Below are 72,089 nucleotides of genomic sequence, written 5' to 3'. Positions count from 1 at the left end.
TGTGTGTGTGTGTGTGTGTGTGTGTGTGTGTGTGTGTGTGTGTGTGTGTGTGTGTGTGTGTGTGTGTGTGTGTGTGTGTGTGTGTGTGTGTGTGTGTGTGTGTGTGTGCGTGTGTGTGTGTGTGTGTGTGTGTGTGTGTGTGTGTGTGTGTCTGCGCGTGTATGCGTGTGTACGTGCACTATTAATTCCGTGTCATGCGTGCAATGTACATGTTATTGTGCGTGTGGGTGTGTGTGTTATATCTCAAAAGAGATAAGGGAAAGTATATTCAATAAATACATGTGCAACACCCATAAAGGGAATATGGAGCAGCAAAGTTGTGAGGAATGACCTGAGGAAATATGAAATAGCAGGATGCTGGATGCTGGATAATGGGGAAAAAAGCACTGAATGAAATCAGATACTATCAGACAAAACCTCAGATAAAAGTCCCTTCTCCATTCCACTGTTGGTTCTCCTTAGAGACACACAGTGCTCTGTTTCACTGAAGCAAGCAGCCATAGAATAGGAAGGACAATAAAATCTCACACAGCAGCTCTCACTTTTCTATCTTGCCCTTGGTCTTTCTGACTCGCTTTCTCTGTCTCTGTCTCTGTTTCTGTCTATCTCTCTGTCTGTCTGTCTGTCTGTCTGTCTGTCTGTCTGTCTGTCTGTCTGTCTCTCTCTCTCTCTCTTTCTCTGTCTGTCTGTCTGCCTCTCTCTCTCTCTTTCTCTGTCTGTCTGTCTGTCTGTCTGTCTGTCTGTCTGTCTCCCCGACTTTTGCATGTGTGTTTGTGTTGCGTGTCTGTGTCTGTGTCTGTGTCTGTGTCTGTGTGTGTGTCTGTGTGTGTGTCTGTGTGTGTGTGTGTGTGTGTGTGTGTGTGTGTGTGTGTGTGTGTGTGTGTGTGTGTGTGTGTGTGTGTGTGTGTGTGTGTGTGTGTGTGTGTGCGTGCGTGCGTGCGTGCGTGCGTGCGTGCGTGCGTGCGTGCGTGCGTGCGTGTGCGTGTGCGAGTGTGAGTGCGTGCCCTCATTGCGTCAAACACTTTCTCTCACTCGCCACAGACCAGTGGACCAACACCAGGGTTATCAAATTGTTAAGTGAAGGTGGGGCCCTTACAGGTCTTTCAGAGAGGAGACACAGTGTGCTCTTCCAGACCAACTGTACTATACGTCCATTTAAGAGGGGGTGGGGTCTTCCATACTACACGTACCGTTGTCTTCCTATTCTGCACCACACAGTACTATACTATATACTATATACTATATACTTTATGTTCCCTTCCTATACATCCTGAGAGAGAATACACAGTGTGCTGCTCCACTTCTGCCCTATGCTGTCTTTTCTGCACCACACTGTGCTGAACCATATACAATTCCCTTTCTCTCCCTCTCTCTTCCCTGGACACTTTTTCAGGCCTGCTGGCTTTGACACGCTTGAATGCTGATGCCTGGTTGAGACGTGATGGACATGCATTCTGATGTTAAGGCTCTTTTCACTCTCTCTGAAGAGGAGAGGAGGACAGGCTGCAGAAATCACACCTGGAACGAGTGACATCTCCATACAATATTTCAAGTGAGGTGTCATCTCCATACAATATTTCAAATGAGGTGTCATCTCCATACAATATTTCAAATGAGGTGACATCTCCATACAATATTTCAAATGAGGTGTCATCTCCATACAATATTTCAAATGAGGTGTCATCTCCATACAAAATTTCAAATGAGGTGTCATCTCCATACAATATTTCAAATGAGGTGTCATCTCCATACAATATTACCAATGAGGTGTCATCTCCATACAATATTACCAATGAGGTGTCATCTCCATACAATATTACCAATGAGGTGTCATCTCCATACAATATTTCAAATGAGGTGTCATCTCCATACAATATTTCAAATGAGGTGTCATCTCCATACAATATTTCAAATGAGGTGTCATCTCCATACAATATTACCAATGAGGTGTCATCTCCATACAATATTACCAATGAGGTGTCATCTCCATGCAATATTACCAATGAGGTGACATCTCCATACAATATTTCAAATGAGGTGTCATCTCCATACAATATTTCAAATGAGGTGTCATCTCCATACAATATTTCAAATGAGGTGTCATCTCCATACAATATTTCAAATGAGGTGTCATCTCCATACAATATTACCAATGAGGTGTCATCTCCATACAATATTACCAATGAGGTGTCATCTCCATACAATATTTCAAATGAGGTGTCATCTCCATACAATATTTCAAATGAGGTGTCATCTCCATACAATATTTCAAATGAGGTGTCATCTCCATACAATATTACCAATGAGGTGTCATCTCCATACAATATTACCAATGAGGTGTCATCTCCATGCAATATTACCAATGAGGTGACATCTCCATACAATATTTCAAATGAGGTGTCATCTCCATACAATATTTCAAATGAGGTGTCATCTCCATACAATATTTCAAATGAGGTGTCATCTCCATACAATATTTCAAATGAGGTGTCATCTCCATGCAATATTACCAATGAGGTGTCATCTCCATGCAATATTACCAATGAGGTGTCATCTCCATGCAATATTACCAATGAGGTGACATCTCCATGCAATATTACCAATGAGGTGTCATCTCCATGCAATATTACCAATGAGGTGTCATCTCCATGCAATATTACCAATGAGGTGACATCTCCATGCAATATTACCAATGAGGTGTCATCTCCATGCAATATTACCAATGAGGTGTCATCTCCATACAATATTTCAAATGAGGTGTCATCTCCATACAATATTACCAATGAGGTGTCATCTCCATGCAATATTACCAATGAGGTGTCATCTCCATACAATATTACCAATGAGGTGTCATCTCCATACAATATTACCAATGAGGTGTCATCTCCATACAATATTACCAATGAGGTGACATCTCCATACAATATTTCAAATGAGGTGTCATCTCCATACAATATTTCAAATGAGGTGTCATCTCCATACAATATTTCAAATGAGGTGTCATCTCCATGCAATATCACCAATGAGGTGTCATCTCCATGCAATATTACCAATGAGGTGTCATCTCCATGCAATATTACCAATGAGGTGACATCTCCATGCAATATTACCAATGAGGTGTCATCTCCATACAATATTACCAATGAGGTGTCATCTCCATACAATATTTCAAATGAGGTGTCATCTCCATACAATATTACCAATGAGGTGTCATCTCCATACAATATTTCAAATGAGGTGTCATCTCCATACAATATTACCAATGAGGTGTCATCTCCATACAATATTACCAATGAGGTGTCATCTCCATGCAATATTACCAATGAGGTGACATCTCCATACAATATTTCAAATGAGGTGTCATCTCCATACAATATTTCAATTGAGGTGTCATCTCCATACAATATTTCAAATGAGGTGTCATCTCCATACAATATTTCAAATGAGGTGTCATCTCCATGCAATATTACCAATGAGGTGTCATCTCCATGCAATATTACCAATGAGGTGTCATCTCCATGCAATATTACCAATGAGGTGACATCTCCATGCAATATTACCAATGAGGTGTCATCTCCATGCAATATTACCAATGAGGTGTCATCTCCATGCAATATTACCAATGAGGTGACATCTCCATGCAATATTACCAATGAGGTGTCATCTCCATGCAATATTACCAATGAGGTGTCATCTCCATACAATATTTCAAATGAGGTGTCATCTCCATACAATATTACCAATGAGGTGTCATCTCCATGCAATATTACCAATGAGGTGTCATCTCCATACAATATTACCAATGAGGTGTCATCTCCATACAATATTACCAATGAGGTGTCATCTCCATACAATATTACCAATGAGGTGACATCTCCATACAATATTTCAAATGAGGTGTCATCTCCATACAATATTTCAAATGAGGTGTCATCTCCATACAATATTTCAAATGAGGTGTCATCTCCATGCAATATTACCAATGAGGTGTCATCTCCATGCAATATTACCAATGAGGTGTCATCTCCATGCAATATTACGAATGAGGTGACATCTCCATGCAATATTACCAATGAGGTGTCATCTCCATGCAATATTACCAATGAGGTGTCATCTCCATGCAATATTACCAATGAGGTGACATCTCCATGCAATATTACCAATGAGGTGTCATCTCCATGCAATATTACCAATGAGGTGTCATCTCCATACAATATTTCAAATGAGGTGTCATCTCCATACAATATTACCAATGAGGTGTCATCTCCATGCAATATTACCAATGAGGTGTCATCTCCATACAATATTACCAATGAGGTGTCATCTCCATACAATATTACCAATGAGGTGTCATCTCCATACAATATTACCAATGAGGTGACATCTCCATACAATATTACCAATGAGGTGTCATCTCCATGCAATATTACCAATGAGGTGTCATCTCCATACAATATTACCAATGAGGTGTCATCTCCATACAATATTACCAATGAGGTGTCATCTCCATACAATATTACCAATGAGGTGTCATCTCCATACAATATTACCAATGAGGTGTCATCTCCATACAATATTACCAATGAGGTGTCATCTCCATACAATATTACCAATGAGGTGTCATCTCCATGCAATATTACCAATGAGGTGTAATCTCCATACAATATTACCAATGAGGTGTCATCTCCATACAATATTACCAATGAGGTGACATCTCCATACAATATTACCAATGAGGTGTCATCTCCATACAATATTACCAATGAGGTGTCATCTCCATACAATATTACCAATGAGGTGTCATCTCCATGCAATATTACCAATGAGGTGTCATCTCCATACAATATTACCAATGAGGTGTCATCTCCATACAATATTTCAAATGAGGTGTCATCTCCATACAATATTACCAATGAGGTGTCATCTCCATACAATATTACCAATGAGGTGTCATCTCCATACAATATTACCAATGAGGTGTCATCTCCATACAATATTTCAAATGAGGTGTCATCTCCATACAATATTTCAAATGAGGTGTCATCTCCATACAATATTTCAAATGAGGTGTCATCTCCATACAATATTACCAATGAGGTGTCATCTCCATACAATATTACCAATGAGGTGTCATCTCCATGCAATATTACCAATGAGGTGACATCTCCATACAATATTTCAAATGAGGTGTCATCTCCATACAATATTTCAAATGAGGTGTCATCTCCATACAATATTTCAAATGAGGTGTCATCTCCATACAATATTTCAAATGAGGTGTCATCTCCATACAATATTACCAATGAGGTGTCATCTCCATACAATATTACCAATGAGGTGTCATCTCCATACAATATTTCAAATGAGGTGTCATCTCCATACAATATTTCAAATGAGGTGTCATCTCCATACAATATTTCAAATGAGGTGTCATCTCCATACAATATTACCAATGAGGTGTCATCTCCATACAATATTACCAATGAGGTGTCATCTCCATGCAATATTACCAATGAGGTGACATCTCCATACAATATTTCAAATGAGGTGTCATCTCCATACAATATTTCAAATGAGGTGTCATCTCCATACAATATTTCAAATGAGGTGTCATCTCCATACAATATTTCAAATGAGGTGTCATCTCCATGCAATATTACCAATGAGGTGTCATCTCCATGCAATATTACCAATGAGGTGTCATCTCCATGCAATATTACCAATGAGGTGACATCTCCATGCAATATTACCAATGAGGTGTCATCTCCATGCAATATTACCAATGAGGTGTCATCTCCATGCAATATTACCAATGAGGTGACATCTCCATGCAATATTACCAATGAGGTGTCATCTCCATGCAATATTACCAATGAGGTGTCATCTCCATACAATATTTCAAATGAGGTGTCATCTCCATACAATATTACCAATGAGGTGTCATCTCCATGCAATATTACCAATGAGGTGTCATCTCCATACAATATTACCAATGAGGTGTCATCTCCATACAATATTACCAATGAGGTGTCATCTCCATACAATATTACCAATGAGGTGACATCTCCATACAATATTTCAAATGAGGTGTCATCTCCATACAATATTTCAAATGAGGTGTCATCTCCATACAATATTTCAAATGAGGTGTCATCTCCATGCAATATCACCAATGAGGTGTCATCTCCATGCAATATTACCAATGAGGTGTCATCTCCATGCAATATTACCAATGAGGTGACATCTCCATGCAATATTACCAATGAGGTGTCATCTCCATACAATATTACCAATGAGGTGTCATCTCCATACAATATTTCAAATGAGGTGTCATCTCCATACAATATTACCAATGAGGTGTCATCTCCATACAATATTTCAAATGAGGTGTCATCTCCATACAATATTACCAATGAGGTGTCATCTCCATACAATATTACCAATGAGGTGTCATCTCCATGCAATATTACCAATGAGGTGACATCTCCATACAATATTTCAAATGAGGTGTCATCTCCATACAATATTTCAATTGAGGTGTCATCTCCATACAATATTTCAAATGAGGTGTCATCTCCATACAATATTTCAAATGAGGTGTCATCTCCATGCAATATTACCAATGAGGTGTCATCTCCATGCAATATTACCAATGAGGTGTCATCTCCATGCAATATTACCAATGAGGTGACATCTCCATGCAATATTACCAATGAGGTGTCATCTCCATGCAATATTACCAATGAGGTGTCATCTCCATGCAATATTACCAATGAGGTGACATCTCCATGCAATATTACCAATGAGGTGTCATCTCCATGCAATATTACCAATGAGGTGTCATCTCCATACAATATTTCAAATGAGGTGTCATCTCCATACAATATTACCAATGAGGTGTCATCTCCATGCAATATTACCAATGAGGTGTCATCTCCATACAATATTACCAATGAGGTGTCATCTCCATACAATATTACCAATGAGGTGTCATCTCCATACAATATTACCAATGAGGTGACATCTCCATACAATATTTCAAATGAGGTGTCATCTCCATACAATATTTCAAATGAGGTGTCATCTCCATACAATATTTCAAATGAGGTGTCATCTCCATGCAATATTACCAATGAGGTGTCATCTCCATGCAATATTACCAATGAGGTGTCATCTCCATGCAATATTACGAATGAGGTGACATCTCCATGCAATATTACCAATGAGGTGTCATCTCCATGCAATATTACCAATGAGGTGTCATCTCCATGCAATATTACCAATGAGGTGACATCTCCATGCAATATTACCAATGAGGTGTCATCTCCATGCAATATTACCAATGAGGTGTCATCTCCATACAATATTTCAAATGAGGTGTCATCTCCATACAATATTACCAATGAGGTGTCATCTCCATGCAATATTACCAATGAGGTGTCATCTCCATACAATATTACCAATGAGGTGTCATCTCCATACAATATTACCAATGAGGTGTCATCTCCATACAATATTACCAATGAGGTGACATCTCCATACAATATTACCAATGAGGTGTCATCTCCATGCAATATTACCAATGAGGTGTCATCTCCATACAATATTACCAATGAGGTGTCATCTCCATACAATATTACCAATGAGGTGTCATCTCCATACAATATTACCAATGAGGTGTCATCTCCATACAATATTACCAATGAGGTGTCATCTCCATACAATATTACCAATGAGGTGTCATCTCCATACAATATTACCAATGAGGTGTCATCTCCATGCAATATTACCAATGAGGTGTAATCTCCATACAATATTACCAATGAGGTGTCATCTCCATACAATATTACCAATGAGGTGACATCTCCATACAATATTACCAATGAGGTGTCATCTCCATACAATATTACCAATGAGGTGTCATCTCCATACAATATTACCAATGAGGTGTCATCTCCATGCAATATTACCAATGAGGTGTCATCTCCATACAATATTACCAATGAGGTGTCATCTCCATACAATATTACCAATGAGGTGTCATCTCCATACAATATTACCAATGAGGTGTCATCTCCATACAATATTACCAATGAGGTGTCATCTCCATGCAATATTACCAATGAGGTGTCATCTCCATACAATGTTACCAATGAGGTGTCATATCCATACAATATTACCAATGAGGTGTCATCTCCATACAATATTACCAATGAGGTGTCATCTCCATACAATATTACCAATGAGGTGTCATCTCCATACAATATTACCAATGAGGTGTCATTTCCATGCAATATTACCAATGAGGTGTCATCTCCATGCAATATTACCAATGAGGTGTCATCTCCATACAATATTTCAAATGAGGTGTCATCTCCATACAATATTACCAATGAGGTGTCATCTCCATACAATATTACCAATGAGGTGTCATCTCCATACAATATTACCAATGAGGTGTCATCTCCATGCAATATTACCAATGAGGTGTCATCTCCATACAATATTACCAATGAGGTGTCATCTCCATGCAATATTACCAATGAGGTGTCATCTCCATACAATATTTCAAATGAGGTGTCATCTCCATGCAATATTTGATTGGGGGGGGCAATGCAAATATTCATTTGATTAGATGTTCAGGAGTCTTATGGCTTGGGGTAGAATCTGTTTAGAAGCCTCTTGGACCTAGACTTTGCGCTCCGGTACCGCTTGCCATGCGGTAGCACCCTCTGACTAGGGTAGCTGAAGTTGTTGACAATTTTAGGTCCTTCCTCTGACACCGCCTGGCATAGAGATCCTGGATGGAAGGAAGTTTGGCCCCAGGGATTTACTGGGCCGTACGCTCTACCCTCTGTAGTGCCTTGCGGTCGGAGGCTGAGCAATTGCATACCAGGCAGTGATGCAGCCAGTCAGGATGCTCTCGATGGTGCAACAGTAGAACCTTTTGAGGATCTGAGGACCCACGTCTCTTTTTGCCACTGTTGTATGTCACTTCAGGTTACAGTAAGTGATTTCTCTCTTAATGAAAGTTATCTTGTAGAATGTCATGTAGCAATGCACTAGGTCATGGTCTAAGCCATTGAGATACATCTATACTATGTACTTGATTTATCTGGTAAAAGCTTTTTTCCTTTGCTGACAGGTGTGTAAAATTGAGCACACAGTCATGCATTCTCAGTAGAATTACTTTACTGAAGAGCTCAGTGACTTTCAAAGTGGCACCGTCATAGGATGCCACCTTTCCAACAAGTCAGTTTGTCATATCTTTTGCCCTGCTAGAGCTGCTGTAAGTGCTGTTATTTTGAAGTGGAAATGTCTTCGAGCAATAATGGCCGAGTCACAAAGTGGTAGGCCACACCAAGCTTACAGAACGGGAACGCCGAGTGCTGAAAAAATCATCTGTCTTCGGTTGCAACACTCACTACCGAGTTCCAAACTGACTCGTCGGGAGCTTCATTAAATGTGTTTCCATGACTGAGCATTCTAAGATCACCATGCACAACAATGCTAAACAATGGCTGGAGTGGTGTAAAGCTCGCCGCTATTGGACTTGCATTCTCTGGAGTGATGAATCACGTTTCACCATCTGGCAGTCCAACGGACAAATCTTGGTTTGGCAGATGCCAGGAGAACGCTACCTGCACCAATGCATAGTGCCAACTGTACAGTTTGGTGGAGGAGGAATAATGGTCTGGTTCTGTTTTTCATGGTTCGGGCCAGGCCCCTTAGTTCCAGTTAAGGAAAATCTTAATGCTACAGCATACAATGACATTCTAGATGATTCTGTGCTGTCAACTTTGTGGCAACAGATTGGGGAAGGCCTTTTCCTGTTTCAGCATGATAATGCCCCGGTGCACAAAGTGAGGTCCATACAGAAATGGTTTGTCGAGATTGGTGTGGAAGGACTTGACTGGCCTGCACAGAGCCCTGACCCCAACCTCATCGAATACCTTTGGAATGAAATGGAACGTCAACTGCGAGCACGGCCTATCGCCCAACATCAGTGCCCGACCTTACTCATGCTCCTGTGGCTGAACAGAAGCCCCCGTTGTAATGTTTCAAATCGAGTGGAAAGCCTTCCCAGAAGAGTGGAGGCTGTTATAGCAGCAAAGGGGAGCAACTCCATATTAATGCCCATGATTTTGGAATGAGATGTTCGATGAGCAGGTGTCCACATACTTTTTGTAATGCAGTGTATGTCATGATATTAGGAAAAGTGTTTATTTCCAGCAAGTGTATTTTATGGGTTTTGTTTCTGTAACTAGCTTGACTGGCTAGCCATTTTGGTCTGTGTAGTTAGCTGAACCCGAAGACATTTAATAACTTTTTTCTGATTGAAGCATATACAATGCCTTCAGAAAGTATTCAGACTCCTTGACTTTTCCCACATTTTGTTACATTACAGCCTTATTCTAAAATTGATTAAATAAATAAAACTCCTCAGCAATCTACACACAATTTTACACACAGTAAAAGGGTAAACAGGTTTTTAGAAATGTTTGCAAATTTATTACAATTTTAAAAAAGAAATACCTAATTTACATAAGTATTCAGACCCTTTGCTATGAGACTCGAAATTGAGCTCAGGTGCATTCTGCTTCCATTGATTATCCATAAGATGTTTCTACAACTTGATTGGAGTCCACCTGTGGTCAATTCAATTAATTGGACATGATTTGGAAAGCCACACAACTGTCTATATAAGGTCCCACTGTTGACAGTGCATGTCAGAGCAAAAACCAAGCCATGAGGTCTAATGAATTGTCCGTAGAGCTCAGAGACAGGATTGTGTCAAGGCACAGATCTGGGGAAGGGTACCAAAACATTTCTGCAGCATTAAAGGTCCTCAAGAACACAGTGGCCTCCATCATTCTTAAATGGAAGAAGTTTGGAACCACCAAGACTCTTCCTAGAGCTGTCCGCCTGGCCGAACTGAGCAATCGGGGGAGAAGGGTCTTGGTCAGGGAGGTGACCAAGAATCCAATGGTCACTCTGACAGAGCTCCAGAGTTCCTCTGTGGAGATGGGAGAACCTTCCAGCAGGACAACAACCCTAAGCACACAGCCAAGACAATGCAGGAGTGGCTTCGGGACAAGTTTCTGAATGTCTTTGAGTGGCCCAGCCAGAGCCTGGACTTGAACCCGATCGAACATCTCTGTAGAGACCTGAAAATAGCAGCAACGCTCCCCATCCAACCTGACAGAGCTTGAGAGGATCTGCAGAGAAAAATGAGAGAAACTCCCCAAGTACAGGTGTGCCAAGATTGTAGAGCAGCGTTTCTTAAAGTATGGGTAAATGTATAATTATGGCCTGACTGCCATTAGGTACCGAGATGAGATCCTCAGACCCCTTGTGAGACCATATGCTGACACATGCACATTTGTGGCCTGCTGGAGGTCATTTTGCAGGGCGCTGGCAGTGCACCTCCTTGCACAAAGGCGGAGGTAGCGGTCCTGCTGCTGGGTTGTTGCCCTCCTACGGCCTCCTCCACATCTCCTGATGTACTGGCCTGTCTCCTGGTAGCGCCTGCATGCTCTGGACACTACGCTGACAGACACAGCAAATCTTTTTGCCACAGTTCGCATTGATGTGCCATCCTGGATGAACTGCACTACCTGAGCCACTTGTGTGGGTTGTAGACTCCGTCTCATGCTACCACTAGAGTGAGAGCACCGCCAGCATTCAAAAGTGACCAAAACATCAGCCAGGAAGCATAGGAACTGAGTAGTGGTCTGTGGTCACCATCTGCAGAATCACTCCTGTTTTGGGGGGTGTCTTGCTAATTGCCTATAATTTCCACCTTTTGTCTCTTCCATTTGCACAACAGCATGTGAAATTTATTGTCAATCAGTGTTGCTTCCTAAGTGGACAGTTTGATTTCACAGAAGTGTGATTGACTTGGAGTTACATTGTGTTGTTTAAGTGTTCCCTTTATTTTTTTGAGCAGTGTATTTTAAGAGCAACAGTTCCAACCTAGACTTTCTATCAACAATAATGTATACAGTAAGATGTACAGTAGGCCTGATCATTTTATCTGTACTGTTACTTAGTGCAACACTATCAAAAAGCCTGTGTGGGTCTGTTCTGTTATACATCTGTGTGATGTGATCAATCTGTTTATTCCAGTTCAAAATGAAATTATTCATTGTATTTTAACCGCAACAGTTCCAACCTAGACAGATATGTAAGAGTGTTTTAATGGGGAAAAATAAACCAGAAAATAAATTTATGGGTATTTCATTGTTGATTGTTTTGTCTATATTGCATTTTTTTTTTAGGCATAAAGGCAATGAAATGTTCTGATATGTAAGTATAGTTGCATATTTTCCTAAGCTTGGGTCCCAGGAAGACACAGAATGTTTTATTTGGATCCCAGGCTGAAAAGGTTAATGAACCCCTGATGTAGAGTCACACTCAAGAAGACTCGAGGCTGTAATCGCTGCCAAAGGTGCCTCAACAAAGTACTGAGTAGAGGGTCTGAATACTTATGTAAATGTAATATTTCCATTATTTTCTTAAAAAAAAAAAAAACGCTTTTGTTTTGTCATTATGGGGTATTGTGTGTAGATTGCTGAGGGAAAACATTTTTTGAATCAATTTTAAAATAAGGCTGTAACGTAACTAAACGTGGAAATATTTAAGGCGTCTGAATACTTGCACTATGTATCATGTGTATATGACAAATGAACAAACTTCAACTGGAACTTAGAAGGGAAGGGGGAGGGCAGCCAGAAAGAGCGGGGGAAATATGTCAGGCTTTGTTGTTAGATTATAGGTTAACAAAAGACATCAAATCTCTAGGGTGGCTGGTAGCCGAGTGGTTAGAGTGTTGGGCCAGGAACTGAAAGGTTGCTGGTTTGAATACCTAAGCAGATAAGGTGAAAATCTGGCAATGTGCTGTTGAGCAAGGCACTTAACAATGGCTGACCCTGGAAAACACCTTGTTTCACTGCACCTATCTGGTGTATATGTCCTCAAATGTTATGTAGTCTCACATTAGCTGGTAGTAATAATTAAATGAATCATAGAGGCCTGTATACTGTTCGGCTCATCTCTCTTCATATTAATATAGCCTAGGGGCTATAGAGCTTCTTATCTGTCATGTTTTGGAGTTGTGTTGCTCTGTTACACGAACACTTACATTTTTCTTTACACTTAAGTTGCCCTGGTCATGTCAGTATACAGAAACTTTTATTTTGAACTAATAGCATGTTGTACCTCTACCTTAATACCTTGCAGATAAGCCAAGAAAGAGGACAGATGAGAACAGCAGCAGAAAGGGACAACTGGTAGGGAAGAGGATGATTTAGATGACCCAGACACAGGCCCAAAACAAGTTAAGCTACCCCAGTATCCCCTTGACCATTTTGGATTGCAAAACTAGTGGGAGACACACCAGACAAGACACAGAGACAGCAACAGAATAATATGATATGATGGATAGAGACATCAGAAGAACAGAATAGGCCATAACAAAAAGTGAACAAAGGAGACTCAGACAGCAACTGACAAGACACAGAGAAAGTGACTTTTATTTTTTATTTTTTTATTTAACCTTTATTTAACTAGGCAAGTCAGTTAAGAACAAATTCTTATTTACAATGACGGCCAACCAAAATAAAATGCAATATAAATATAGGACAAAACACACATCACAACAAGAGAGACAACACAACACTACATAAAGAGAGACCTAAGACAACAACATAGCAAGGCAGCAACACATGACAACACAGCGTGGTAGCAACACAACATAACAACAGCATGGTAGCAACACAACATAACAACAGCATGGTAGCAACACAACATGGTACAAACATTATTGGGCACAGACAACAGCACAAAGGTCAAGAAGGTAGAGACAACAATACATCACACAAAGCAGCCACAACTGTCAGTAAGAGTGTCCATGATTGAGTCTTTGAATGAAGAGATTGAGATAAAACTGTCCTGTTTGAGTGTTTGTTGCAGCTCGTTCCAGTCGCTAGCTGCAGCGAAATGAAAAGAGGAGCGACCCAGGGATGTGTGTGCTTTGGGGACCTTTAACAGAATGTGACTGGCAGAACGGGTGTTGTATGTGGAGGATGAGGGCTGCAGTAGATATCTCAGATAGGGGGGAGTGAGGCCTAAGAAGGTTTTATAAATAAGCATCAACCAGTGGGTCTTGGGACGGGTATACAGAGATGATTAGTTTACAGAGGAGTATAGAGTGCAGTGATGTGTCCTATAAGGAGCATTGGTGGCAAATCTGATGGCCGAATTGTAAAGAACATCTAGCTGCTCGGGAGCACCCTTACCTGCCAATCTATAAATTATGTCTCCGTAATCTAGCATGAGTAGAATGGTCATCTGAATCAGGGTTGGTTAGGCAGCTGGGGTGAAAGAGGAGCGATTACGATAGAGGAAACCAAGTCTAGATTTAACTTTAGGTGGGTTGAGCACACAGTAGATTGTATTACTTCAAGCTGCTCTACAGATTCTAATTACTTGTATTTATTAGCAAAAATTATAGCAGATGAAATACAGAGAGTGAAAAAGTAAAAACATGGTTTAGAAAGAATTTGCAGGTGAGGTGAAAAAGCCTGTAATATTACTGTTAAAACAATTGTTTACTGTCGCAAAGTGTTCATCAGGGTCATATCAAAGTGTTCATCAGGGTCATATCAAAGTGTTCATCAGGGTCATATCAAAGTGTTCATCAGGGTCATATCAGTTGTTCCAAAATGTGAGGTGTGGTGTTGCATGCAGAATGGTTTGGATAGAGAATGTTTGCCACAGTGACTTCGGCCCCGTAAATAATCAAGTTGTACATCTGATGTACAACACATTGACAAAACAGTTGAGGTACAAATAAATAGCTTTTCTGAATCAAAATAATTACACAAACATAGTGGAGACACCACACAATGGTTGTGTAAACATTTTTGTGCAGAGTGACTCTCTGTTGAATCAAAAAATATGCTGTGCATCAGTTGTAAAACCTCAGTGTGTATGTAGGCCACTGTGAGGTGTAAAGTAGTTAAATGGTTTAGATCGTGAATCGTTTGGATACAAGATGGTTTAGATACAGGACAGTTTATATAGAAGATGGTTTAGATACAGTACCTTTTAGATACAGGATGGTTTGGATACAGGAGGGTTTGGATACAGGATGGTTTGGATACAGGAGGGTTTGGATACAGGAGGGTTTGGATACAGGAGGGTTTGGATACAGGAGGGTTTGAATACAGGAGGGTTTGGACACAGGATGGTTTGGATACAGGATGGTTTGGATACAGGAGGGTTTGAATACAGGAGGGTTTGGATACAGGATGGTTTGGATACAGCATAGTTTGGATACAGGATGGTTTGGATACAGCATGGTTTGGATACAGGATGGTTTAGATACAGGATGGTTTAGATACAGCATGGTTTGGATACAGCATGGTTTGGATACAGGATGGTTTAGATACAGGATGGTTTGGATACAGGATGGTTTAGATACAGGATGGTTTGGATACAGCATGGTTTGGATACAGCATGGTTTGGATACAGGATGGTTTAGATACAGGGTGGTTTGGATACAGGATGGTTTAGATACAGGATGGTTTGGATACAGCATGGTTTGGATACAGCATGGTTTGGATACAGGATGGTTTGGATACAGGATGGTTTGGATACAGCATGGTTTGGATACAGGATGGTTTGGATACAGGATGGTTTAGATACAGGGTGGTTTGGATACAGCATGGTTTGGATACAGGATGGTTTGGATACAGGATGGTTTGGATACAGCATGGTTTGGATACAGAATGGTTTGGATACAGGAAGGTTTGGATACAGCATGGTTTGGATACAGGATGGTTTGGATACAGGATGGTTTGGATACAGGATGGTTTGGATACAGGATGGTTTGGATACAGCATAGTTTGGATACAGGATGGTTTGGATACAGCATAGTTTGGATACAGGGTGGTTTGGATACAGCATAGTTTGGATACAGGATGGTTTGGATACAGGATGGTTTGGATACAGGATGGTTTGGATACAGGATGGTTTGGATACAGGATGGTTTGGATACAGGATGGTTTGGATACAGGATGGTTTAGATACAGGGTGGTTTGGATACAGCATAGTTTGGATACAGGATGGTTTGGATACAGCATAGTTTGGATACAGGATGGTTTGGATACAGGATGGTTTGGATACAGGATGGTTTGGATACAGGATGGTTTGGATACAGGATGGTTTGGATACAGGATGGTTTAGATACAGGGTGGTTTGGATACAGCATGGTTTGGATACAGGATGGTTTAGATACAGCATGGTTTGGATACAGGATGGTTTGGATACAGGATGGTTTGGATACAGGGAGGTTTGGATACAGGATGGTTTGGATACAGGATGGTTTGGATACAGGATGGTTTAGATACAGGATGGTTTGGATACAGGGTGGTTTGGATACAGGATGGTTTGGATACAGGATGGTTTGGATACAGGATGGTTTGGATACAGCATGGTTTGGATACAGGATGGTTTGGATACAGGATGGTTTGGATACAGCATGGTTTGGATACAGGATGGTTTGGATACAGGATGGTTTGGATACAGGATGGTTTGGATACAGGATGGTTTGGATACAGGATGGTTTGGATACAGGGTGGTTTGGATACAGCATGGTTTGGATACAGGATGGTTTGGATACAGGATGGTTTGGATACAGGATGGTTTGGATACAGGATGGTTTGGATACAGGATGGTTTGGATACAGGATGGTTTGGATACAGGATGGTTTAGATACAGGGTGGTTTGGATACAGCATGGTTTGGATACAGCATGGTTTGGATACAGGATGGTTTGGATACAGGATGGTTTGGATACAGCATAGTTTGGATACAGGGTGGTTTGGATACAGGATGGTTTGGATACAGCATGGTTTGGATACAGGATGGTTTGGATACAGGATGGTTTGGATACAGCATGGTTTGGATACAGGATGGTTTGGATACAGGAAGGTTTGGATACAGCGTGGTTTGGATACAGGATGGTTTGGACATAGGATGGTTTGGATACAGGATGGTTTGGATACAGGATGGTTTGGATACAGCATAGTTTGGATACAGGATGGTTTGGATACAGCATAGTTTGGATACAGGGTGGTTTGGATACAGCATAGTTTGGATACAGGATGGTTTGGATACAGGATGGTTTGGATACAGCATAGTTTGGATACAGGATGGTTTGGATACAGCATAGTTTGGATACAGGATGGTTTGGATACAGGATGGTTTGGATACAGGATGGTTTGGATACAGGATGGTTTGGATACAGCATGGTTTGGATACAGGATGGTTTGGATACAGGATGGTTTAGATACAGGTTGGTTTGGATACAGCATGGTTTGGATACAGGATGGTTTAGATACAGCATGGTTTGGATACAGGATGGTTTGGATACAGGATGGTTTGGATACAGGGTGGTTTGGATACAGGATGGTTTGGATACAGGATGGTTTGGATACAGGATGGTTTAGATACAGGATGGTTTGGATACAGGTTGGTTTGGATACAGGATGGTTTGGATACAGGATGGTTTGGATACAGGATGGTTTGGATACAGCATGGTTTGGATACAGGATGGTTTGGATACAGGATGGTTTGGATACAGCATGGTTTGGATACAGGATGGTTTGGATACAGGATGGTTTGGATACAGGATGGTTTGGATACAGCATAGTTTGGATACAGGGTGGTTTGGATACAGCATGGTTTGGATACAGGATGGTTTGGATACAGGATGGTTTGGATACAGGATGGTTTGGATACAGGATGGTTTGGATACAGGATGGTTTGGATACAGCATGGTTTGGATACAGGATGGTTTGGATACAGGATGGTTTAGATACAGGGTGGTTTGGATACAGCATGGTTTGGATACAGCATGGTTTGGATACAGGATGGTTTGGATACAGGATGGTTTGGATACAGCATAGTTTGGATACAGGATGGTTTGGATACAGGATGGTTTGGATACAGCATGGTTTGGATACAGGATGGTTTGGATACAGGATGGTTTGGATACAGCATGGTTTGGATACAGGATGGTTTGGATACAGGATGGTTTGGATACAGGATGGTTTGGATACAGGATGGTTTGGATACAGGATGGTTTGGATACAGGATGGTTTGGATACAGCATGGTTTGGATACAGGATGGTTTGGATACAGGATGGTTTGGATACAGCATGGTTTGGATACAGGATGGTTTGGATACAGGATGGTTTGGATACAGGATGGTTTGGATACAGGATGGTTTGGATACAGCATAGTTTGGATACAGGGTGGTTTGGATACAGCATGGTTTGGATACAGGATGGTTTGGATACAGGATGGTTTGGATACAGGATGGTTTGGATACAGGATGGTTTGGATACAGGATGGTTTGGATACAGCATGGTTTGGATACAGGATGGTTTGGATACAGGATGGTTTAGATACAGGGTGGTTTGGATACAGCATGGTTTGGATACAGCATGGTTTGGATACAGGATGGTTTGGATACAGCATAGTTTGGATACAGGATGGTTTGGATACAGGATGGTTTGGATACAGCATGGTTTGGATACAGGATGGTTTGGATACAGGATGGTTTGGATACAGCATGGTTTGGATACAGGATGGTTTGGATACAGGATGGTTTGGATACAGGATGGTTTGGATACAGCATGGTTTGGATACAGGATGGTTTGGATACAGGATGGTTTAGATACAGGGTGGTTTGGATACAGCATGGTTTGGATACAGCATGGTTTGGATACAGCATGGTTTGGATACTGGATGGTTTAGATAATGGTGTAACGGTGTTCCTTCTCTTCGGATGAAGAGGAGAAGGAGCAGGGATTGAACCAAAATGCAGCGTCGTGATATGACATGATTTATTAAAGTAAAGACGAAAAAACACGAAAACACTTTAACAAACTACAAAACAACAAACGACGTAGACGCACCTGAACATAAGAACTTACATGACACGAAGAACGCATGAAACAGGAACAGACTACATAAACCGAACGAACGAACAAACAAACCGAAACAGTCCCGTGTGGCGTAACATACACAGACACTGACACAGGAGACAACCACCCACAACAAACAATGTGAAAACACCTACCTTAATATGGCTCTCAATCAGAGGAAATGAAAACCACCTGCCTCTAATTGAGAGCCATATCAGGTCACCCTATTAAACCAACATAGAAACACAAAACATAGACTGCCCACCCAAACTCACGTCCTGACCAACTAACACATACAAAACTAACAGAAAACAGGTCAGGAACGTGACAAATGGACAGTTTGGCAAAGTGACAGAAGGTCCGGTAAGGAGGAGGGTTTTATAACCTCTACTTCCAGGTAAACTTGGCTGACTGTATGCAGAGACATAAAAATGGTATCCACGAGTTTATATGTCTCTGGGTAAGTAAAAAAACATGAAAGGTCGCTGGTTCGAATACCCAGAAAAATCTGTCAATGTGCACTCGACAAAGACACTTTGATCCAGGGGCCCTGTACTACTATGGCTGACCCAGTAAAACAACATATTTCACTGCACCTACCCAGTGTCTCTTAAAATGTTATGTAATCTAAAAATCTCAAATTACCTGGTAGAACTGATACAATTAAATTTATCATAGAGTTCTTATAACTTATTCCATTCTACAGGAATTTGTTTTGGCTCATGTCTCTTTATATTCATGTATACTTGGGGCTATATAGCATCTTATCTGCCATGTTTGGAGTTGTGTTTCTCTGTTATGCAAAGACATGAATGTTTCTTTACAGTTGAGTTGCCCTGGTCATGTCAGTATACAGTAATTTTTTGGGACTCCCAATCACGGCCCGGATGTGATACAGCCTGGATTTGAATGAGGGACTGTAGTTATGCCTCTTGCAATGAGATGCAGTGCCTTAGACTGCTGCGCCACTCGGGAGCCCAGACATGTTGCACCTCTTCCATCCTACCTTGCAGAGGAGCTACGGAGGAGGATGGATGAGAACAGCAGGCCAGTGGAGCATTTAGAAAAGCAGCAGCCAGGGACAACCGGTAGGGAAGATTTCGGTGACCCAGACACAGGCCCAAAACAAGTTAAGCTACCCCAGTATCCCCTTGACCATTTTGGATTGCAAAACTAGTGGGAAACACACCAGACAAGACACAGAGACAGCAACAGCAACAGAAGAATATGTGATGGAGAGAGACACCAGACAAGACACAGAAACAGAAGAATATGTGATGGAGAGAGACATCAGACAAGACACAGAGACAGCAACAGAGGAAATGGTGATGGAAAGAGACACAACAGACAAGACACAAGTTGCTAAGTGATATAGAGGTTTTTGGCAATACACTGTAGATGTATGTGTTCCAGAGAAGAGAGTAGAGAGTGTTCCAGAGAAGAGAGTAGAGAGTGTTCCAGAGAAGAGAGGAGAGAGTGTTCCAGATAAGAAAGTAGAGAGTGTTCCAGAGTAGAGCGATCCACAATAACTACTGTAACTGAATTCTGTCAGTGTCTGCTGTGTCAGGTGGGAAGATGCAAGGTACCTGAAAAATATCTAGTCTCTCAATGTTCTAATCTCTCAATGTTCTTCTCAAAGTGCACCAAACTCATGCATTTAGCTGTTGAAATTCCTTCTTTTTTGTCTGGGGAGGATGCCCCCAGACTCCCCTACTGGCTTTGAGCTAAGCCACCGATGTCTTCAAATCGCCAAAATGCCCCTGGCATCTGTTGGTTTGTTTAACATAAATTACCAACAACCAAGGAGTGAAACCAAACTTCTCCTGGTATTATGCTATTATCCTTAACTATAATCAATAACAACCCCATTAGCTGAATATTTTACTGTGATCGTTTAATGGCAAAACAGAGTGGGATACATTTGCTTTAAGTAAGGCTTAGTTTAATCTAAAAAGACTACACAATTTCAGACACTTTCTGAACCACTCTTGGGACAAAGGATTTAACGAAGAAAAGAGCACTCCGTCTAGGCAGCCATTTCCTAAATGGCAAAACACTGTATGGTGATGTGTAGCTTCTATAATGCTTCTGATAAATAATTGTTACGTTCCTGACCTTATTTTCCTTTGTTTAACTTTGTTTAGTTGGTCAGGACGTGAGCTGGGTGGGTAGTCTATGTTATGTGTTTCTATGTGGGGTTAAATGTGTTGCCTGATATGGTTCTCAATTAGAGGCAGGTGTTTGACGTTTCCTCTGATTGAGAACCGTATTAAGGTAGGCTGTTCTCACTGTTTGTTTGTGGGTGATTGTTCCTGTGTCTGTGTCTGTTGCACCACACGGGACTGTTTCGTTTGTTCGTTCGTTTGGCTAGTCTTTCCTGTTCGTGTGTTCTTCGTGTCTATATGTAAGTTCTCAAGTTCAGGTCTGTCTACGTTGTTTTGTAGTTTGTGTAAGAGTTTTCGTGTTTCGTCTTTAATAAATATCCATTATGTCTGCATACAACGCTGCGTTTTGGTCCGACCCTTACTCCTCCTCCTCATCCGAGGAGGAGGCATTAGGCAGCCGTTACAATAATAAAAGACAGTACTACACTTAAGAATGGATTGAACACTACTCTACTTCTATGTGGAATAGTGTGTTGTATTTTCAGAGTAGAACATAAAATGGACAGCATTTAAAATATTCCAAATGTTCCATTTCAATACAGTATTCACCATCAAAACCAGAACCAAAAACAAATTATTGACATACACTGCTACAGGGCTCCCCAACTGGCAGCCCGCGGGCCAAATTAGTTTTATCTGTCCGCCCAAGTGTTCCCACGCGTTACATTCATATACGTGATCGAATAGATATGTCAGCAGGATTTGAAATGCTTATGTTTTAGTCAAAAGGACATCTGTTTGGGCTTCTCGCAGTCAATTTGCAGTCTATAAATTATTTGTAATTATGTTCCGGGTCTCCGACCATCCGCTCAAGAAAAAATCACCCGCAGCTGAATCTAGTTGAATCTGCGCTACTACATTGTGAAAATGTGTTGCTCTTTTCAACTGCAAAAAAAATCTTATTTTGCCTTTAAAAGACACAACCATTGATAATTTGTTTGATTTATTCCATTATTTAATATGTGTAGATCACTTTACTTACTCCTTTTAGCAGTGGAGTAGCGCAGTTTCTCTACGCCCCCCTGCTAGGTCTGAGCAAGTTATTTTTAGGGGTAAAAACAGCTAACATCTTTCAATTCTACAAATTTTGCCATGAGGCATCGCGGAAGGGCTGCATGGGCTGCGGGGCCTGTGGGTGCTGCATGGGCTGCGGGGCCTGTGGGTGCTGTAGGGGCTGCGGGGCCTGTGGGTGCTGTAGGGGCTGCGGGGCCTGTGGGTGCTGTAGGGGCTGCGGGGCCTGTGGGTGCTGTAGAGGCTGTGGGTTCTGTAGGGGCTGCGGGGCCTGTGGGTGCTGTAGGGGCTGCGGGGCCTCTGGGTGCTGCAGGGGTTGCGGGGCCTGTGGGTGCTGCGGGGCCTGTGGGTGCTGTAGGGGCTGCGGGACCCGTGGGTGCTGTAGTGGCTGCGGGGCCTGTGGGTGCTGTAGGTGCTGCGGGGCCTGTGGGTGCTGTAGGGGCTGCGGGGCCTGTGGGTGCTGTAGGGGCTGCGGGTCCTGTGGGTGCTGTAGGAGCTGCGGGGCCTGTGGGTGCTGTTGGGGCTGTGGGTGCTGTAGGGGCTGTGGGTGCTGTGGGGGCTGCGGGTGCTGTAGTGGCTGCGGGTCCTGTGGGTGCTGTAGGAGCTGCGGGGCCTGTGGGTGCTGTAGGGGCTGCGGGGCCTCTGGGTGCTGTAGGGGTTGCGGGGCCTGTGGGTGCTGCAGGGCCTGTGGGTGCTGTAGGGGCTGCGGGACCCGTGGGTGCTGTAGTGGCTGCGGGGCCTGTGGGTGCTGTAGGTGCTGCGGGGCCTGTGGGTGCTGTAGGGGCTGCGGGGCCTGTGGGTGCTGTAGGGGCTGCGGGTCCTGTGGGTGCTGTAGGAGCTGTGGGGCCTGTGGGTGCTGTTGGGGCTGTGGGTGCTGTAGGGGCTGTGAGTGCTGTGGGGGCTGCGGGTGCTGTAGGTGCTGTAGGGGCTGTGGATAAATTGGGATAAATTATATTTTGGAAACAGGATGGTTTGGATACAAGAGGGTTTGGATGCAGAAGATATTAGATACAGGATGGTTTAGATACAAGATGGTTTGGATGCAGAAGATATTAGATACAGGATAGTTAAGATACAGAATGGTTTAGATACAAGATGGTTTGGATACAGGATGGTTTGGATACAGGATGGTTTGGATACAGGATGGTTTGGATACAGGATGGTTTGGATACAGGATGGTTTGGATACAGGATGGTTTAGATACAGGATGGTTTGGATACAGGATGGTTTAGATACAGGATAGTTTAGATACAGGATGGTTTAGATACAGGATGGTTTGGATACAGGATAGTTTGGATACAGGATGGTTTAGATACAGTAAGGTTTGGCACAGTGACAGAAGGTCACACAGAGAAACAGAGGGGAACAGAGAACGAAGAGGGGATGTTTTGGGATAGTTGCAGTAAAGGAAGAGATTGTGCTCAATTGTAAATCCTCTTGTGTTTTGAGAGAAGCGTAGAGTTACAGTGTAATCCCCTTCTAAAGGAAAACTGCGATACATACGCAAGCGTACCTGTAGACTTCCAGTCATTGCGCTAATGCTAGACAGCATTTGCTTTGCGAAACTACCTTTAACTTCCTTCATACTGCACGCAGAGACATGCAAATGGCATCACAAGTTCGTCTGTCTCTGGGTAAGTTGACATTTTGTTTATCTCGCAGTATCCCTTTAAACACCTACTCTATCATGGTGAAATACTGTTTCCACATAATTAACTATAGCACTACCTTCCTTTTTTTCTTCTTTTGTATTAGATTTTACTCTGTGATTGTATCACAATCAGACGGAGTCATCTACAGCATGATTATCTGTAAAAGCATCTGTGAAAGAATCTGAAACATATTTAACGTGAGACTTTTTGTGGACTTTATCAGCAACACACTACATGGCAATCTGAGAGACATATATATTGATTCAGCTGGGGCACTGTATTTCTCTAGGTATAGTAGAGCCAGTGGGAAATCTGTGGTGGAATCAGACATAATCAGTCTAACCTTGTCAGAGGGAGAAATGGAGGGAAGGAGGGAGGGAGGGAGTGAGAGAGAATGAGGGAGAGTAAGAGAGAGCGAGTAAGAAAATGAGGGAGAGTAAGAGAGAGAGAGAGAGAGAGACAGAGAGAATGCAGGAGAGTAAGAGAGAGAGAGAGAATGGGAGAGTAAGAGAGAGAGAGAGAGAGAGAGAGAGAGAGAGAGAGAGAGAGAGAGAAAATATGCAGGAGAGTGATCTGCCTGGCATCTCATTGTCCTTTTTAACTTCATATGCATTATCTCCAGCACCAAACCATTCAGGGGTGTCACCCCAAAAATCTGTTTGCAAATTTAGCATTTTTCAAAAACCTGAAACAACTTTTTCCTGGAATCTAGAGCTATAATCATTATGCTTAAATCTATGTCAAAAATATTTATATTTTTCTGCATATCTAAGCATACTTCTTGAGCTGTCTGTATCCTCCTGACTGGTGGTTCTTTTTTTAAACAAACAGAAAAGATTAGAAGGAATGTGAGTCTTATTCCGTACATTTAGTTATTGCTTGCTTTTCTAAAGTCTACCAACCTTGCCTGCAGGTATGCCAGCTAAGATAGTTAGACAAGCTATCCACTGGGCACACACTTAGAGTATGTGGACAACTACAAATACCTAGGTGTCTGGTTAGACTGTAAACTCTCCTTCCAGACTCACATCAAGCATCTCCAATCCAAAGTTAAATCTAGAATCGGCTTCCTATTCCGCAACAAAGCATCCTTCACTCATGCTGCCAAACATACCCTTGTAAAACTGACCATCCTACCAATCCTCGACTTCGGTGATGTCATTTACAAAATAGCCTCCAAACCCCTACTCAATAAATTGGATGCAGTCTATCACAGTGCCATCCGTTTTGTCACCAAAGCCCCATATACTACCCACCACTGCGACCTGTACGCTCTCGTTGGCTGGCCCTCGCTTCACACTCGTCGCCAAACCCACTGGCTCCAGGTCATCTACAAGACCCTGCTAGGTAAAGTCCCCCCTTATCTCAGCTCGCTGGTCACCATAGCAACGCCCACCCGTAGCACGCGCTCCAGCAGGTATATCTCTCTGGTCACCCCCAAAACCAATTCTTCCTTTGGCCGCCTCTCCTTCCAGTTCTCTGCTGCCAATGACTGGAACGAACTACAAAAATCTCTGAAACTGGAAACACTTATCTCCCTCACTAGCTTTAAGCACCAGCTGTCAGAGCAGCTCATAGATTACTGCACCTGTACATAGCCCATCTATAATTTAGCCCAAACAACTACCTCTTTACCTACTGTATTTATTTATTTTGCTCCTTTGCACCCCATTATTTCTATCTCTACTTTGCACCTTCTTCCACTGCAAACCAACCATTCCAGTGTTTTTTTACTTGCTATATTGTATTTACTTCACCACCATGGCCTTTTTATATTTTTATTTATTTATATATATATTTTGTTTGCCTTCAACTCCCTTATCTCACCTCACTTGCTCATATTGTATATAGACTTATTTTTCACTGTATTATTGACTGTATGTTTGTTTTACTCCATGTGTAACTATGTGTTGTTGTATGTGCCGAACTGCTTTGCTTTATCTTGGCCAGGTCGCAATTGTAAATGAGAACGTGTTCTCAATTTGCCTACCTGGTTAAATAAAGGTGAAATAAAAAAATAAAAAACACTGGTTGAATCAAAGTTGTTTCCACGTCATTTTAATGAAATTACGTTGAACCAACATGGAATAGGCATTGAATTGACATCTGTGCCCAGTGGGTAACTACTCTAACTTGATTGATGGCTTGAAATAGCTTCTTGGTAGCTAGTTACAGTGGTTCTTGCTGTAAAAGTTGCCTCATACTGCAGCACACCTTACGGGCTGCCTCAGAATTCAATGGCGTGTTACATGCCGAACTCCACCATTTACGGTCGGCTCTCACCCACCATGGAACTGTGATTGGCCACCATGAGGCACGGCTGCAGAAATTATCGGATGATTTAATTAAGAACTCTTGTGTCTGCTCTGCAGACAGGACAGATGGGAGCAATGGCTGCTGCACCTGTGTCTGTTCCTAATCCTCCACTCCCTACCAACTAAACGTCTTCCTCTCTTCGGGAGCCTATCTCCTGGCAACGGAGCGCTATGAGGGGCATCCTGGGAGGTGTCGTGGGTTCCTGCTCCTCTCTGGTCTTCGAGCTGCAGGCATCAACGTTTTCAACCGAGCGTTCCAGAGTGGCATACGTCATCTCCTTGCTCTCAGGACGGGCTCTGGCCTGGGTCACGGCCATATGGGAGCAGCAATCAGACATTTGTTTTAATTGGCAAAGCTTCACATAGGAGATGAGGAGAGATTTTGATCACCCCATCAGCGGCAGGAACGCTGCTCAAAGACTCATTTCACTCCGGCAGGGCAGCCGGAGCGTAGCGGATTACGCCATTGACTTTCGGACGCTCGCCGCTGAGAGCGGTTGGAATACAGAGGCACTTCACTCAGCCTTTCTGAATGGACTCAGCGAGAATCTCAAGGATGAACTGGCTTCCTGGGACATTGGACATTCCTGGTTTCATAGACTCTGGGGCTACCGGCTGTTTTCTGTATCGCACATTAGCTCGCCAACAGGGACTGCCTCTCACTAAGCTGGACATTCCATTGTCGGTCACTGTGCTGGATGATCAACCCCTAAGGTCTGGGAAGGTGAAGCAACTCACCAGATACGAGTTCTGGATGAACATGTGGACCTTATCCACTTACATCTGGTGGACTCTCCTGAGCTGCCACTGGTTCTTGGACATCCGTGGCTTTCTATCCATAATCCTCAAATTGACTGGCCCTCGGGAAGGATTCTGGGATGGAGTCCTTCATGCCAGCTCACCTGCCAGCAGCTCTCTCCTCATCCTTCCGGTCCTGCTCATCTGGAGGCCCCGATGCTCCTGTTCCCCCGGTTGGGGATGACAAGCCTGATCTTTCCCACGTACCTCCTCGGGATTACTGTGATATGGGTCAGGTCTTCAGCAAATGAAGGGCCAGCGAACTGCCTCCTCACAGGTCCTACAATTGTGCCATCGACCTCCTGCATGGCACTACTCCTCCAAGAGGAGGGCAGTATTCTCTCTCAGGTACAGAGACTGCAGCCACAAAAAGTTATATTAAGGAGGCGCTGGTAGCTGATTTTCTTCGGCCGTCCACGTTATCTGCAGGAGCAGGCTTTTTTTCTTTGTCTGAAAGAAGGATGGAGGATTACGTCCCTGTATAGATTACCGGGGTTTGAATAACATTACCATCAAGAACCATTACCCTCTGCCTCTTATGTCATCAGCTTATGAGAGACTCCAGGGAGCTACGTTTTTTTTTTTTTTATGGATTTACAGAACACGTACAATCTGGTGCGCATCAGACAGGGAGACAAGTGGAGACCCAGTTCAACACCCCTAATGGACATTATGAGCACTGTGTCATGCCATTTGGACTAATGCTCCAGCAGTTTTCCAGGCCCTGGTTAATGACGTTCTGCGCGACTTCCTTCACCAGTTCTTGTTTGTATACCTGGATGACATCTTCTCCAGGTCCATGGTTGAACACGTCCAACATGTACGCCAGGTCCTTCAAAGACTCCTCTCTCACCACTTGTTCGTGAAGGCCGAAAAGTGTGAATTTCATGTTCCTCAGATCTCCTTCCTGGGGTATATTGTGTCTCAAGCCTGTGTACGGATGGATTCCCAAAAGGTAGAAGTGGTGGTCAACTGGCCGCGGCCCAGCACTGTCAAGCAAGTCCAGCATTTTGGGGATTTGCTAACTTCTAGATTTGTGAGAAACTTTAGTTCTGTGGCTGCGCCATTGACAGGGCTAACCAAAGGCATGCCAACGGTCCAAAGTACTTCAGTGGGCTCACTCGTCGCATCTCATCTCTCATCCGGGAGGGCAGCGAACGCTAGAGTTTTTGAGTAGGAGGTTTTGGTGGCCCTCGGCAGAGGCGGACACTCGGACCTTCATGGCTGCCTGTCCGACATGCGCCCGGAACAAGACTCCTCGTCAGCAGCCTCTGGGGCTTCTTCATCCGCTGCCAACACCTTCTCGACCCTGGTCTCATCTCTCTATGGATTTCATCATGGGTCTTCCATCCTCAGAGGGCCACACTGTCATCCTGGTCATTGTGGACAGCTTTTCCAAGGCGGCACATTTCGTTCCACTGCCTAAGCTTCCATCTGCCCGAGAGACTGCTCAGCTAGTTATTCAGTATGTTTTCCACCTTCACGATCTTCCTCTGGACATTGTCTCCGACCGGGGCCCCCAGTTTGCCTCCAGATTCTGGAGGGCGTTCTGTACTCTTCTGAGGTCATCAGCCAGTTTGTCCTCGGGCTATCACCCTCAGTCCAACGGCCAAACGGAGTGGGTGAACCAGGATCTGGAGACCACCTTGTGGTGCTGTGTGTCCACCAACCCCACCACTTGGAGTCAGCATCTTCCCTGGGTGGAGTACGCACACAACACTCTCCAGTATTCCTCCACCAGCCTGTCACCATTCCAGGTGTTGTACGGGTACCAGCCTCCTCTGTTTCCAGATCAGGAGATTGAAGTGGCGGTTCCATCTACTCAACATCTTATCTCTCGTTGCCGCCGGACTGGAAGAGGGCTCGTTCAGCGCTCCTGAGGTCCTCTGCCCGGGCTCAACGCCAGGCCAACCGTCATCTCCGTTCTCACCCTCTCCTGCATCCAGGCCAGATGGTCTGGTTGTCTACTAGGGATCTGCCTCTATGCGTGGAATCTAGGAAGTTGGCACCCCAGTATGTTGGGCCATTCAAGGTTCTACGGTGCATCAATCCAGTGGCCTATCGCCTTCGTCTTCCCCGGCCCATGAGGGTTCACCCCACCTTCCACATCTCCAGACTCAAGCCGGTGTTCAATCCTCTGGTTCCGGCCACTCGGCCTCCAACTCCGCCTCGCATGATAGTGGAACAGCCAGCCTACACTGTGCGACGCATCCTCTCCAGTCACCATTTCCGGCATGCGACTCAATGTCTCGTGGACTGGGAGGTTTACGGTCCTGAGGAGCGATCCTGGGTTCCGGCTCCGGACATTCTGGACCCCGGACACATTTGGGAGTTCCGCTGCCTCTCTGCTACCAGTAGTGGAACGTCAGGAGCCATTCCTTGAGACCATAACCCCCCAAGGGAATGTCAGGAGCCGTTCCCTTGGGTTACCGCTGGAGAGCACCCTTGCCTTGTGTTCTAGTTTCCAGGTTACCCTAATTATTACTTATTGGTTTCACCTGGTTTTGATGACCGTCACTGTTCACCTGGTTGCCTTGCTATTTAGGTTCCTCTGTTGCTTGTGTCTGTGCTTAGGTCTTATGTTTTGTTTAGTGCACTCTTGTGCTGTTGCCTTGTTTTTGTCAAGACTTTAAGTAAAGAGCGGAATTTACCTTTACCTATGCTTGCTGTGTTTATCTGCGACTAGATTCGAGTTCGTACAAGCATCAGTGTAACAAGGTGTAGACCTTACAGTGAAATGCTTACTTATGAGCCCCTAACCAACAATGCAGTTAAAAAATATATGGATAAGAATAAGAAATAAAAGTAACAAGTAATTAAAGAGCAGCAGTAAAATAACAATAGCGAGACTATATACAGGGGGGTACCGGTACAGAGTCAATGTGCGGTGGCACCGGTTAGTTGAGGTAATATGTACATGTAGATAGAGTTATTAAAGTGACTGTGCATAGATGATAACAACAGAGAGTAGCAGCGGTGTAAAAGCACCGAATATGTCAAGGGGTATGAATACATTCTGAAGGCACTGTATGTAGACATTGGATTGATGCTGGAGATAATAAATATGAGGTTGAAAAGTAGCGGAGTTGCCCTTTAGTAGTGTTCTCTGATTCATGTTATGCCCTTACGAGCGTTGAAATCAGTTAGTCACACACCTGTGCTCTGACCGCTGATGCATTGAAACTTTATTTTTTCAGGTTGAAGGACAAATAAATAAATACAGGGAAATAAGGGGAGGTTTAAAATCCCAATGCTGCACAGACTACCAGAATACACCTTCACACGCCCTATGGTTCCTGACTGATGTACTTGATTTTGAGATCCACTGTAGCTATATGTGTTTATCATATTTATCATAAGGCTGTTTTTTTGTATTTTACTATATATAATGACAATTTACGTCATTTATGGAACCATTATTTTTAAACGTATTTGTCGTCTATATAATGGAATAAGATGCTACTATATCTGTAAACACACATTTATGCTTGTTAAAGTCTAATTTCTCCATTGGGTTGCTGATAAGCAGATGCCCAAATAAAGGAATCAGAATGAATTCATTGTGGAAAGAAGATCCAAGCTATATAGCCACATATAGAAGCACCCACCTGCTGCATTCATGATTTACTATGTCAATGGTGTTGTGAGTTCACATTAAAGTTGCATTAGCCTACCAGGAACAGGGTTTGAGAGCCCTGGCCTGTGTGATGAGAGCTAAACACATGCCTGCGAACAGATGGGGAGGTGCAGGCTGCACTGCCTTAGCCTTGTATCAAGTGATTTACTTTTCAACGAGGCACAGTATGTGGAGAATTAAGAACAACAACAATAACAACTGTAACAGCAGCAAACATGCAGAGTACTCTGCTAGGTTTGATTAAGCCTTAGCAGGCACAGGTGGATGTGATTTGGCAATGTGCCATAGGAGGGCCGTGAGTGTGTAATCCTGCAGGATTAGTTGAGAGACAGACAAAGATGGGAAGGGAGAGGATAAAGGAGAGCGAGAGGGAGAGGGAGGGAGAGAGGGAGAGAGAGCAGCAGAGAGAGAGAGAGACAGAGAGGGAGAGAGGGTGGCAGAGAGGGAGAGAGATAGCAGAGAGAGGCAGAGAGAAAGAGAGAGAGAGGAGAGAGAGAATGAGCGAGAATAAGAGAGAGAAGAAGGAGAGTGCAAGTCTCAGGGTTTTCATTGACAGCGTATACCGTATACCTTCCATGTTCATCCATTAGGATTAAAAACATCTGTGGATTAAAAAGGTTTGCAAATGCGGTGGATTCATTTATTTTTGACATTTGTTTCATCCCCTTGTTTTTTCTGTAGCCTGGTCTGTTTATTTTGGAATTAGGTATTATTTAAATAGGAAATTCACAGAATCCATTAGCTTAGCTAAGATGGCTGGAATCGCTACAGGGTTTACTGAACTGAACAGCCACACTTAACATGCCATAGATCTTATACACGTGTAGCTGCCAGTTTATTACCCTGTAACAGAACCATATAATACCGTTAGTAGGCTATAAGTAGACTAGGTGTGCAATTATGCAGTAGCACTTCACTTCACTTTCCAGAAATGGTAAGTGCTACTACAGTAGGTTCAGTAGTTATAATGCTCTGTGCCATTCCTGTGAAATGTGTTGCCAACAACAAGGGCAATGTGGTGAATTCCATGTCTAAATGTGGTGGAGTCCTTGTCGAATAGACAATAATAGAACTTTATTGAGTCCCAGGGGGCATTAAGATGGAATTACTTTTATACCACTTATGTATATGACTACTAGCCAAAACTCAGAGAAGGATGATGAAACTCTAGGAACTATTTGAGCTCTCTAAAACCCAATTGACTCCATACTCCTCTTATAAATATCAAGCACAGTCCAAATCTCACAGCAGACTTGTTATACTATTCACTATTCTCTATGTTTCATCTCCAGACATAGCATACAGTAGGTTTCTGGATTTTTCTGGTGAACAGAACATTGATATATTGAAAAAGTGATGTGAAACTGATAAGTGAAAATTCATTTCATGGTGAATTACAAGTCCCTCAAAGCATACATTCGTTCACAAACTCACTGACTCAAAAACGTATTTTCCATGTAGATTTATAACATGTTTATTTTGAAGCCACAATGTTCTCCTCCATCAGCAATGATAATCTCACACAGAGTACAAAGCATTTACGCAGAAGCCCAGTAACACAACATAACAACCCACATGAAAAAATAGTACAGTTTACTATAGAATACTACAGTACTTACTATAGAATTCTGTGGTAAACTGTAGAATACTATACTACACACTGTAGTATACCTCGAGCATGTGTAGTACTTACTATAGAATGTTGTAGTATACTGTAGAGTAAATGTATAGTAAATACTACAGTATACTACAGACTACAAAAACATCACAGCAAATACTATAGTATTGTTCACAAAAACACTAGTCTGCAAAACACTTTAGTACTACAGTAATATCTGCAAAAACACTACAGTAATTACTATAGTATACATTCAAGTATTTGATTTGCATATACACTGCCCATTAACCCATATCCCAATGTGTGCCACCCATACGTAACCTACATGCCAAGTATAGACCATATAATGTGTTCCCTACAGTTTATAAAAAAAAGAGCAGAAGCTCTGAATCCTACCTACATGTTATGGAAAATCTGCTCTTTGAGTATTTTGTCCAGTAGGTTTCCTCAAAGACAAAGCCCCCAACGCCATGTCAATGATATAACAAAAGCAGTATTGTAAATACTACTGTAATGTCTGCAAAAACACTACAGTAAATACTACAGTACTTTAGTCTGCAAAAACACTACAGTAAATACTAAACTGTTTTTAAATGTGAGAACATAGCACAGCCTTTGACATCTTCAAAATTAAATACTTTTTAACTGGTTTATTACGATTACTTAGCAGCTGTAAACAGTTCAAATGATTGTACAATCTCAGAGGCTGGGTGGACTCATCTTCAACCGATAAGCTGAGGTATGTATTTTTTATGTTACACATTTCTTGAACCAGACAATCACAACACCGCTATTGTGGCAATACTTCATGACAAATCACAGCCCTGTCAGTCTCATGACAACGACAGACAACCTATCATAACATTTGATGACATTTGATGACTTTGACAGATATGATACAGTACATCATATATTTATACAACAAACCCTTTAATACAACAAACCCTGTTCCTGTAGGTTTTTGCTCCAACCCTAATTTAGCACACCTTAATCTGATAATTAGCTGGTTGATAAGCCAAATCAGGCTATACTTCTGCGGTTGGAACGAGAACCTACAGGAGGGTATCTCTCCAGGAACAAGTTTGAAGAGCCCTGGTCTAGATCCATAATTCCCTGTTTCCTAACAGTGTCGTTGTGTCGACTGACATAACTGTGATGTTATGTTACTATGTTAAGACACAGTGTAGCGTGGGAACTAGAAACCATGATGGAAGTGAAATATTAGGCTACCAGTTATTTTCCACATCATAAAGGTTTTCCAACATCATAAAGGTTTTCCAACATCATAAAGGTTTTCCAACATCATAAAGAACATCATAAAGGTTTTCCAACATCATAAAGGTTTTCCAACATCATAAAGGTTTTCCAACATCATAAAGAACATCATAAAGGTTTTCCAACATCATAAAGGTTTTCCAAAAGAGTAAAACATGCATGAATACAGCTACTGTATTTATATGACATATAGATTCCTTAGCCTCCAAATTAAGTAGGCTGTAGTCATAAAGTAATATTTTCTTTGTTAACAAGGATCAGTAGCCAGAACAACTATTCCTGTTCTGCAGAAAGTTTACGATATTTTGGCACACAGAAAAGTAGCATAAAATTCTGGTGCAAGACACTCATCGTTAAAAATTAATACAATCACTATTAAAATACAAACAAAACAACATAAAATAATATCCTTCACTGTATCTCATAAGTACACTGCTTAATTGTTGGTCGTTGTTTGGTTGTTTCTATTCCCTTTCATTCCCAGTCCTCTTGTCTGTTTAAGTGTGCAGCAGCAGGAGGCATCTCTCATCCCTGCATGGTCTCTTGTCATGTTTGAATCAGTCCCAAGGCAACTGAATAGGCACGTCACTGCGTTATCCTCAGCTCTGAGTGCCCCTCCCTTTGACTGAGAGGTGTGGAGCACAACAAGTGTCCCCCTGCATCCATCCACCCTCCCACTCCCCTCTTTGACTGAGCATAGCCCAGCAAGAGGCACAGGTACTCTATTGTCCACCGGTAAGGATGAATCCATGCATATCATGTGACATTCAATAAGATGTCCCTCTTAAGTGTGAGATGTCATTCTTAAATGTCACCAGTCAGTCATGACCCTAAAGAGCCATGAGGAAATTGATGTCCATTGGCTACTGCACGGCTGAATGAAGGTTGACTGGACCATTTCTTTGTGACATTAAGTGTGTCTCATAGGTCATATATAACCTGCGGAAGGAAAAAAAAGGAGAAAATGCGCCCCCTTAAACATCAGTTGAAGAACAATATGTCCTAATTATGTTTTTCAATACAAAAGAGGTACTGGAATGGAAGATTGTATATTTGGTGCAAGCAAATGGAATGCAATGTTCGAGACAAGACAATCAAAGTGCAGTATGATACAAAATCTTTCTTACATCTATAGTTAATGTTGTCTTTTCCAATCAGACTTTCCCCATAGAGAGATTGGCATATAATTGAACATAATCAAGAATTGTGTATAAAAAGAATTCCCTGTTAATCATCTTCCCTCTTCGCCACAATCAGTGTCTCTGTATGGATTAATCCACCATCCACTAAACACGGACACAATAATGAAACATATTCATGACATTCAGAAAGAGATGTTTAGACAGATTGTAAATACTTCTGCTAAGCAGAGATGTGCCTGCAGCGTAAAAAATATTGTGCTAGTTTAGTGACAGGTAGCCTAGCGGTTAAGACTAAAAGGTCCCTAGTTCGAATCCATGATGTGACAAAGTGAAAAAAATTTCAATGTCCCCTTGAGCAAGGCTTTGCTCCTGTAAATTGCTCTTGATAAGAGTGTCTCCTAAATTATGTAAATGTTGCAACTATTTGCATCAGCTTTTTTAGTATTTCCAAGATGAGCTATTCGTATGTATAATATACTTAACATTTGGTGTTTCACAAGTCCAGCATCTAAAAAATGCCTTAGATCCAACTTAATTTGATCAATTCCAAAACTGTTATCTGTTAGATCTAGTTAATATTTTTGAATAGTTACTTTCAGTGATTGTGTCTTATTGTTTTAACATTGATTATCAGTCATTTTAACCCACTTTCGCAGGCATTGTTGAGCATAGTGCTCAAACCACTAGCAGTAGAATACGCGGTGGTAGAGCTGCAAGCAGTGTGGAATGTTGCATTTGCCTCGGTCATTAAGGGTGGTGCACATGACATTGTTGATGTTGGGAATATGTTGTGTCATCGGCTTTGATATCCGTGTACCATGATCCAGTACACCTCAAAGCACAACAAACTGCTTAATACTAATATAGAAATATAGTTTTCTTTCTTCAAACGTGCATATAATATTGTGTAAAAGTGTCATGAAGTCTAAAAAATTGGAATTACCCACAATCCTTTAAAAACGGGGCCACATGGCAAGTTGTTGCAAGAATTTAGGGAATAGGGTGCCATTTGGGACGCAGCCTGTATCCTCTGTGCTCAGTGCAGGGTCTGGCTCCTCTGGCCGGTCCCAATGGGCAATGGCACGTACAGTTACAGTACATGTTCAAATTCTGTGTTTAAATCTGGGATATCTTCTCCAGGGACACATTATGTGGGTGTGAGGGTCTTCTCAGTGCAGCGTCTGCCTCAAGTTTCTATGGCAGGTACAGTATGTGTATTCTGGGATACCTTCCGCATTTCCTGAATGTCTATAGCACAGTATGGGTTTTACAGTAAATGTAACAGTACATGTTTAAATGTCATGTTTAAATCTGATACCTACTCCAGGTTATCTGAATGTCTCTCTATGGCATGTACAGTATAGTATGTGTGTGTGTTACAGTATGTGTGATTAAAATCACATTTTTAAATCTGTCCACTACATGTCCCAATGGCACATACAGTATCTATGAAATGTTTAAATCTGTCCTCTACATGTCCCAATACAGTATGTTTGAAATGTTCAAATCTGGGATACCTTCTCCAGATCCTCCATGATCAGATCCTGCTCCTTCACGTCGCTCTCTGACGATCGCCCGCCGGATGTCCGCCCGACAACTTCCTCCCGACCCAGCCCCTTCCTGTTCACCAAAGCCAATTCCGACCCCCCTGAGCCGGGCCCGGTCGGCAGGTGCAGATTCGCTGGTAACACTGCATTGCCTTGGATACGATGCGAGTAGGTCTTCTGGCGCTCCATGACTGCGGAGCACAGCTGGAATTTAAATGCGGCCTGGAACCCCCGTCGGAAGTTCTCATTGAAGAAGCCGTAGATGATGGGGTTGACGGAGGAGTTGAAGAAGGCCAGCCAGTGGGCCAGCGGGTACACGTAGATGTTGATGATGCGGTGCTGGCTTGCCGTCAGGCTGGCGTAGTCGCTCAGCATCATCAGCGTCCACAGCGGGAGCCATGACAGGATGAAGAGAAGCGCCACTACCAACAGCATCTTGATCACCCTCTTCTTCTTCTTTGACTGACGGTGGTTGTCCAGGCTGGGTTTTGTCCCACCGCTGCTGCCACTACCACTGCACCCGCCAGAGGAGGGTACAGCCGTCTTAAAGAGGGTGAATCCGATGCGGGCGTACATGATGACAATGAGTGATAATGGGGCTAGATAGATGTTAGCGAATAGGACGGTGGTGTAGATCTTCCTCATCTCTTGATTGGGCCAGTTCTCACGGCACCAGTAGAAGGGGCGGGTGTTGTTGTAGCCGTCCCCCAGTAGGATAAGGACACGCTGCTCCTTGGTCACCTTGGAAATATAGTCACAATAAAAAAACAGAAAGGGATGAAAATGTGTCTGATGCTTACGCTTTACATTGATGTTAAACTTGACATGTTGATGTGTCCCTCTCAAATCCATTGATTAACAAAACCTGGCATGCACCAGCATTAGACAGTGTACCTGGAGCATGACCCCTGAGGGACACATTATGGAGATAGCCAGCACCCAGATGATGATGATGATCAGTGTGGAGGTGGAGATTGTCAGCTTCTGCTTGAAGGGGTACACGATGCAGCGGAACCTGTTCAGACGGGAGGTGAGGGGAAGGAGAGTATAAGAGCATTCTGTAAAATGTCTGTATTGTGAAATTGTCTGTTGTGCTGTGAAATTGCGGTGAAATTGTCTAAACACACACAAACACGCACAATTAATTTAATAAAATGATTTAATCAGTTGAAAGAAACCTCACCTATCCACAGCTATTGCCACCAGAGTAAAGACTGAAGCTGACACTGATATGCCTTGAACCATCCCACTCAGCTTACACACTAACCTCCCAAAAGGCCAGCCTGTCAAAAGAGACATATTTAGAATATACAAGAAAGGAGATATCTGGGACAAATAATGAGTCATGTGAAATAGATTCTGAGGTTGAATCTCTTTTCACATAAAATGTTATTTGTCAGATACGCTGAATACAACAAGTGTAGCCTTTAACGTGAAATGCTTACTTACGGGCCCCTTTCCGAACAATGCAGTTAAAAATTAGAAAATTAACAAAGAAATAAAAAGAAAATAGAGACACAAAATAACACAATAAAATAACAATAACGAGGCAATATACAGATTATATACAAGGAGTAACGGTACCGAGTCAGTGTACTGAGTTACGTGGTAGTTGGGGTGATTGATTGAGGTAATATGTACATGTAGGTTTGGTTAGGTTAGGTGATTGATTAATTGAAGTACTATGTACATGTAGGTAGTGGGTCAAAAAGCAGAACATCCGGGTAACCATTTAATTAACAATTCAGCAGTCTTATGGCTTTGGGGTAGAAGCTGTTCACAAGCCTTTTGGTCCCAGACTTGGTGCTCCGGTAACGCTCTGCGGTAGCAGACTGTGACTTGGGTGGCTGTAGTCTTTGACATTTTTTCCTCTGACACCGCCTGGTATAGAGGTACTGGATGGCAGGGAGCTGGGTCGTACGCATTACCCTCTGTAGCGCCTTGCGGTTGGATGCCGAGCAGTTGCCATACCAAGAGGTGATGTAGCCAGTTAAGATGCTCTTGATGGTGCAACTGTAGAACCTTTTGAGGATCTGAGGTACCATACCAAATCTTTTCAGCCTCCTGAGGGGGAAAAAGGTGTTGTCATGAATGGGGGGGTGCTCGGCCTTCCGTTTCCTGTAGTCCACGATAAGCTCCTTTGTCTTGCTGACGTTGAGGGAGAGTTTGTTGTCCTGGCACCACATTCACAGGTCTCTGACCTCCCTATTGGCTGTCTCATCGTAGTCGGTGGTCAGGACTATCACCGTTGTGTCGTCAGCAAACTTAATGATGGTATTGGAGTTGTGTGCAGCCTCGCAGTTGTGGGTGAGTACAGGAAGGGGCTAAGCACGCACCTCTGAGGGGCACCCATGTTGAGGGTCAGCGTAGAGTACCGTATTGTTGCCTAACCTCACCACCTGGGGGCGGCCTACCAGAGGGTCCAGTATCCAATTGCAGAGGGAGGTGTTTAATCCCAGGGTCCTTAGTTTAGTGATGAGCTTAGAGGGCTCTGAGCTGTAGTCAATGAACAGCATTCTCACGTAGACATTAATTTTGTCCAGGTGGGAAAGGGAAGTGTGGACCACAATAGAGTGTGGTCACACAGTCGTCAGGAACAGCTGGTGCGCTCATGCATGATTCAGTGTTGATTGCCAGAAGCGAGCATAGAAGGCATTTAGCTCCTCTGGTAGGCTGGCGTCCCTGGGCAGCTCGCAGCTGGGTTTCCCTTTGTAGTCCATGATAGTTTGCAAGCCCTGCCACATCTGACAAGTGTCAGAGTAGGATTAGATTTTAGTCCTGTATTGATGTTTTGCCTGTTTGATAGTTCATCGGAGGGCATAGTGGATATCTTATAAGTGTCCAGATTTGTGTCCTGCTACTTGAAAGTGGAAGCTTTACCATTAGCTCAGTGTGGATGTTGCCCGCAATCCATGGCTTCTGGTTAGGATATGTACGTACAGTCACTGTGGGGACTATGTCGCCGATGCACTTATTAATTAAGTTGCTGACTGATATGGTAAACTCCTCAATGCCATTGGATGAATGCCGTAGCATGTTCCAATCTGTGCTAGCGAAACAGTCCTGTAGTTTAGCGTTCGCTTCATCGGACCACTTCCATTTTGAACGCATCCCTGGTACTTCCTGTTTGAGCTTTTGCTTGTAAGCAGGAATTAAGAGGATGGAGTATTGGTCAGATTTGCCAAATGGAGGGCAAGGGAGAGCTTTGTATGCATCTCTGTGTGTAGAAAAGAGATGACCTAGAGTTTTTTTTCACCTCTAATTGCACAGGAGACTTGCTGGTAGAACGGAGGTAAAACGGATTTCAGTTTCCCTGCATTAAAATCCCTGGCCACTTGGAGTGTCGTATTTGGATGAGCATTTTCTTGTTTGCGTATGGCCTTTGTCGAAGACATATTTTATCAAATAATTTCTCTAATGATTATTACGTGATTAAACAAATCATGTAAATGTAATTAACTAGGATGTTGAGGCACCAAGGAAAATCTTCAGATTACAAAGTTATAATTTTCCTAATATAACTCCATTAGTCTTCTAATTAATTAATTATTCTTTACCTCACGTTAGTCTCATTCCAAACGTCGTAAATTGTTGGTTATCTGCACGCACCCAGCCCTTACTATGAATCATCCATACACCAATTGTCTTAATCATTTATTTACTAACTTACTAAATAATCACACAAATGCACAAACAAACAAACAGTAAATATGGTTACAAGGAAATGATAGGGGAGGTTCCCTAGTGGGCTAAGCCGATATGACGGCTTGGTGGACAAAGGGAAGTGGGTGTGGACTGAGAAGGGCGGGAAAGAAAAAAGAGTCACTACACAGTTGATAATTATATTAATTGAAATGCTAATCCTTTGCACATGAACGCTCACTCATTCGGGAATAATTGCAATCAATATATATTTACGCTCAGTGTGTCGTTGTGATCTCTGTTGGAATCGTTCGTCTTTCTGTTGGAAAGTTCATCCAAACGTCTCTCTGCTTCCCTTGAGTTTTTCGTGGTTAGAATAGACACTTCGGGTACCATTCAGAAATGTTCTTATAGAGTAGATGTTTCGGCGGTTGTCAGTCTTCGCATCCCAGGTTAACAATTTCCGAGGTACACATGGTCTGAAGAGGATTTCTTCAGGAGGGGGTTTTATTCGTAACAGTAGAAAAGGGCTGTCCCATGAGCCAGATCATGTCTGTGCTCATGGGGGCGGGCCAATGACTTAGTTAAACTTTAAAGGGAATACAATTCTCTCACATTAACGGTTTAAAATCACATTACATCATTTCACAAATAGTTTAATCTTTACTCATTCATTTTATACAATAATTAGACGCAAACCTCGTAATGGAGGCTCCTGTATAAACAGAGTTATGGTAATGTGGCTGTATTGTCTTTCATGAGGTCACAAACATGAAACAAAACGGACCGGGTCGTAGCTGGCTTCTCCACCAACCGTTTGCACATTCTCCAAAACATGGATATTGTTCAGTTCTAAAGTTCTGTGATGTAGAAGGAGTTCCTTTGCTATCTATGTGTCTCTTCCTGCATGGCCAGGAGAGAGTCTCCTCCAGGAATTTACGACCTGAGATAACAGAACCTGGGTGTAGGAGGGAGAGAGGGGGAAGCCACGCGCTATACCCAAAGAGGGCCACGTCATGACACCTTCTACAGCTCGTTCAGTGCGGTCTTAGTGGCAGCATATATTTGTGGTGGTAACAACAAAAGAATATTATGAAAAAGATCATAAGCATTAACAAAAATGTATAGGGACTGAGCAAGGGAATACTTGGAAAGACAAGCGATTGGAAACGGTGTAATAGACGTTGGGCAAACGTAGATAGCACTCTAAGCACTAAGTTCATGACTTTGTCACTTTAAGCAAGTGCTGTAGGTATAGAAGTAGCAATGGTTGACGCTCTTGGACTGATTTTATCCATTGGACCTATCAGCTGTCAGAATATGACCATTACAGTAAACACAAACATTCAAGAAAATAACCCCAATACCACAAACAACATGTTAGCAATACTATCACAGAGAAAGTGTGGAAAGTGTGTGACATGTTATAAAGTTGTTGGCATGCAGGATTGTTAGGGTTAGGGTTACTGTGGTTAGAGTTGAGCCAGAGGGTGGACATGAAGCTAGGGTTAGGGTTGTGGTCGAGGGTTAGGGTTGAGTCGGAGTGTGGACATGGAGCTAGGGTTAGATTTAGGGTTGTGGTTGAGGCTAGAAAGTTTGGAGTTGCGATTCTGCGCTTCAGTGTTGTTGTTTTTTAAACACTTCAGGAAAGTTGATACCTAGTCAGTTGAACAACTCAATGCATGATCGATTTTATATTTCAAAGACACATTTTATACCTATAAAACCATTGTTTTAAGTGTTTTATTAAGTACTAAGTATAAGCATGTCAGACTCCTCTGTTTTGGAGTCAGATCCAGAGATGGAGTGTCAAGCCATAAAATGTGAGACCTGTGATACAGCATGTTCACTGTAGTGAAAGCAAAATAATTTACTGACTTAAACAATTAAGAAGAGAATGGATGCTGTTTTTGATGGAACCAAGGGAATGATCCAGGGTTCTCCATGAGATTTGGTTTCTCTCCTGTAGCTACTGAGGATACTACCTTGCACCACTTTCTCGTTTTAACACATCAGGAGGTTGAAAAGATTTGGCACAGGCCCTCAAAATCGTCAACAAGTTCTTCAGCTGTACCATTGAGAGCATATTGACTGGCTGCATCACTGTTTGGTATGGCAATTACATTGACCTTGAACGCATGGTGCTACAGAGGGTGGTGCGTACGGCCCAGTACATCATTGGGGCCGAGCTCCCTACCATACAGGACCTCTATATCAGGTGGTGTGATAGGAACGCCCAGAAAATTGATAAAGACTCCAGCCACCCAAGTCATAGAGTGTTCTCGCTCCTTCCTCACGGCAAGCGGTACCGTTGCCTCACGTCTGAGACCATAGGCTCTTGAACATCTTCTATCCTCAAGCCTCTCAAGAAACTACACTGGACTTTGTGCAAACTAGAAACTGCATATCCTGAGGCTGCATTTATTTAATTAAGCAAATCTGAGGACAATGTGACAGAAGATTTATCCACACATTGCCTGCACTACTCGCTCATCAAGAATTTTAAACCATTGTTACTCCCCCTTCCAGGATGGCTACAGAGCCCTCCCCCGCCCTCCCTTCAGCAAATCAGATCACACCTCCATTCTGCTCCTCCCTTCCTATAGACAGAAACTTAAACAGGAAGTACACTTGGTAAGGACTGTTCAACGTTGGTCTGACCAATTGGAATCTATGTTTCAAGATTGTTTTCATCCCGCGGACTGGGATATGTTCTGGGTTACCACTGATAATTACATTGACGTATACACTGATTCTGTGACTGAGTTCATCAGGAAGTACATATAAGATGTTGTTCCCACTGGGACAATTAGAACTTATCCATTCAAACACAGTGGATAGATGGCAGCATTTAAAGACGGCAAGGTGACTAGGAACATGGACGAGTACAAACAGCCCAGCTATGGCCTCCGTAAGGTAATCAAACAGGCAAAACATCAATACAGAGACAACGGATCAGACGCGAGACGTATGTGGCAGAGACTCCAGTAACAGGGAAAACTAGACACATCGCCTTGCTCCCGGATAAGCTAAACACCTTCTTCATCCACATCGAGGATAACACAGTTTTGCTGATGAAGTCCATCGTTGGTCACGAGAACTGTGAGCTCTCATTTTCCATGGCCAACATGAGTAAGACATTTAAGTGTGTTAACCCTCACAAGGCTGCCGGCCCAGACGGCATCCCTAGCCGCGTCCTATGGCCTCTCCCCTGAAGCCCTTCTCTCCGTGGCTCTCGCTCTGGTAACCCAGCCTCCATTCTTTTGCCATCGCGGGGGCCCCAGCCGACCATCTCATTGAGTAAGTCTCTGCTCTCTCTTTGCTTTTGCTTTGCTGGCGAGGCTTGTGTTTCAGATGTGTTATAAACTGTGGGTTCTAGTGCTAGCTGGTTTAAAGTAGACTAGTTGGGCTCTGTCTTTCTGCTTTGCTGACCGTGGTGGTTTCTGTGTGGATTTATCAGGCATTTTATTGGATCTGAATCGCTGTCATGCACCTGCCCAATGGTAGTGGTGTAAAATTCTTAACAAAAAATATTTTCAGTGGCGCAGCAGTCTAAGGCACTACATAGCAGTGCTTGAGGCGTTACTACAGACCCAGGTTCGATCCCAGGCTGTGTCACAACCGGCCGTGACCCGGGAGTCATATTGGGTGGCGCACAATTGGCCCAGCGTCGTCCGGGTTAGGGCAGGGTTTGGTCGGCTGGGGCTTTACTTGGCTCATTGTTCTCTAGCATCTCCTTGTAGCGGGCCGGGCGTCAGTTGAATGGTGTTTACTCCGACACATTGGTGCAGCTGGCTTTCGGGTTAAGCGGGCAGGTGTTAAGAAGCACGGTTTGGAGGGTCATGTTTTGGAGGACGCATGACTTGACCTTCTCCTCTCCTGAGTCTGTTGGGGAGTTGCAGCGATGAGACAAGATCGCAATTGGATATTACGAAATTGGGAAGAAAAAGGAGGTAAAATTATAATAATAAAAACATTTACCAATACTTTAAAGTACTACTAAAGTCGTTTTTTGGGGTATCTGTACTTTACTTTACAATTTATATTTTTGACTACTTTTACTTTTACTTCACTACATTCCTAAAGAAAATAATGTACTTTTTACTCCATATATTTTACCTGACACCCAAAAGTAATTGTTACATAATAATTGTTACATAATTAGCAAGACACAAAAATTGTCAAATTCACACACTTATCAAGAGAACATCCCTGGTCATCCCTACTGCCTCTGATCTTGCAGACTCAGTTAACACACTTGCTTTGTTTGTAAATGATGTCTGAGTGTTGGAGTGTGCCCCTGGCTATCCATACATTTTTTTAAAGAACATGGTGCCTTCTGGTTTGCCTAGTATAAGGAATTTGAAGTGATTTATACTTTTACTTTTGATACTTAAGTATATTTACAACCAAATACTTTTAGACTTTTACTCAAGAAGGATTAGACTGGGTGACTTTCACTTTTACTTTATTTATTTTTTATTAAGTTATCTTTACTTTTACTCAAGTATGACAATTGGGTACTTTTTCCACCACTGCCCAATGGCTCCTCTCTGTTCCTCCTGTTTGCACTCTGCCCTGGATTAGTATGGTTTCCTCTTCCTACTCCCCCTTGATCTTCACCGCCTGAATAATAACTATCGGCTCTCCTCTGATGTCCTTATGCCTTCCACTCATTGGGCATCCTATGTACAGTTGAAGTCGGAAGTTTACATACACCTAAGCCAAATACGTTTAAACTCGGTTTTTCACAATTCCTGACATTTAATCCTAGTAAAAATTCCCTGTCTTAGGTCAGTTAGGATCACCACTTCATTTTTAGAATGTGAAATGTCTAAATAATAGTTGAGAGAATGATTTATTTCAGCTTTTCTTTCTTTCATCACATTCCCAGTGGGTCAGAAGTTCACATACACTCAATTAGTATTTGGTAGCATTGCCTTTAAATTGTTTAACTTGGGTCAAACTTTTCGGGTAGCTTTCCACAAGCTTTCCATAATAAATTGGGTGAATTTTGGCCCATTTCTCCTGACAGAGCTGGTGTGGGACCTTATGTAGACAGGTTTGTGCCTTTCCAAATGATGTCCAATCAATTTAATTTACCACAGGTGGACTCCTATCAAGTTGTAGAAACATCTCAAGGATGATCAATGGAGGCAGGATACACCTGAGCTCAATTTAGAGTCTCAAAGCAAAGGGTCTGAATAATTATGTAAATAAGGTATTTCTGTTTTTAATTTTTTATAAACATTTCAAAAAACCTGTTTCGCTTTTTCATTATGGGTTATTGTTTGGAGGGAAATGATTTAATACATTTAAGAATAAGGCTGTTACATAACAAAATGTGGAAAAAGTAAAGGGGTCTGAATACTTTCAGAATCCACTGCTGACCCTGGAGATACCTTTAATCTCCACTGGGTTAAATTAATTTGCCTTCAAAATGTTTGCCTCTCGTGGAATAATCGATCTCCAAAAGTCCTTCAATTTTATGGATTAGGTCCCTCTGGGGCAGAGTTCTCTAACCCGGTTCCTGGAGAGCTACCATCCTGTAGGTTTTCGCTCCAACCCTAATCTAACCTGATACAAATAATTAGCTAGTTGATAAGCTGAATCAAGTTGGTTACAACTGGGGTTAAAGTGAAATCCTACAGGAGGATAGCTCTCCAGGAACAGGGCTGGAAACAGGGCTGGCAATTCAGGCCGATGCTTTTTTACTGTGTTTGTTTCATATCATTGTGTTTTGTTTTTCGTGTTTGCTTTCCAAATGATGTGTATATAAACACTGAACCAAAATATAAACGCAACATGTAACAATTTCAAAGATTTTACTGAGTTACAGTTTATATGAGGAAATCAGTCAATTTAAATACATTCTTTAGGCCCTAATCTATGGATTTCACATGACTGGAAATACAGATATGCATCTGTTGTTCAAAGATTCCTTAAAAGAAATGGGCCTCACAATGGGCCTGAGGATCTAGTGATGATATTTCTGTGCTTTCAAATTGCCATCCATAAAATTTAATTGTATTTGATGTCCGTAGCTTATGCCTGCCCATACCATAACCCCACCTCCACCATGGGGCACTGTTCACAACGTCAGCAATCCGATCGCCCACATGATGGCATACACGTGTTATACGGTTGGACGTACTGCCAAATTCTCTAAATGATGTTGGAGGCGGCTTATGGTAGAGAAATGAAGATTCAATTGTCTGGCAACAGCTCTGGTGGACAATCCTTCAGTCAGCATGTCAATTGCACACTCCATCAAAACTTGAGACATCAGTGGCATTGTGTTGTGTGACAAAACTGCACATTTTAAGGTGGACTTTCATTGTCCCCAGCTCAAAGGGGCACCTGTGTAATAATCATGCTGTATAATCAGCTGCTTGATATGCCACAACTATCAGGTGGATGGATTATCTTGGCAATGGATAAATGCTCACTAACAGGGAGTTAACTTCTTCTTAATAGGGGGCGCCATTTCCACTTTGGGAAAAAATAGTGCCCAAATTAAACGGCCTCGTACTCTGTTCTAGATCATATGATATGCATATTATTACTATTGGATAGAAAACACTCTGAAGTTTCTAAAACTGTTTGAATTATATCTGTGAGTAAAACAGAACTCATTTGGCAGGCAAAGTTCCAAACAGGAAGTGAAAATTCTGAAATGGGTCTCTGTGACAGGCCCTGCCTATTCAATTGCCTTGTATTTATGGATATGTATGCACTTCATAAGCCTTCCACTAGATGTCAACAGGCAGTAGAATGTTGAATGAGGTGTCTGGCCTGATGTGGGACCGAATGAGAGCTTTTGGAGTGACAGGTCAGCCATATTGGCAGTATTTTGCTGTGCACCTGGGAGCACCATATCATTTTCTGCAATGCGTTAGGTAGACACGAAGAAATGCTCTGTCTGGGACGCTATTGGATAAATATGAGAAAAACATCATAAAGATGGATTTTCAACTGAGTTTGACCAGTTTATTCGACTTTTATTATGACTTTAGGAATTTTTCGTTCCATGCGCCAAACGTTCATGGACATGTGCGCTCCACTATGCTAGCCAAAGTTGCTAATTCGACAGAAGAAATGGACATTCTAAAACAAAACAACAATTTATTGTGGAACTAGGACTCCTGGCACTGCATTCTGATGAAAGTTCATCAAAGGTAAGAGAATATTTATGATGTTATTTCGTATTTTTGTAGAATATGTGGACTCCAACATGGCGGAGAATGGCTGAGCGCTGTCTCAGATTATTGTATGCTGTGCTTTTTACTAAAGTAATTTTTTTTAAATCTAACACAGCGGTTGCATTAAGAACCAGTGTCTCTTTAATTATTTGTCCAACATGTATTTTTCAGCAAAGTTTGTGATGAGTTTTTCTGTTAGATTACATGACTTGTGACGATGGCTGCGTTGTAAAACCCAGATTTGTAGCTATAAATATGCACATTTTCGAACAAAACATAAATGTATTGTATAACATGATGTCATAAGACTGTCATCTGATGAAGTTGTTCAAAGGTTAGTGATTAATTTTATCTCTATTTGTGGGGTTTGTGAAAGCTATCTTTACGGTTGTAACGGATCTCCTCTTCCTCTTCATCCGAAGAGGAGGAGCATGGATTGAACCAAGACGCAGCGTGATACTTAGACATGATATTTATTTAGACACGACAAAACAACTAAGACAAAAAACGAACTATACTTGATTAACTACAAAACAAAAAACGACGTAGACGCACCTGAACATAAGAACTTACATATAACGAAGAACGCATGAAACAGGAACAGACTACATAAACCGAAAAAAAAAAAAAACGACAAGAGTCCCGTGTGGCGCAACGACATACACAGACACAGGAGACAAGCACCCACAACAAACAATGTGAAACAACCTACCTTAATATGACTCTCAATTAGAGGAAACGCCAAACACCTGCCTCTAATTGAGAGCCATACCAGGCAACCCTTAAACAAACATAGAAACAGAAAACATAGACTGCCCACCCAAACTCACGTCCTGACCAACTAACACATACAAAACTAACAGAAAACAGGTCAGGAACGTGACAACGGTGAAAAAATGGCGTTGTGTTTTGGGCTATTGTGGTGAGCTAACATAAATATATATTGTGTTTTCGCTGTAAAACATTTTAAAAATCGGAAATGTTGGCTGGATTCACAAGATGTTTATCTTTCATTTGCTGTATTGGACTTGTGATTTCATGAAATTATATTATATCCCTGTGGCGCTAGGCTAGGCTATGCTAGTCAGCTTTTCTGATGAGGATGATCCCGGATCCGGGAGGGGGGGTCCGTAGAAACAAATTTGTGCACATCATTTGAGAGAAACAAGTTTTTGGAGCATTAACAACATTTCTGGGATCATTTATTTTACATGTTGCGTTTATATTTTTGTTCAGGGTAGATAACAATTATATACTATAATTGTGGTTAAACTAGGGTTGAGCAGGAGTGTGGACATGAAGCTAGGGTTAGGGTTAGGGTTGTGGTTGAGGCTAGTATTAGGGTTGAGCTAGAGCAGTCCTTCTCAAATAGTGGGGCGCGCCCCCCTTGGGGGGCTCGGAGCGATGCCAGGGGGGGGCGCGTGTGACCCCGAGGAAAATTCTTTTTTTTGCTGCAGGGAATAGTTTTTTGTTGTTGCACCGAACAAGAGCACACAGCACAGAGCAGGAGATATGAAGTGCAGATAACAAACCCTTAAGAGACACCATGGAAAAATATTTAACAGGGATGAAAAGAAAGGCGGAGAGAGACGGAGATAATGAGACAAACGTAAGTCTCCTGAAAGCTAAGACGAGGAAATATGACGACGCGTATGTAGCGCTTGGCTTCACTGTGACTACGGTGGGAGACGAGGAAAGACCGGTATGTTTACTGTGTCTAAAAATGTTGGCAGTGGACAGCATAAAGCCAAATAAATTAAGGCGTCACTTAAAGACATTACACGCCAATCACGCTGATAAGCCATTTGAGTTTTTTCAGCAAAAATGTGCCGAATATTGCCAACAATCGTCCCGCTTTGTGAATGCTACTTCAGTAAACCAGCAGAGGAGCAGAGGAGCTGATACTACCTGCAGCATTAGACATGGTCTCTGTCATGCTGGATGACGCAAGTGCTGCAAAAATAAAACTATCACTTCCTCATTTTGATTTAAAAAAATCTGCAAAAATTGTTTTATTCATTTTTGTTTTATAGGTCAAAGTGTTTCATATATTGTGCTCCTGAGCTAATGTTGCTGATCAATTTCAATGTATTATTATTTATTGATTATATTTTATTACATTTTTCAGTATCAAATGGTAAAAAAATGCTTACAGTTTAAATAAGGCTTGATTTTTTTTTTTACATTTCAGGCAAATCGATGCACTTTAAGTCTTTTCTGTTACAGACTAAAAAACAATGTTAATAAAGTTATTCTTTGTAAGTTGATCTATATCTTTCTTTTTTCTTTTCTTTAATGTTAATAAGGATACAATGTTATGCAGAGGTGTACTTATAACAATTTTATAGACAAATTATACTATTTACAGTCGCGGCGGAGAGTTGGGGGCCTCGAAATGTTTACTTCTTCCTAGGGGTGGCGTAACAGAAAATAATTGAGAAGCACTGAGCTAGAGTGTGGACATTAAGCTTGGGTTGGTGTTGTGGTTGAGGCTAGGGTTAGGGTTAAGAGGACTTTGGCTACTAACCTGTTATGATGTTGTCCACCAGGGTAGTTGGCATGCAGAAGATGCCCACCAGTAGGTCACTGATGGCCAGGTTGAGTATAAAGAGGTTGGTGACCGTCCTCATGTTCTTGCTCCGCAACACAATGAAACACACAACACCATTCCCCACCATGCACACCAGGAAAATGAGCAGGTAAGACACAATGAAGACTACCACCACCGAGGGCTTGTGGAGGTAGAGGTCCACGTATGTGATGTTCTGTTGGTAGAATGGGTATGGGGGTTGCTGGAGGTCCCTGGATGAGTTGAAGAAAGTGGTGTTCCAGTCTTCTGTTCTGTTAGAGCTGATGGGATCCAGAGTGTGCGTCATGGTGGAATCTGAGGACAGAGAGAGTGAGAGAGAGTGAGAGAGAGTGAGAGAGAGAGAGTGAGAGAGAGAGTGAGAGAGAGAGTGAGAGAGAGAGTGAGAGAGAGTGAGAGAGTGAGAGCGAGAGAGAGCGAGAGAGAGAGCGAGAGAGAGAGCGAGAGAGAGAGCGAGAGAGAGAGCGAGAGAGTGAGAGAGAGAGCGAGAGAGAAAGAGGAGATGAGATATGGTCGTTTTAGTTTGTGGATTTCTTTCTTTGTGCTTTTCAGACAGTGAAATTATTTGTCACATTGGACACCTCTAGAATATATTGTAGTGATTCACAAAATAACAGTTCTGGTTGAGATGGTGTGTGTCACACCCTGACCATAGTAAGCTGTTTATTCTCTGTGTTGGTTGGGGCATGATAGTGACTTGGGAGGGTCATCTAGGTGAATTTGAATGTCTATGGTGGCCTGATATGGTTCCCAATCAGAAGCAGCTGTTTATCGTTGTCTCTGATTGGGGATCATATTTAGGTAGCCATTTCCCCATGGTTATTTGTGGGATCTTGTCTATGTTTAGTTGCCTGTCAGCACATATTGTGAAGCTTCACGTTTCGTTCGTTGATTTGGTTGTTTTTGTTCGTTGTTCATTTATTAAAAAGGAATATGTACGCCTACCACGCTGCACCTTGGTCTCATTAGAACGACGGTCGTGACAGTGCGCTTGCTTCCTTCTGTTTTTTTAGTTATCTTTAATTCTACTTTAAAAGCCATCTTTCTATGGTGGGGTGGAACCTTGAAGGCACTTTCCATTGACATACAGTGCACCTTATGTGAATAACCTTCTAATGTATGTACAGTGTGTGTGTGTGTGTGTGTGTGTGTGTGTGTGTGTGTGTGTGTGTGTGTGTGTGTGTGTGTGTGTGTGTGTGTGTGTGTGTGTGTGTGTGTGTGTGTGTGTGTGTGTGTGTGTGTGTGTGTGTGTGCGCAACAGTGGATGGGCGGAGGTGTAATCTTTCCAGTCACATCAATAAGATTTCAATTACCATGACCGTGTGCTGAGACCTTGTTAGAAACATCCCCTTGACAAAGTCATCCAATCAAGAGAGCCCATACTTAGACAAGTTAGAGCCTTTACAATACCTAGGTAATAACAGGCAACACCACACTCACAGGAAGTGGATATTGATTGGTTATTATGTATAAAACACAACAAAGTCTCCAGAAATCCATAAGAACCATTTTCTGCCTTGATGATTGTGTGAAGATTCAGTCAACTATACGCCGTCTGTCACACACACACTCACTCTCTCACTCACTCCCTCACTCAAACACACACTCAAACACAGATGACAAAAGAATGAGCGAAGTGAAAAATGTCAAGGTATTTTTGCTAGTGATTATATTCTACAGGTGTGCTAGTACCCTGCTGAGCACCATGGGATCAAAACGTTATTCATCAATCACATCAGCTCTGCCTCAAAAACGGTCAAAGTTTCTCCTCAACTGGAGAGAATAACTATTGACTTCAAGCTCCTTTCTCTCTGAAGTTTCTAACCTGCCAATGATTGATAAGTGGCCTAAGCTCCTTTGGGCTTTTGTTAATTAACTTTCACATGTGAAACATTGACAGAATTGACAAGTTTTTTTGAAGTCCAAAGTACTGTAAGCGAGGAATTTTAATTGGATGGTGAACAAATTCCACCAACCTGGGAAATTAACAGCTCATTTCCAGGGTCAGTGCACCTGCAACACCTCATAACTCAAACTACAGGTGAGAGATCTGCTGATAAAATTTACTCTAGTAATCATTCTGAATTTCAATCAGCATATTCTCCAGGGATGTCTCCTGGGCAGATCTGGGTCCAGATGTTCAATCCCAGTGCTAGGCACTTGTTTTTTGTTTTAAGCCTTTCCCAAACCTTAACCCAGAGTCAATCACTCGGAATTAATGCCTAAACTTAAGTTTAACCCTATCCTTAACCTTAACCCAGTGGTGTAATGGGGATATACGCAGGTATGCGTCATATACCCACTTATATTTCAGTGGGCATTGCGTATGCTCACTTCTTAATCCTCACACAAAGTAGGGTAGTGGAAGTATATGTTATATCAATTAACAAGGCTAATAGAACAGATCAGAATGTTTAGCTTAAAATGTTGATAAACTCTTATTTCTTCACATTTTAGGCGCAGCAATGTACACACAGTGGTAGGCCTACGTTCCAAAATGCAATTGCAAATGTGCATGCGAGCGGTTTCATGGACAGAGATGGAAATATTCTTTAGAAACTTAGAAAGAGGGGGTGTTTAAAGATGCAACAACTATCATGGGTTGCTAATATGATTAGGATAATGCCTTTGGCTGCTAGACAATGAAAGAAAGTTTAAAGAAAACCATTAGAACAGGAGATTTTGGCTATGGGCTATTTTGAAGCAAGGCAAGACATGACTCACAATATCAAGTAAACCGTCCAGGTGTCAAACAATTAAGGAACAGGACAAATATAGCGACGCTAATGATAGACCTGACTGTTTTCTGGTAGATGGCAAGGCTTTCCCAAAAACGTCCCTTTTAAATGTTAACTAGCTACAAAGTAGCCTCTGCCTACCTGTCACAATATAATTTGCATCAATCCAGTGGCCATTTCTTTTGCAAACTCCTTCTCATGTTCAATAGAAACACTGCTAATAAAACAACAGTGCTAAGTGCCTGCACAATTGAATTAAACGGCAATAAAATAAAAATATAGAGAATTCTTAGATTTTTTCAGAGACCTCAAAAGTGGTCTGCTGATGTTGTTCAAGCATTGTCATGGTATTATAACATACAATTGTGTCGATATTTCTGTTAAAAAAAAGTGTGACTTGGAGAGCAAAACTTGAAAAAATTGAGGGAGATCGGAAATCTGAATTTCTGACTCAGTTTAAAGCCTACATTTTCTGTTTCAATAGTAGGCGTACTATTAATCTACTTGCACAGTACAGCTTGGGTTGGCCTGACTGTGAAAGACCAATTTGTGATTTTTATTTTAGGTCATTCAGATTGTGTCACTCTTTCTCGGAGGTCTGGGCCCCTGAGTGGCGAAGCGGTCTAAGGCGCTGCACCTCAGTGCAAGAGGCATCACTACAGTCCCTGGTTCGATTCCAGGCTGTATCACATTCGGCTGTGATTGGGAGTCCCATAGGGCAGCGCAAAATTGGCCCAGCGTCGTCCGGGTTTGGCAGGAGTGTGTTCCTAACTGTGTTCTTAACTGACTTGCTTAGTTAAATAAAGGTTAAATAAATAAATTAAATAAAAATAATTCTCATAGAATGTTTCACACAGGGAGCCTTTAATTCGCCTGACGGGCCGTTTGGAAATGTTTGGCATAATTAGAGTATACTGATAGCTTGACTGACAGCTATGATATGGCACCACATGGTATAATTAAAACGTCCAGCCATGGCTTAATTTTGTGACAGCTAAGATATGGCACCACAATGTCCAGCCATGGCGTAATTATGTTGCTGCACGGGTTGGCGTTTTATTTGGAGATTAGGTTGTCTGTAAACCTCTTCAACCTCCAGTCAACAACTAGACAAAACCAAGACCAAGATATTAAGGTAAACAAGCAGGATGACTGAGCAGAAGTAATTCATCCTCCCTCTGCACGTATACAGAATGTCCGATGTGAACAAATCAAGAGAGATTTCATTTCAGAACCTTGGCAGCGGGATAGCGGCGTTCCGAGGCTCCAACCTTCAGCACCACAGGTCAATGGATAACGACAGTTATGGAAATAATTCAAATTCTACTCATGTAGATGATAATTCAATATGTAATCAAATGTCCATATTTAATTACATTCACATAAACTCAATTTCAGTTCATGAACTAGCTAACTATAAACTAAATTGAATTGTGCCAATCTCTAGCATTAAATGATGTGGATGGGAGAAGGTACACTGCTATACCATCTGCCATTGTTCAGAAAGATCAGTCCTATACACTGTAGGCCAGCCCTCTGCTCACTGAGCTCCGTCAGTCAACTCTGCAAGAGTTGAGCAAATGACACGAATATTTTAATTTGCAGTTGCAATCAAGCACGGTCAATAATTAGGTTGATTATTGACCACGGGACGGGGCAATCTGTATGCATTTCAAATGAAATAAAGGCAAAGCCTTTTTCAATAGGCAGGCTAATGCATTGATGATTGATCATTATTTTCTAACATACTTCATGTAATTATTAAGCTATTTCGCTAGTTATCTTCAACAAAAAGGGTCAGATGACAATTAGGGGAAAGAAAAAATACATCTATTGAAGCTCAAGATCAAGCGAGCTTTTGCTCTTCTGCTCACATTCACTCCTAAAATATGCTTTTGTTGTATTAACCTAACAGTGAAGATGTGGTATTATTATTCGATCAGCAAATCCTTCAAAAAAGAAAAACAAGAAAGATCTTACCTTGGGTAACATGAAAAAGATGTCCAATGTATATTTCCTTCCAAAATGTGAATATGGAAGACTCAAAAGTCCAAAGAGATGTATGTGCGCCACTTGTTAATGAGAAAGCGTTGCTGTGAAGATGCTCCGTAGCCTACATCCCGACGACCGAGAGGACAGACACGGACAGAGTGCTGTTGCTCCACGCGCTGTGGCACAAATAGCTAAATCCACTAACAAGCGCAAGAAACATTGAATGGGGTGGGAGGAGGCGCGCAGAGCGGGTAAGTAAAGTGCGTGTCACCCAACGCCCCACTGTTTCTCGCGCAACAAGAGGTTGCCCAAAGAAGGAATTATAGAGGAGAGCAAAGGTGACGAGATCACACCAACTGCGTGGGTGGTGGTGGTGGTGCTGTAATTCAATTAAATGTCTCTAATTAAAATGCAATTGCCGTATCTAGCACCATGCAAAAGCAAAAACAGTAAATATCGACTTTTTGGCATCTCACAGTATCTGTCTTCGAGTTCATGCTTATTGCTCTATATTGATTTTAATCCATAAAAAATGTGATAAGGATTTATCCAGAGCTTTAAAAAGGGAGCTCTAGCCAAGCCTTGAGCTGGTGGAGGTTGAAGTGGAGGGAGTACAGTTCTTAGCGTGTCTCTTGAGGAGGCTTAAAAGAGATTTATGTTTGGAAAAGTTTAATATGTTCAGAAGGAGTTGGGTAATTGGTTAACGGAAGTAGGGCTGGAGGGAAAAAGAGGAGGTTGAAAAGACTGAGGGAGGCAGATGATGGTTTGAATCTGTTGAAGCTATCAATAACAAGGGAGAAGGTATGTCGAGGAAGATTGGTGTCAAGTTCAGTGTGAGCCAGATGCCAGTTTGAGTTCTGGAGGTGAACTGGTAGTGGTAGAAGGTGTTGTGAGGAGCTTGGAGCCTGAGCTGTTGATGGACATGGTTATGATAAAGATGCATTTGGTCCAGTAGGAGTGATATTCTTTGAGAAAATGGATCCTTGCCTTTTGGTGGATCTGTTTCAGGGTGGGTGTGAAAGGAGTTGAATCAGTGAAGGTAACCTGTAGTGGACTTGTGATTGTTTCTTCTGAGCAGAGGGAGTGGACGCTCTGTGTCATGCAACTTGGGTCAAGATCTGTTTCTTGCTTTGGTCTTAAGAACAGGGCACCTTTGAAAGGAGTAATTTCTGTGGAAATGTGGAGGTGGAGCCGTTGAAGAGCCCTGGTGTTTGTGACGCCTGATGTTTGGTGCGACACAGAGCCGGTGGTGAGTGTGGTGAAACGGAGGCGTCACATCAGTCCTTTTGAGTCAGTCTTTACCTGACAAGGTCTAATTAGGATATCATTCATCCTGTTAAAGCTTTTTTGGCGAATCCACCACGCTGTTTCAAGTGCAACTTTATGGTCACGTCGCAGCAGTGTAGGAGGGAGATTCCAAGAAGTGGGAAGTGTGCAGGGGGGCTTGGGATAGAGGATTGTGTCGTTTCGGTGGATAAAGTTGTCAACTGTAGTGGTGCACATGTTGCAGAGGTCTAGGCCAATGAGTGATATGCTTCGGTAAGGTTGGCTTCTTAGTGTTCACAGCAATGGTTATCAACTGTACTGCAGAAGTCGAAAGTAAATCACAGAAAAGAGATGTGGTGGAAGCTGCAGAGAAGTACTTGGGCTTATGAGATTTGACTTCAGAAGTTACAAGGTGTGTTGAGTGGTAGTGTCCCATCCTCTCAGGCTGTGTCAAAGTGTAATAGATCTATAGTTCAGTTGGGGGCGGTAATGCAACATATTGTATGACAACTGCCGTTAAACCTCACTGAAGAAGTGTTCTAGGCGGCTGCTCATGGGAATTGATGCAGTCCAGAGACGTGGCAGCTTCCTGGGCCATGTGTGAGATTTGGGTTTAGAGGACAATAGAAGGTTATAGAAAATTGATGCCTGCCTCCTAGGCTGCACCGCTTCCTGTGCTTGTTTCTTTTCTCCCTTATGGTATGTTTTGTGTTAATTTTGCCTGGTTTTTTAAGTATACTGAAGAAAAATATAAATGCAACTTGTAAAGTGTTGGTTTCATGAGCAGAAATAAGGTTCCATACACACAAAATATTTCTCATTTTGTGCCCAAATGTGTTTACATCCCTGTTGGTGGGCATTTCTCCTTTGCCAAGATAATCCATCCACCTGACAAGTGGTGTATCAAGAAGTTGATTAAAGAGCATGATCATTACACAGGTGCACCTTGTGCTGTGGACAAAAAGGTTTCGTCACAACACAATGCCACAGATGTCTCAATTTTGAGGGAGTGTACAATTGGCATTCTGACTGCAGGAATGTTTGCCAGAGCTGTTGCCAGAATGACATGTCAATTTCACTACTACCATAAGCCGCCTCCAACGTAATTTGAGAGAATTTGGCTCTACATCCAACTGGCCTAACAACTGCAGACCATGTATAACCATGTCAGCCCAGGATCTCTACATTCAGCTTCTTCACCTGCGGGATCGTCTGAAACCAGTCCCCCAGACAGCTGATGAAATTAGTATTTCCTTCTGTAATTAAGCCCTTTTGTGGGGAAAAGCTGCTTCTGATTCTGCGTGCCTGCTTAGTGAAGTGAAATCCATAGATTAGAGCCTAATGAATGTATTTCAATTGACTGATTTCCTTGTGAACTGTAACTCAGTAAAATCTTTAAGTGTTGCATGTTGCGTTTATTTTTGTTCAGTATAATTTATGGGTACAACTTAAAAGTGTGATGTTATGGAAAGAACCATGCCCTAAAATGTTATGGAAATAACCATGCCCTAAAATGGTATGGAAAGAACCATGCCCTAAAATGGTATGGAAAGAACCATTGCCCTACAATGGTATGGAAAGAACCATGCCCAAAAATGGTATGGAAAGAACCATGCCCTAAAATGGTATGGAAATAACCATACCCTAAAATGTTATGGAAAGAACCATGCCCTAAAATGTTATGGAAATAACCATACCCTAAAATGGTATGGAAATAACCATACCCTAAAATGTTATGGAAATAACCATACCCTAAAATGTTATGGAAAGAACCATGCCCTAAAATGTTATGGAAAGAACCATGCCCTAAAATGTTATGGAAAGAACCATGCCCTAAAATGTTATGGAAATAACCATGCCCTAAAATGTTATGGAAATAACCATACCCTAAAATGTTATGGAAAGAACCATGCCCTAAAATGTTATGGAAAGAACCATGCCCTAAAATGTTATGGAAATAACCATACCCTAAAATGTTATGGAAAGAACCATGCCCTAAAATGTTATGGAAAGAACCATACCCTAAAATGTTATGGAAAGAACCATACCCTAAAATGGTATGGAAATAACCATGCCCTAAAATGTTATGGAAAGAACCATGCCCTAAAATGTTATGGAAATAACCATACCCTGAAATGTTATGGAAAGAACCATGCCCTAAAATGTTATGGAAAGAACCATGCCCTAAAATGGTATGGAAAGAACCATGCCCTAAAATGGTATGGAAAGAACCATGCCCTAAAATGTTATGGAAATAACCATACCCTAAAATGTTATGGAAAGAACCATGCCCTAAAATGTTATGGAAAGAACCATGCCCTAAAATGTTATGGAAAGAACCATACCCTAAAATGTTATGGAAAGAACCATGCCCTAAAATGGTATGGAAATAACCATGCCCTAAAATGTTATGGAAATAACCATACCCTAAAATGTTATGGAAATAACCATACCCTAAAATGTTATGGAAAGAACCATGCCCTAAAATGGTATGGAAATAACCATGCCCTAAAATGGTATGGAAATAACCATACCCTAAAATGTTATGGAAAGAACCATACCCTAAAATGTTATGGAAAGAACCATGCCCTAAAATGTTATGGAAAGAACCATGCCTTAAAATGTTATGGAAAGAACCATACCCTAAACTGTTATGGAAAGAACCATAACCTAAAATGGTATGGAAAGAACCATGCCCTAAAATGGTATGGAAAGAACCATGCCCTAAAATGTTATGGAAAGAACCATGCCCTAAAATGTTATGGAAATAATCATACCCTAAAATGTTTTGGAAAGAACCATGCCCTAAAATGGTATGGAAAGAACCATGCCCTAAAATGGTATGGAAAGAACCATGCCCTAAAATGTTATGGAAAGAACCATGCCATAAAATGTTATGGAAATAACCATGTCCTAAAATGGTATGGAAATAACCATACCCTAAAATGTTATGGAAATAACCATACCCTAAAATGTTATGGAAAGAACCATGCCCTAAAATGTTATGGAAATAACCATACCCTAAAATGTTATGGAAAGAACCATGCCATAAAATGTTATGGAAATAACCATGTCCTAAAATGTTATGGAAAGAACCATGCCCTAAAATGTTATGGAAATAACCATGCCCTAAAATGTTATGGAAATAACCATACCCTAAAATGGTATGGAAAGAACCATACCCTAAAATGGTATGGAAAGAACCATGCCCTAAAATGGTATGGAAAGAACCATGCCCTAAAATGGTATGGAAAGAACCATGCCCTAAAATGTTATGGAAAGAACCATGCCCTAAAATGTTATGGAAAGAACCATACCCTAAAATGTTATGGAATGAACCATGCCCTAAAATGTTACAAACTGTTCCTTTGTCTGCCTCTACTTCGCGCTGTCTGTTCAACCCAGATTCTAAAGAACTTGTCACTTTTCCACCTCGTGACAGAATCCTAAATGTTTCTGAGAACCACGTGGTGCCATCTTCCTCTGTAATTTTCCATAGACCGCCTGCTTTCATGTAGCCTAATGGCTCACACTTCCATTAGCTACAGATTGTAACACCAGACAATGTGATTTAACCAATACATTTTAGATCATTATATTGGTAGTTACAGATGTGGCTATACAAAACGTTGCCAGAGATTTTTCAACCAACCTGGTATTCGTCCTCAATTCGTGGAAACGGGAATTTCAAGTCTGTGTCCAGTTGAAGGGGCTCAGTTTGAATTTAGAAAATGCTCCCTTATTAAAATAAATGTGTTAGTCCAAGAAGTAATCCAACAATACATACACCGCCATCTTGTCTTTTTCAAATCTCTCGAGACAGGTGGGTCCATTCCAAAGTGCCGCATGTCATGATGTCAGACACCTCGATCAATGAGAGAAGACTTGAAATAGACAAGTTGGCACCGTACCCTATACCAGGTAAGTTGAAAAATCTCTGCAAACGTTTTGTATAGCCACACCTGTAACTACCAGTATAATGATCCAAATTGTTTTGGTTAAATCACATCTCATGTTACAATGTGTAGCTACACTTCCTGGTTAGAGCGCACAGTATACACACCGGTGTTCAAATACTATTCAACGTCTTTCAAATACTTTGAGTGTTTGCTTTAGCCTGCCTAGAGTGCCCGGCATGCAAGGATTACACTTTTGGGACTTTTCTATTGGTTGCAGCGTAACTGGCAAACTCAATCAAGCACAGCAGAAGTATTTGAAATGATTTCAAATAGAGTTTGAACCCAGTCCTGGTTTGATCACATTTTAATGAGCTTGGATGGTTTCTCTAGAGACAGACAGATCGAGAATCACTTTCACAATGTGTTTTCAAAATGTAGTTGCCTTCTCAAAACAATATTATACCGTCAAAATTGCAAATAGATTCCACAAAAGAACACAACGGCCTGCAAAAAATGAATGCAACCATACTTATCTCTTGCGTCCAAGCAGACAAAACAGAAAATTAGAATTGTCTTTTAAAAATCCCAGTAGAGCAATACATTTTCTTTGTAGTCACTAAATCATGATGATAATAATTGGGAGTACTATCCAAAGGAGCAGAATTATAGGACATTACTCTCCTTTTATGCCTATTTCAACCAATTATTTCATACATATCAAATATTATTCCTGATTTTAAAATAAATAAGGATTCATCATCGGTATCATCACAATCCAATTCCATGTATTCAATACAAAGGCTGCTTTGCTGATTGTTTTGTAGACTTTCTATTGGTGCACAGAAACACTATCACAATAGAAATAAGGAGAGGTGACTGACATGAAGATACAGTATATATATTTTTTACATTTAACCTTTATTTAACTAGGCAAGTCAGTTAAGAACAAATTCGTATTTGCAATGACAGCCTACCAGGGAACAGTGGGATAACTGCCTTGTTCAGGGGCAAAACAACACATTTTTACCTTGTCAGCTCAGGGATTCAATCCAGCAACCTTTCGGTTACTGGCCCAACGCTCTAACCACTAGGCGACCTGCCAACCATAAGTATAGGCCTCGATCCACACTAAAGCAAAGCTTTATGATGGTAGGTCACAATGTTGGAGATGATGACTTAGTAGTAACCCAAAGTTACCTAGAAGTAACATAACATCCTTCTCTGCATCAATGCATGTTCGCAATATTGTAAAAAATCATAACAATTACGTTAGACGGTCCCCATTGACTAGATCTTTCCATATACTGTACATGGTAAGAGACTGATGAGGTGATTTATAATTTTGTGCAGTAATATTTACTGATTGCCGGAAACAGTGAACACAATGGCACACATTTCTCTTCTAATGAAAACAGTGTTATATTCTGTGAACTGACCACTTAACAGTGAATTTTGTATTCGTTGATTACATTTGTATTTAAAGTTGTGCAAAAGGTGGTCTAAGCTATGCAAGTCGGGTACTAAGGCAAGAAAATGATCAGAACTTCTCTAAATGTATTTGAGCATTGCTGTTCTGCTATAGATACATTTCACCACAAATCCCAAAATTGCTCGTACGTGATTAAAAACTTTGATGAACTGATACAGGCTATGTTTTTATAAATCCAAAACATGTTTGTCTTGACAATGAGCAAAGGAGTTGGCAAGAGCACAAACAGATCTGGGACTGGGCTAACATAGAGTTTGCTCTTCCAGTAATGTGTTTATCAACTGTCTTTACTCTTTACGTTCTTCCCCATTCCAGGTGTGCAAGGTGTGATGTACCTTAGGCTATGATACAGACAGGGTTTCAATTACCTGTATCATTGACTAAAGAAGTCAATATTCTTGATGCTGTCACCCTGAGCATACAGAGGCTCCTCAGAGGAGGAAGGGGAGGACCATCCTCCTCAGTGAATTCCATCAACATAAAAATAGTGAAACATTAAAAAAGTTATCCTTTTTAGATAAAACTATACTAAATATATTTACGTACCAAATAATGTATTAAAACACACTGTTTTGCAATGAAGGTCTACAGTAGCCTCAGCAGCACTCTGTAGGGTAGCACCATGCTTTAGCCGGAGGACAGCTAGCTTCTGTCCTCTCCTGGGTACATTGAATTCCATACAAAACATTGGAGGCTCATGGTTCTCAACCCCTTCCATAGACTTGCACAGTAATTATGACAACTTCCAGAGGACGTCCTCCAACCTATCAGAGCTCTTGTCGCATTAACTGATGTAACAGTTTAGCTTCCGTCCCTCTCCTCACCCCTACCTGGGCTCGAACCAGGGATCCTCTGGAAGGGGAACAACTACTTACATTTTTACATTTTTAGTAATTTAGCAGACGCTCTTATCCAGAGCGACTTACAGTAGAGTGCATACAGACTTCAAGGTCTCAGAGCAAGTGACGTCACCAATTGAAACGCTATTAGCGCGCACCACCGCTAACTAGCTAGCCATTTCACATCGGTTACACTCACCCCCCTTTTGACCTCCTTTTCCGCAGCAACCAGTGATCCGGGTCAACAGCATCAATGTAACAGTTTAGCTTCCGTCCCTCTCCTCGCCCCTACCTGGGCTTGAACCAGGGACCCTCTGCACAGATCGACAACAGCCACCCTCGAAACATCGTTACCCATCGCTCCACAAAGCCACGGCCCTTGCAGAGCAAGGGGAACAACTACTTCAAGGTCTCAGAACAAGTGACGTCACCGATTGAAACGCTATTAGCGCGCACCACCGCTAACTAGCTAGCCATTTCACATCGGTTACACTGACATGATGTCCAACCAATCAAAGGATCAGATAATTAATATAGTACTGAAAGCATAAGCTACAGCTAGCTAGCACAGCAGTGCATACAATGCGGTGAGTAGTTGACTCAAAGAGAGAGAAAGACAATAGTTGAAAAGTTTTTAACATTAATTTCTTCCAAAATGAAGGAGAAGCAAGAGAGAGAGAGAGAGAAAGAGAGAAAGAGAGAGAGAGACAGAGAGGGAGAGACAGAGAGAGAGAGAGAGACATACAGCGCCTTGCAAAAGTATTCATCCCCCTTGGCGTTTTTCCTATTTTGTTGCATTATAACCTGTCAATTAAATATATTTTTATTTGGATTTCATATAATTGACATACACAAAATAGTCCAAATTGGTGAAGTGAAATGAAAAAAATAACTTCTTCAAACAATTTAAAATATTAAAAACGGAAAAGTGGTGTGTGTGTATGTATTCACCCCCTTTGTTATGAAGCCCCTAAATAAGATCTGGTGCAACCAATTACCTTCAGAAGTCACATAATTAGTTAAATAAAGTCCACCTGTGTGCAATCTAAGTGTCACATGATCTGTCACATGATCTCAGTATATATACATCTGTTCTGAAATGCCCCAGAGTCTGCAACACCACTAAACAAAGGGAACCACCAAGCAAGCGGCACCATGAAGACCAAGGAACTCTCCAAACAGGTCAGGGACAAAGTTGTGGAGAAGTACAGATCAGGGTTGGGTTATAAAAAAATATCAGAAACTTTGAAAATCCCACAGAGCACCATTAAATCCATTATTAAAAAATTTAAAGAATATGGCACCACAACAAACCTGCCAACAGAGGACCGCCCACAAACTCACGGACCAGGCAAGGAGGGCAGTAATCAGAGACGCAACAAAGAGACCAAAGATAACCCTGAAGGAGCTGTAAAGCTCCACAGCGGAGATTGGAGTATCTGTCCATAGGACCACTTTAAGCTGTACACTCCACAGAGCTGGGCTTTACGGAAGAGTGGCCAGAAAAAAAGCCATTGCTTAAAGAAAAAAAATAAGCAAACACGTTTGGTGTTCGCCAAAAGGCATGTGGGAGACTCCCCAAACACATGGAAGAATGTACTCTGGTCAGATGAGACAAAAATTTAGCTTTTTGGCCATCAAGGAAAACGTTATGTCTGGCGTAAACCCAAAACCTCTCGTCACCCCGAGAACACCATTTCCACAGTGAAGCATTGTGGTGGCAGCATCATGCTGTGGGGATGTTTTTCATCGGCAGGGACTGGGAAACTGTTCAGAATTGGAGGAATGATGGATGGCGCTAAATACAGGGAAATTCCTGAGGGAAATCTGTTTCAGTCTTCCAGAGATTTGAGACTGGGACGGAGTTTCATCTTCCAGCAGGACAATGACCTTATTAAGCATACTGCTAAAGCAACAATCGAGTGGTTTAAGGGGAAACATTTAAATGTCTTGGAATGGCATAGCCAAAGCCCAGACCTCAATCCAATTGAGAATCTGTGGTATGACTTAAAGAATGCTGTACACCAGCGGAACCCATCCAACTTGAAGGAGCTGGAGCAGTTTTGCCTTGAAGAATGGGCATAGCTTATAGAGACATACTCCAAGAGGCTTCCAGGTGTAATTGTTGGCGAAGGTGGCTCTACAAAGTATTGTAGCTACTTCCAGACACAAATGAGAGAACAACTCACTCTGACCATTTTACTCGCCCTAGCATATTATCGAGAGCGTTAGTGAATGTAACTGTGCTGCTGTCAACAATTTAATTAAGTTTCTTTGCCAACGTTTACCGACACCTCCCATATTCAACGGTGTTGCACATTCTTAAATTCATCAGTTATTCTGCGCTCTGGCACAGAGACGAGTGCTCTGGAATCGGAGTAGATAGCCAGAGTGAATTTACAAACACACCCCTTGATTACTTATATTTTTCTCTTGACCTGTGCACCTATGTTGTAAACTTTCTTTCATAGGCTAGGTTGTAGCAACCCCGTGATTTGTATAGGGAAAATTCTAGTATTGTCACGCTCGTCGTCCTCCTCATCTGAGGAGGAGTAGTTGGAAGGATCGGAGGACCAATATGCAGCATGGTAAGTGTTCATCTTGATATTTATTTAAAAAGAGAACACTGAACGAACTATACAAAAATAACAAACAACGAACGTGACGCTATCGAATAATAGTGCTGACGCAAAACACTACACATAGACAATCAACCACAACCCAAAATGACAAAACAGGCTACCTAAATATGGTTCCCAATCAGAGACAACGACTAACACCTGCCTCTGATTGAGAACCATATCAGGCCAAACACAGAAACAGACAAACTAGACATACAACATAGAATGCCCACTCAGATCACACCCTGACCAAACAAAACATAGAAACATACAAAGCAAACTATGGTCAGGGCGTGACAAGTATCATGTAGTAACTGAAACCTATCAATGTTACATTGAGCTGGGTGAGTGGAATATGAATGACAGTCATCCAATATGCTATAATAGAAATAAGGCCATGCCCATAAAAAAATAATCATCCTCCCTCATCTTAAACGTCACCGACCGCCACTGGTCTATACCAGGGAAAACAATTACTACAGCATTCTTTACTGTAAAGTCTGGTTGCAGATGTGGGAGGAATTAACGATGTGATTATGCAGTGTGTGTATATACAGTATATAATGTATGTATGCTGTAACAACTCTGTTACTCATTAGTATCTAATTATTCACAATTTTCATGACTTTTAAATCAAACCATAGGTTGCATCCCAAATGGCACCCTATTCCCTATATACTGTAGTGTACTACTTTTGACCAGAGCTCTATGTGCACTATATAGGGAATAGGGTTCCATTTGGGATGAAGTGCATTTTCTCCTTGCCTTTTACTATGCCCTCTGTACTGGCCTTGTTTAACCCATCAGCTGTTCCAGGAAAGAGAACAGAATGTCTCTTTCTATTCTATTCCTAGTCACAGAATTCCAGAGGGGGGAAAACGCTCATTATTGTTCTGGCCTTTATGTAATGTAATCATCAACTGGGTCAAAGGTCAGGGTTTTCCTCTGTATGAGAGTCATTAATAATGGATGACTATAAGCCTATTTGCATGTGTGATTCCGGTCTCAAAGGGTTCTATCTCAAAATGTTCATCCTGGTTCAGGGTTGTGTCCCGAATGGCACCCTATTCCCTACACAGTACAAACAGGGCATTCAAAAAAATAATAATCCTCATCAATCTACACACATCGATCGGGTTCAAGTCCGGGCTCTGGCTGGGCCACTGAAGGACATTCAGAGACTTATCCCGAAGCCACTCCTGCGTTGTCTTGACTGTGTGCTTAAGGTCGTTGTCCTGTTGGAAGGTGAACATTCGCCCAAGTCTGAGGTCCTGAGCACTCTGGAGCAGGTTTTTATCAAGGATCTCTCTGTACTTTGCTCCATTCATCTTTGCCTCGATCCTGACTAGTCTCCCAGTACATGCCGCTGAAAAAATCCCCACAGCATGATGTTGCCGTCACCATGCTTCACCGTAGGGATGGTGCCACGTTTCCTCCGGAATTGACGCTTGGCATTCAGGCCAAGGAGTTCAATCTTGGTTTCATCAGACCAGAACATTTTGTTTCTCATGGTCTGAGAGTCTTTAGGTGTCTTTTGGAAAACTCTAAGCGGGCTGTCATGTACCTTTTACTGAGGAGTAGCTTCCATCTGGTCACTCTACCATAAAGGGCTGATTGGTGGAGTGCTGCATATGGTTGTTCTTCTGGGAGGTTCCTTTCCAAATCATGTCCAATCAATTGAATTTACCACAGGTGGACTCCAAAGAAGTTGTAGAAACATCTCAAGGATGATCAATAGAAACATAATGTGTCTGAGCTCAATTTTGAGTCTCATAGCAAAGGGTCTGAATACATATGTAAATAAGGTATCTTTTTTTTATACATTTGCAAAAATGTCAAAACCTGTTTTCGCTTCATCATTATGGGGTATTGTCTGTAGATTGCTGAGGATTAAAAAAACATGTAATCTATTTTGGAATAAGGTTGTATCGTAACAAAATGTGGAAAAAGTCAAGGGGTCTGAATACTTTCCGAAGGCATTGTATTTTTATTTTTTTCCCCGATTGAGACCAAGGTGTCTTTTCAAGGGAGCCTTGCAGTCCAACCCTTAATTATAATGAGCCATTTTGGATATAACTCACTGGGATAGAACCTTCTGAGATAGAACCCTCTAGGATAGAACCATTTGCGACAGAAAACACACGCAAATAGGCTTCCATACATTATTGATACAAATAGTGCACTACTTTTGACAAGGGCCCACAGGGCTCTGATTAAAAACAGTGCACTATGTAGGGAATAGGGTGCCTTTTAGGATGAAGACCTGGTCATTGCAAGAAATTTCCTCACAAGATGATGTACAAAACACTATCCAGTAGCCACATCAAGGGAGTTACACAATACACTAGCCCTGTAGCCCCAACTAATCTCTTGTGATCATCCTCTAATAACATCAAAATATATTTTATTTTCCTGTCATCGTTGGCATGCCCTGCATTGCCCCTCTGGAGAGCACAGTGATTGGATTGATCAAACGGGGATTTTTAAAGTATTTATAAGGATCTCAAAGAATCATAAGGACATAATTGTGTGATGACACATTTGTGGGTTGAGTGCTCTGCCCCAGTTTCGCACTCAGATAAGGTGTTATGTTATGCATAATTACAGTGGCACTGTACTGTAGCAAGTGACTGTAGAGTGGAATAGCTAAAGCACAGACATTAACAATTCATTAAAATTAAGAATACAAAAGAGGAGGTCCAAGAAAACACAACCATGTAAATGAAAAGAGTACAATACATAGTACATCTGTGGTAGCTCTGAAGTGTGACCCCAAAAGCCCACAAGATGTGTTCAAGTCTGTTGCGCAATTTATTTTCCCGAGCAAGACTGCATGAGTTTAAAAGTCAAAATACACATTTGAATCATGTGCAGATATAGGTTTGAATCAGACCTTAGTTTAAATACTATTTAGGGTATTTCAAATACTTTCAAAGACATTTCGAAATAAGTATTTGGATATTTTTTCTATGAAAATACAAGTACAAATTGGAATGTTTTTGGAAATACACTTGGAAAGTATTGGCATCTATTTGAAAATATAATACACCAACTGTCACGTTCCTGACCTTATTTCCCTTGTTTTGTCTTTATTTAGTATGGTCAGGGCGTGAGTTGGGGTGGGCAGTCTATGTTATTTGTTTCTATGTTTAGGTTTGTTCGTTTGGCCTAATATGGTGCTCAATCAGAGGCAGGTGTTTGTCATTGTCTCTGATTGGGAACCATATTAAGGTAGGCTGTTTTCACTGTTTGTTTGTGGGTGATTGTTGCCGTGTCTGTGTTTGTTCGCCACACGGTACTGGTTTCGTTCGTTTGTTCACGTCGTTTATTGTTTTGTATTTTGTCAAGTGTTTTTCGTCTTCGTTGCTATAATTAAAATATGTATTCAAACCACGCTGCGCTTTGGTCCGATCCTTGCTCCTCCTCAGACGAGGAGGAAGACGAGCGTTACACCAACAAGTGTAATTTCAAATACTCATTTGAACCAAATATGCATTTGAACCAAGGTCTGGTTGGTCCTAGGGGTATTTGAAACAAATGTATTTATCGGAAGTTATTTGAAAATACTTTTAAATACTTCATATAGAATAAGCTGATTTGGCCAAATTATTTGAAAATACATCAAATATGTTTAATATAAAAAATAATTAAATACCTATGTATTTTAACCTAGGTCTGGCTTGAATAGAGTCCAACGGCATGCATTGTTATAGGCCCATTGGACACAGCAACACAGAGAAAGACTAGCTAGATCAGGCCTGGGCAAATGGGGGCCGCAAACCTGATTCAATACGGCCCGCGGAATCATGCTCAGATCACATAAGAATTTGCGATAGTAAAGTTTTGAAAAAGGTATTTGTTATTCAAATTAAAAGCCCAATGAATACCCCCCTTTGTGTAATGATTTAACTCCCACCGCTTGTGGGATGTTTATTATGAAGACACGTATAAATAACAACTGCACCAGGACAGACTGACTGACAGGTACAGTTACACAGTTACAAATAGTAGCTAGTTAGAAATTGCGCAAAAATTAGTTTTTCAAAGATTTCAAAGAAAAGGAAAGTAGACAATGAATGTAGGGTGTTCCAGCAAGAGTGAACATCGACATATTTCTTTATTGAGGTATCAGGGAAAGCTGTGTGCTTAGTGTGCAAAGAGAGCATCGCTGTCTACAACTTGTCCCGATACCTCCAGATGAAGCATGCAGAGAAATATAGGAATATGTCTTCTGAGCAGAGGGCAGGTGCATCAAAAGAGTTGCTTTCTCAGTTGCAAAAGCAGCAAGGACTTTCCACAAAACTGCATTCAGCAAACGACAGAATTACGAGAGCTAGCTATGTACTGTCCCACAAAATTGCTAAACATAGCAAGCCAATCGCTGAGGGCAAATTCATTAAAGAATGTTTAATTGACTCTGCAGCAATGTATTTATTTATTTTATTTCACCTTTATTTAACCAGGTAGGCCAGTTGAGAACAAGTTCTCATTTACAACTGTGACCTGGCCAACAGTGACCTGCGACACAAACAACACAGAGTTACACATGAGATAAACAAACGTACAGTCAATAACACAATAGACAAGTCAATATACACTGTGTGCAAATGTAGTAAGATTAGGGAGGTAAGGCAATGAATATGCAATAGAGGCTAAATAATTACAATTTAGCATTAATACTGGAGTGATAGATGTGCAGATGATGATGTGCAAGTAGAGATGCTGGGGTGCAAAAGAGTAAAAAGATAAATAACAATATGTGGATGAGGTAGTTGGGTGTGCTATTTACAGATTGGCTGTGTACAGGTACAGTGATCGGTAAGCCACTGACAGCTGATGCTTAAAGTTAGAGAGGGAGAATAAGTCTCCAGCTTCAGTGATTTTTGCAATTCGTTCCAGTCATTGGCAGCAGAGAACTATAAGGAAAGGCGGCCAAAGGAGGTGTTGGCTTTGGGGATGACCAGTGAAATATACCTGCTGGAGCGCGTGTTACAGGTGGGTGCTGCTTTGGTGACCAGTGAGCTGAGATAAGGTGGGGCTTTACCTAGCAAAGACTTATGGATGACCTGGAGCCAGTGGGTTTGGCGACGAATATGAGGGGCCAGCCAACGAGAGCATACAGGTCGCAGTGGTGGGTAGTATATGGGGCTTTGGTGACAAAACAGATGGCACTGTGATAGACTACATCCAATTTGCTGAATAGAGTGTTGGAGGCTATTTTGTAAATGGCATCGCCAAAGTTAAGAATCGGTAGAATAGTCAGTTTTACGTGGGTATGTTTGGCAGCATGAGTGAAGGATGCTTTGTTGAGAAATAAGAAGTTGATTCTACATTTCATTTTGGATTGGAGATGCTTAATGTGAGTCTGGAAGGAGAGTTTACAGTCTAACCAGACACCTAGATATTTGTAGTTGTCCACAAGTCAGAACCGTCCACAGTAGTGATGATAGACGGGCGTGTGCAAGCGGGCAGCGATCGGTTGAAGAACATGCATTTAGTTTTACTAGCATTTAAAAGCAGTTGGAGGCCACAGACGGAAGAAGATGGAATTGTAAAGATGGAAGCCTTTTTCATTAAAGTAGAACAAAAGTTAGAGGGAAAAGAGTATGCCTATAATGAAAAGTGTTTTAATATTGTAGTGGAACATGAGAAGAATGTTGCACGGCCAAATGCAGGCCACTGTGCAATTCCCTATTCAGGTAGGATGCAATTTTGGAACTGACATTTATTTATAATCATTTGTTTAATCATTATTATTGTATATCATTGTTATTATTGTAAACCTATGTATTAATTGAACCCAGCTTTTTAATTATGCAAAACCTGTTTTGTTTAATTCTGTTGAGACATTTTCATTGGCTACATTAAAATTATCTGTCTTTTTAATTATGTGCTCCATATTTAGTTTAAGATGGGTTATAAGTAGGTCTGTTGTAAAATAAATAACATTAGCTAGTTTCTGTAATTTGTTGGGTAGGGTGGGCACTTGCCTTTGTTGGTAATTGCTGTTGGTAATAGCCTGTGCAGAACTTTTGTGAAGGTTTAAACCACATTCATTCTGTTATGCCATTTTCTTAGGCCAAATTAAGTTCCAACTGTAATGGTGTGTTTGCCACAATATAATATCCTGCTCCTATATTCCTCATGAGCAACGGCTTGACTTACTTTTGATATTACCTGATAAAGTTTAGAAACTCTTGTGAAGGTGTGGTTATTATTAAGCTTTAGCTACTGCAAGCCTATGATATGAACCAACGCTCCAACTGACTCCAACAGTTGAACTTGAGGTGAGGAAGAATGTTTCAGGCCTGCCAGAGTTACTCCTATAATCTAACAATATAATGCTTATCTTCATAAAAACATATTCTGATTGAAAATGAACGAATGACCTCCTTCTGTAAGTCTATATCTGTATAGCAGACGCATTAGCCGTCTGACATAAAGAAATGTCATTGCATTTTTAAATATTAATATCATACAGTGGACACCTAAGCCTAAAGGCCAATACATGCAATTCCCTGATGCATGTGAAGTAAACGATTATTGTATTAGGAAAGTATGCGACACAAGGAATAGTGTTTTGTAATTTGTTATAGGCTGTTTTTAAGGACATGTACATGTGGCTTATTTGGCCAACTTCCCTCATTTATTGATGGCACTGGCTGTTCAAGTCGGATGGCTGTTGGATCTGAAAGCATATGGATGTATTGGTAAATGTATTCCCAGGAGCCAAACATTCCCTAAAGGAAACCCTGAAATGCTCCTATTGTTGATATGCAGATTTTAGAATATTAGCATGAAAATCTGTCAGCAATGTGATGGAAACCTATAGCCATAGACACCCTAAAGACTGAGGCAATGTGACGGAAACCTCTAGCTATAGACACCCTAAAGACTGAGGCAATGTCTCGGAAACCTCTAGCTATAGACACCCTAAAGACTGAGGCAATGTGACGGAAACCTCTAGCTATAGACACCCTAAAGACTGAGGCAATGTGACGGAAACCTCTAGCTATAGACACCCTAAAGACTGAGGCAATGTGACGGAAACCTCTAGCTATAGACACCCTAAAGACTGAGGCAATGTGACGGAAACCTCTAGCTATAGACACCCTAAAGACTGAGGCAATGTGACGGAAACCTCTAGCTATAGACACCCTAAAGACTGAGGCAATGTGATGGAAACCTCTAGCTATAGACACCCTAAAGACTGAGGCAATGTGACGGAAACCTCTAGCTATAGACACCCTAAAGACTGAGGCAATGTGACGGAAACCTCTAGCTATAGACACCCTAAAGACTGAGGCAATGTGACGGAAACCTCTAGCTATAGACACCCTAAAGACTGAGGCAATGTGATGGAAACCTCTAGCTATAGACACCCTAAAGACTGAGGCAATGTGACGGAAACCTCTAGCTATAGACACCCTAAAGACTGAGGCAATGTGACGGAAACCTCTAGCTATAGACACCCTAAAGACTGAGGCAATGTGACGGAAACCTCTAGCTATAGACACCCTAAAGACTGAGGCAATGTGACGGAAACCTCTAGCTATAGACACCCTAAAGACTGAGGCAATGTGACGGAAACCTCTAGCTATAGACACCCTAAAGACTGAGGCAATGTGATGGAAACCTCTAGCTATAGACACCCTAA

General features: G+C 41.7%; 1 protein-coding gene across 1 annotated transcript; it reads right to left on the bottom strand.

Moving 5' to 3' along the window:
* Nucleotides 1–32,022: 32,022 nt before the first annotated feature.
* On the bottom strand, nucleotides 32,023–54,615 carry LOC129818160 (neuropeptide FF receptor 2-like). Its single transcript, XM_055873811.1, has 6 exons — nucleotides 54,307–54,615; nucleotides 49,529–49,885; nucleotides 37,341–37,440; nucleotides 37,052–37,172; nucleotides 36,128–36,898; nucleotides 32,023–34,407 (listed from the first exon to the last, which is right to left on the bottom strand). Exons 2-6 carry the CDS (start codon nucleotides 49,875–49,877, stop codon nucleotides 34,390–34,392), a joined length of 1,359 nt encoding a protein of 452 aa, XP_055729786.1. The 5' UTR covers nucleotides 49,878–49,885; nucleotides 54,307–54,615; the 3' UTR covers nucleotides 32,023–34,389.
* Nucleotides 54,616–72,089: the final 17,474 nt, after the last annotated feature.

The sequence above is a fragment of the Salvelinus fontinalis genome, chromosome 21 (genome assembly GCF_029448725.1).
Source record: "Salvelinus fontinalis isolate EN_2023a chromosome 21, ASM2944872v1, whole genome shotgun sequence".
Lineage (NCBI taxonomy): Eukaryota > Metazoa > Chordata > Actinopteri > Salmoniformes > Salmonidae > Salvelinus > Salvelinus fontinalis.
This window is presented reverse-complemented; position numbering and strand designations above follow the sequence as displayed.

What these genes read in the sequence shown, in the direction of transcription:
- LOC129818160 (XM_055873811.1), bottom strand. Translation starts at nt 49,877, where the DNA reads ATGACGCACACTCTGGATCCCATCAGCTCTAACAGAACAGAAGACTGG. An exon ending in GGTGGACAACATCATAACAG is followed by an intron (nt 37,441 to 49,528) that starts GTTAGTAGCCAA and finishes CTCTTTTGACAG; the next exon opens with GCTGGCCTTTTGGGAGGTTA. An exon ending in GTGGCAATAGCTGTGGATAG is followed by an intron (nt 37,173 to 37,340) that starts GTGAGGTTTCTT and finishes CCGTCTGAACAG; the next exon opens with GTTCCGCTGCATCGTGTACC.